At 43.5% G+C, this 72089-nt stretch overlaps 1 protein-coding gene, 1 long non-coding RNA gene and 1 pseudogene across 3 annotated transcripts; 1 reads left to right on the top strand and 2 right to left on the bottom strand.

Moving 5' to 3' along the window:
• Window positions 1-28630: 28630 nt before the first annotated feature.
• Window positions 28631-29778, bottom strand: LOC123101635 (probably inactive leucine-rich repeat receptor-like protein kinase At5g06940; annotated as a pseudogene).
• Window positions 29779-31202: 1424 nt separating this feature from the next.
• Window positions 31203-45503, bottom strand: LOC123105327 (trafficking protein particle complex subunit 8). Its single transcript, XM_044527373.1, has 28 exons — window positions 45140-45503; window positions 44935-45029; window positions 44753-44852; window positions 44197-44301; window positions 43955-44117; window positions 42557-42677; window positions 42401-42463; window positions 41961-42041; window positions 41804-41895; window positions 41569-41719; window positions 41125-41211; window positions 39538-39657; window positions 39307-39438; window positions 39122-39219; window positions 38931-39054; window positions 38743-38850; window positions 38381-38522; window positions 36372-36476; window positions 36205-36268; window positions 36008-36080; window positions 34808-34984; window positions 34619-34729; window positions 34293-34460; window positions 34050-34205; window positions 33078-33311; window positions 32782-32940; window positions 32458-32558; window positions 31203-32384 (listed from the first exon to the last, which is right to left on the bottom strand). Exons 1-28 carry the CDS (start codon window positions 45297-45299, stop codon window positions 31856-31858), a joined length of 3819 nt encoding a protein of 1272 aa, XP_044383308.1. The 5' UTR covers window positions 45300-45503; the 3' UTR covers window positions 31203-31855.
• A 7242-nt stretch (window positions 45504-52745) lies between these two features.
• Window positions 52746-56800, top strand: LOC123105326 (uncharacterized). Of its 2 annotated transcripts, none has more exons than XR_006450800.1 (6): window positions 52746-52936; window positions 53014-53238; window positions 53740-54274; window positions 54837-55211; window positions 55411-55855; window positions 55943-56800. It is a non-coding gene; the product is annotated as an uncharacterized lncRNA (long non-coding RNA). The 2 variants fall into 2 exon arrangements; XR_006450801.1 differs by having other exon boundaries at window positions 53410-54274.
• Window positions 56801-72089: the final 15289 nt, after the last annotated feature.

Below are 72089 nucleotides of genomic sequence, written 5' to 3'. Positions count from 1 at the left end.
GAGGGAGAGAGAGAGAAAGAGCTCGGCATGGGGTGCAATGGCGGGTGTGTGAGGTAAATACATTTGGTAATAGAGTGGAAAAGGGGGTTGTGTAGTTGAGAGACTTAGAGATTGAAACATGGAGAAAGAATGAACGTGTGTTGGAAACCGATAGCTTCCTAAGGTGGTTAGGAGAGGAAGATTGACCGATACAGGAAGTATGTAGCGTTTTTCGGGGGGGGGGGCTAAAAACAACATTTGAATGTACATAGTACGAGACTTAATATCGATGTTTCAATTCGGTGTACATTGTAAGATTTGAACCGAGGACCAGGCATACGGGTAATTATTTCGAATTCGTGCCATACTAAGTTTCGAAAAGTTGACATTGACTCAGTTTGTTGTGCTATTTTGTAGGTCATATGTTTGAATCCATCCAAAAGTTTTCTCACTACCATGATTTTCATCATATACATATGAATTTGTATTAAAAAAGTAGTGTGGATACAGTGAAATGCGAAATCCACGTTAGAATTGGAGATCGCTACGTGACACACACTCTAATTCAAATAACTAACTACGTGACACACACTCTAACTCAAATAACTAATTATGTGACACACACTCTAATCCACGTTAGTGTGGGTACCATTTCGATTTTTTTTCAAATAACTCCTCATTAATTAATTTATAGTACTCCCTCTGTTCACTTTTATAAGACCTTGAAGACATTCCAGACAATGTGCAAAACAGTTCATTTTAAGTTGTCTGAAATGACTTACAAAAGTGAACAGATGGAGTATCTCGTTTCGAATGACTAATTATTGCAAGGAAAACACAGGCATGGTAATACATACAGATTCGTTTGCAAATGAAAGAAGATTCGTTTGCATTCTCAAATGTAGGCGCACCAGGCAAACCAGGGTCGTGTCGGGGTGGACGCTGCTTCGGTGCCTTAAGGCACCGAAGCATAGTCTTGTCGGGGTGGTCGCGTGTGTCAGACGGACGCGTAGCACCCACCCACCCCCCTCCCCCCCAAAAAAAGGACGATGACAATATAAGTTCACGCTTCCACGTTTCGGATTGAAATATCTGGCGGCCCCAATTCCAGCCCTGCAAAATCTCTCTTCTCCACCATCCCCTTCCACGCCCAGATTGCTCAAATCCCTAATTCGCCGCCAACCCTCGAATCACCCCTCGTCTCGTCTCTTTCCCCACCATTCCCCACCTCTGTGCCGGACGACGATGACGAAGACGATGGTCGCGCTTCACCACCGCACCGGAGCTACCTCATCTACGCCCTCATCCACCGCACCGGGTGGTCCACCGACAACGTCGGCCGTCGCAACCGACGTGCCTCACAGACACCGAGTTCCACTGCATCAGGTGCGCTTCACCGATGCCGTCTCCCAGCTCACCGGGGCTACTTCACCGAGCACATCATCACACCTCCACCCCCGAGGCCGTTGGGGCTTCACCAACGGTCTCGTCCACCGCATCGTAGCACTCCGCTGCCACTCAAGATCTGCATCCGTGCGCGGCCAGCCAACGCCAGCGGATCACCCTCAACGGCTCTAAAGTGACCCGCACTCTAGCTAGGCGAGCATGCCCAAACACCAGCCCGAACTAGGTATCCACACATCACTCCCTTGTGCACTGTTCCGACGATGTTTGGATATCCTTTCACTGCTCTCTTAGCTTACACGCCTATGCAACTCTGACCTTAACTCTTATTTCTTCTGGAGATATCATCTGAAACAAGCAAATCCATATTTTAGCGAAGCATGACGATGCTACGGGATCTGGTACACATCCTGCACACCCGTATAACCTTGTAACTATCTGTCCTCCGGTACAACATCAAGGTCGATTCCTCTTATTTGATCAACCATTCGCAGTGTCAAAAATGCAGAGGGGGATGCAAGGAGCACAAGGCCTGCACATCCAAGCAAGTGGTAACATGGACTTGTACATGGAACCTCCCAAGCACAAGCAGAGCTGCAGTGAGCCTATACAATGAGCTAGCGTATGTCCCTGCATTTCATATAATTCATACTGGCATTCGTGTATGATTTGTGTGCAGTGGCTGATCCACGAATTCAAGTTGCCAGGGGCGAACATTTAACTTAAAAAATACGAAGGCACTTGCACTCCGGAAATCAACATAACTTGAGAAATGTGAAGCTATATGCACTTTGAAAACCAGTTAATGATCCAAAGTAGTTCAGATTATAAACACTAAATGATGCAAGCACCAAAAAACACAAAATGCAACATGGTGTACAAGGACTACAAACATGGTCTGTACCTGCTTGAATTATTCGTTCTCTGGCTGAAAATATCGAAGTGTAATTGCACGTATAATCAGTGCGCAAACTGCATATCAATATATCTATCATGCACAAGTATGCCTATAGTTTCAAACAACAGATTAGAAAAGTATTTATGCTATGTTTTCATGATACGGGGACTTTCTGGTAGATGGCATCGACGTTTCCTCAAGCTATGAAAATGCACTATAATTTGCTTGTCATCAATGCCTGCAAATCTCTGTCTCTCTCAACATAGTAGATCATCATTAGACACTAAATCCTTCAATGAGCTTGCAAAATGCTTGCATTAGATCCCTCATTAGACACTATATGTTCATCACCAGGAGCATGTAAAATGTTTGCATCAAATCCTTCATTACCAGTCTGTTCATTAGACAATTCAGGCTCAAGAACAACATGAGCTTGTATGTTTGCACCGGAAACTTGATTAGATACATCAGATTCAGTCAGTTTAGTATTGATTGGGGGAGTTATAAAATAACTAGAAATTGGTTTCATTTTCTCATAGATTCCCTACATACAAGCAGTTTTACAACACCGTCAGGTTTAACTATTGGCCAGAAATTGAAGAGTTGAATTAGATATAATCAGGGATGTGATGTACCTGCTCGTTGCACGTGCTACTCTTGCAAGCTACGACTGTCCATTTGCGCAAGCTCGATGCCATGCCCGTACTGCCGCCGCTGCCTCCCACGCAGGCTACACCCAGGGTTGGATCTTCATTTTCTTGTCCTTCTGTTCGCTTGAAGGCCGGGGACCGCCCTCCAACGAGGGCGCGAGGAAGTGCTGTGTCGGTCTGTCCAGCGGCGGCTAGGTTAGGAGCGAACCAGACTGGAGGCTGGAGCGAATGAATTGGGATTTTTCCTGGTGTCGATCGATATGGGAGGCGCTCGTTTGGGCCGCGAGCCTGCTATAGGGCATTCCTTGCACTTATGTTATTGGCCCATCCAAATTGGAACATTTTTCTTCATTTTTTACATTGCCTGCTCGTGCATTGGGACGAACAAAACTAGCATGGGCCAACCTGGACGACTCAAACTAGGTGCACACTTTCCAGCCACCTGAGGCGGCCGCCCATACCAGCCCCTATGGTGGCATCGCCCCTTTTTGCGTGTATGATTGGATAGTGAAAAATATACCAGTGACGCTTTCGATTTACCCACGGAATGGTTGAATTGCTTGTTTCTATGAACTGAGTTCGCCAATAATGTGAAGGATGCCAGTCTTTTCATCCTATTGTAGATTGCTTAGATCTCGATATGCCAAAAGTAATCGCATGAAATATACAGTAAAAGCCAGTGTGATGTGTTTGGCTATAACTAGTCTGACTACACGTCCTCATATAACATATAAAGGACGCACCATCTTACAAAATTAACCATTCGACTTACCCATGCAATATGGGAAGAAAGAAGTATTAGGACTGCGTATCCAAGCAATTGATGTCATGGACTCCTTCGTACAACCTTGTAGGCGAAAAAGAAGTTGCAGTGTGTCTGTACAAAGAACTAGCATAAGTTCAGTTACCTGCTTCTCGAAATTTTAGTTAGCCACTTATTGCAAAATTGTTCAATTACGTTGCTTGGCTTAATTTAGTTTGCTACTGATTACATAATGACACAGCCTGTTAATCATATTGTAGACTGCGCCTATCTATGTGTTTGATACTTACTGTTAAGAATTACCTGTTTGCCTTAACTTAAATATCTACTTATTTGTTTAACTGCTTTGCTGCTGAACAGCGGGTTACAATGATGTTAATAACTACTTTTCAGCATCCAATTGAAACTATTTAATTCCTTGTTTGTTTAACTGGTTTGCTGTTATAACTCCCAGTTGAGATGTTTTGCTAACTTCAACTTTTCTGAATCCAATCGGAACTTTAATGGCAAAACAGGCTAGCCCAAGATCAAAGAGCGAGGTCCCCATGGACGTTGCATCATCCCACAGCAGTGGCACCGGCCCAATCGTGCATTATGAATTGCCAACTGCTGATGCTCTAGAGGCTAAACTAGTGGTAGAAAGAGATTCTGCTTCTGCACTTAGAGATGAAGTTGACATGTTGAGGAAGCAAACAGCACAATCACAAGCAGCACTCAAGACAACCATTAAATATTTGGCGGATTTCAAAACGAAGCAAGCTGAGATTGACCAGATTTTTAAGGTCCTGAAGGAAAAAAGGAAATTAAATTCCTACTTGGTAAATCATAGGTGAAATGTTCTTTCCATAGTTGAATAACCTTTGTGTTGTCTGTTCATGTAATCAATCAAACCATTTGTTTTAGAGATCATGTAATAATTGTTTTTTGTTTTTTGTTTGTAATTTTATTTGAGCACAAGTCTGTATTAATTGATAAGACTCGGAGACATTTCATTTGGATTGTTGTTCCAGACCTACAAATATGCCAATCGGGCTGAATGTGCATTCAGCAATAGTAGTTTAGATGGACCATAAGTGGCACGCATCGGAAAGGGCCAAGATGCTGGCTAAAAAAAGGATGCTGTTGTAGCCAAAAAAGTACAGCGGCCTGGCTTATGTATGTTAGTTGATATTATTGATCCATATACTCTATAAGTGTTTATATGTCTGTTAGTTCCATACATTCTTGGTTGATTGACTCGGTATTTGAATCTTGATACATCGCTTGTGTACATATCTAAATGGGAGTACACATTATGCTGCGTGTGACATTTGAGTTGGACATGAAGTGTTCCAAATATTTGAATTCACCTTAAACTGGATTCTAGTTTCTGAATTTGAGTATCGGCATTTGTAAACCATATTCATATATGACAGTGGAATACATCTTTGTCGTCCTTTTGAAGATATATAAAAACACATAGAATGATTTATAAAGATTCATATAGGAATACAAAATGGATTCGAATTTAGTTGCCAGGGTAAACGTGGATGCTTATTGTCCCAAAATTCGAAGAAACAACAAAATGTCCACTCCCACATCGGCTGCCCGAAGCCAAGTGTTTGGGAGATGGAAATTACTGTCTACCCATTACACGGACAATCCATCGGCCCGATTTCCACTGCTCTAAATAGGGGTAGGTTAGTAACTTCAATTAGACGTGACACGACCGCCTCTGAGCCCATTCCGACACGGTGGGCGTCAAACATGGGCTGCAAAACTCATTTGATTCAAGATCGTCCGAAAGACCTCTGTTTCTCCCTCCATTCCCCATTCATACACGGTGGGCGGCAAAACACCCTCTCCTCGTCCGAAATAGATGTAGGCTACTATTTTAAATAGGGGCAGATGTGTAACTTCCATCAGACGTGACACAACCGCCCTACCTGTCAGCCCCGTTCATACACCGTGGGCGGAAAAACACCCTCTCCTCGCTCGAAATTGATGTAGGCTAATATTTTAAATAGGGGCAGATGTGTAACTTCCATCGTACGTGACACAACCACCCTACCTGTCAGCCCCATTCATACACCGTGGGGGCCAACCATGGGCGGCAAAACACCCTCTCCTTGCCTGAAATAGTTACCGACAAATATTTGGGAGATGCGAGATTACCGTCCTATCCCCAACCGACGAGACATCCAAATTTGAAACGGGGGATAAGTACGTAACTTTCCCATATTTCAAACAGGCGCGTCCCAAAAACATGGTTCCTCGTACCACTCCCTCCATTTTCCCATTCATACACCGTCCGCGCTAGAACACCCCATTCCCACACCAGCCTTCGTCCGCCACCCCATCCATCGCCGCCGTCCTCCACCACATCCATCGCCACCGTCCTCCACCATGCTGGAGCGCCTACCAAGACCGCGTCGTCCACTGTTAGAGATGGACGTTTCTCATCCACGGCGACGGACCAATAGCCTTACATCGCGTCCTCTCGCTTCATCGACGCCATCGTCCTCTTTGCCGGGGCCGCTCACACGACCTTCTCTTCCACCGCAACGGGACTTATCCCCCGATGCACCTGTCTACCATTGCATATCTGCTTCAACGCCACTGACATCCATCGCACCCCTGATGCCTACACAGCGCCACAAGAGAGGTGGTACTTCATATCTCCTCAACTTTTTGATCTCAACCAGAAAATAGATCTTAACTTGGTTACTCTACTTTCTTTTCAGCTCTAAGAATTTAGTTCTTAGTTCGAAGCAAACAATGGATGCTAAATATCATTTCTCTGGTTTGCAGCTTCAAATCTGCCATGGCACAAGCATAATACGGTTTAATTGATCATGCTTAGGGTTTAATTGATCATGTTGGTTCCGTGGTGGTTTCTTTAATAGAAATCAGAGGGGAAACCCTCTTTTGCTAAAAAAATATATGCTTAGAGTTTCCCCCTTTTATGATCACTATACGATCAGAATACATGCTTCGTGTCATAATAACACTGCTCCACCCATCAAGCTAAACAAGCTTAGTTGTTCAAATATGAATATGATATTATTAAAATAGAGTTGTTTAATTGGTCAGCTAAATGTTCCTAAATTACTTTCGAAAATGCATGTTCGCCGCTCGGGTGTGTATCTCTGTGTATGGTCTGGTCAGCACGGTTGGGGAGGTGAACTTTGCATATGCAGGGGTTTATAGGGAGACACTCTCCGAGTTGAAACCGCAATGCATTCCATAGATAATTTGACTACTTTTTATGTTTTCATGAATCTCAGATTCTGAACAGCATCATAATGATTATGAGCTTGCTCGCATGAAAAGAATAAAGCAGAACAATGCCATGGCTGTCAAACTTGGCATTAAGGGACTGAAATCAAGTCTGGATGCAATGCAATGCAAACACTCTCCACCTACAGATTCATGCTCAGAATATGATCCTAACAGTGATTCTGAGCTAGAGGGAGAACTAAGTCAATGTAGCTCCCTAGTGGAGGAGTCAGAGGAAGATGCCCTATCTTATTCACCCATCAAGGTACTTGCTCTAACTTTCCAAGGTTACATTGCTCGCACATATCTTGCAACTGATGCTTTGCATTGCTTCTACTTTGTTGAACTGGCATTAGCTTAGTTTACACATCGTGTATGTGAATGCGCCCTGCCTATCCATTTTCAGTACATATTCCATTTGTCATCATACCATATTTATCCATTCAAATATTGTTCTTGTGTATCAGACGTTCAAAAGGAAGAGGGCGATTGCTGATCGTGGAGGAGCACAAGCAAAGTATTTGGAAAAGGTAGTGGCACCCGATAAATCAAATAGCCCATTAGGTGTAGTTGCAATATCACCCGACCCACAAAATACCCCAACTCTAGCAGACTCTAGCCCTACTACACTGGTCACTTCTAATGCCCCAACTCAGCAGACCCCAACTGCAGCAAACAGTATGATTATGCCAGTTGACATAGCACCAGCTGTACGACGCAAAACCCCCATTCCAGCAAAGAGTGCACCTAATCCAGTTGCCAAATCCCTTTTCGAACCAGAGAGAGCCCCAATTGCAGCAAATAGGACCCATGTTCCATTTCTTCCCAGTTTAGAAGATGAAGCTTATGTTGTTGTCAGGAACTTTGTGCGCATCTTTCCTTCATGGAAAGATTATACCGCAGACACAGAACAATTTCCAGTCTTCCTCCGCAACTTACGCGTAAGTAATGTACTAATGTTATTCATGGTCATTACTGCATATGTTTCTGCTGACAAAAGACACAAGATTTCATTCTTTTAAATAGGCGAGGCGCAAACTGGATTGTGATGACGAGCAAGGGTTGGTTGCGCTTTTCAAGCACTCATTGATGAAGTATCGTTCCTACCTGAGGCAAGCGCACTTCGATGGCAAGCCTCTGAATGAAATTTCTGTAAAGTCTCCGGTGCTACATTTATCCGACGGTGACTGGAATAATCTTGTTACACATTGGTCTCGGCTGCAGCGTAAGGTACCGTCTATGATATCACATCACAATTTGAACTACATTTCTGCATTTGCCTTAATGTCTCACTTGTACGAAAACTGTTAGCAGAAGAACATTCGTTCTCAAGGGACCACAGAATCTCGCAACTATACTGCACACTGCATTGCTCTTGTGAGTACCTCTTGCCATGTATGACCTTACTTACTTTCACAGCTATTTGATTATGTAGCATCACTGCACATGTTAGCCTCGTAATCGTCCATTTGGTGGACATTATAAGATCTATATGGACTCTTACATAAATTTAGAATCAACCCAATGCTTTTGAAGAGGTTTAGCTCTACAGCCCTCTTGTAAGGACTGAACGTGGTCTATCACTGTACTTACATTAACAGCTACTCCCTCCGTCCCATAATATAAGAACGTTTTGTACAGTACACCAGTGTTCAAAACACTCTTGTATTATGGGAAGAGGGATTGGTTCATTTTGTAGCATTCTGCATCTTATCTCCCTCGCCCACCATTTACTAAAAAAGATCAGATCTATATTTAATCTTACCAACAAGTAGAATATACAGACAATGCCAGTGCAGAAGTGTAGCCCATTGCTCTTGTCGGTACATTTTGTCCTGTAATGCTTGTACTTCCAGGGATTGGTAGTTGATTGTGTAGCATCAATCTGCATCTTATCTTCATTATCCTCTATCCCTTCCAGTATTATCATATCTATAATTACTCTCTACAAAATGTAGAGTACAGGCATGTTGGGGAACGTTGCAGAAAACAAAAAAAATTCTATGGTTTCACCAAGATCCATCTATGAGTTCATCTAGCAACGAGTGATCGGATTGCATCTACATACCTTTGTAGATCACGCGCGGAAGCGTTCAAAGAACGGGGATGAGGAAGTCGTACTCGACGTGATCCAAATCACCGGAGATCCTAGCGCCGAACGGACGGCACCTCCGCGTTCAACACACGTACGGTCAGCGTGACGTCTCCTCCTTCTTGATCCAGCAAGGGGGAAGGAGAGGTTGATGAAGATCCAGCAGCACGACGGCGTGGTGGTGGATGCAGGGGTCACCGCAGCAGGGCTTCGCCGTTCTACTACGAGAGGGAGAGGTGTTGCAGGGGAGAGGGAGGCGCCAAGACTCAAGGGTGCGGCTGCCCCCTCCCTCCCCCCCTTTATATAGGCCCCCTAGGGGGTGTGCCGGCCCTAGGAGATGGGATCTCCTAGGGGGCGGCGGCCAAGGGGTGGAGTGCCCCCCAAGCCAGGTGGGGCGCCCCCCCACCCTAGGGTTCCCAACCCTAGGCGCATGGGGTGGGCCAAGGGGGGCGCACCAGCCCACTATGGGCTGGTTCCCCTTCCCACTTTGGCCCATGGGGCCCTCCGGGATGGGTGGCCCCACCCGGTGGACCCCCAGGACCCTTCCGGTGGTCCCGGTACAATACCGGTGTGTAGGACCGAAAGTATGTCTAGAGGGGGGTGATTAGACTACTTGACCAAATAAAAACTTAACCTTTTCCCAATTTTAGTTCTTGGCAGATTTTAGCTATTTTAGGACAAGTCAAGCAATCATCACACAATTCAAGCAAGCATGCAAAGAGTATATTGGCAGTGGAAAGTAAAGCATGCAACTTGCAAGAATGTAAAGGGAAGGGTTTGGAGAATTCAAACGCAATTGGAGACACGGATGTTTTTCCCGTGGTTCGGATAGGTGGTGCTATCCTACATCCACGTTGATGGAGACTTCAACCCACAAAGGGTAACGGTTGCAAGAGTCCACGGAGGGCTCCACCCACAAAGGGTAACAGTTGCGCGAGTCCACACAGGGCTCCACCCACGAAGGGTCCACGAAGAAGCAACCACCCACAAAGGGTCCACGAAGAAGCAACCTTGTCTATCCCACCATGGCCATCGCCCACACAGGACTTGCCTCACTAGCGGCAGATCTTCACGAAGTAGGCGATCTCCTTGCCCTTACAAACTCCTTGGTTCAACTCCACAATCTTGTCGGAGGCTCCCAAGTGACACCTAGCCAATCTAGGAGACACCACTCTCCAAGAAGTAACAAATGGTGTGTAGGTAATGAACTCCTTGCTCTTGTGCTTCAAATGATAGTCTCCCCAACACTCAACTCTCTCTCATAGGATTTGGATTTTGTGGAAAGAAGATTTGAGTGGAAAGCAACTTGGAGAGGCTAGAGATCAAGATTCATATGGTAGGAATGGAATATCTTGGTCTCAACACATGAGTAGGTGGTTCTCTCTCAGAACATATGAGTTGGAATGGTGTATGTGTTCTGATGGCTCTCTCTTGGAATGAAGAGGAGGTGGAGGGGTATATATAGCCTCCACACAAAATCCAACCGTTACACACAGTTTTCCAATCTCGGTGGGACCGAATCAACAAACTCGGTCGGACCGAAAATGTAAACCTAGTGACCGTTAGAGATTTTCGGTGGGACTGACATGCAACTCGGTAGGACCGATATGGTTAGGGTTTGGGCATAACATAATCTCGGTGAGACCGATTACACAAACTCGGTGAGACCGAATTTGGTAATTAGCTAACCAGAGAGTTGGTCAGGCAAACTCGGTGGGACCGATTTGCTCTTTCGGTGAGACCGAAAAGTTACAAAGGGGAAACACTGAATTTACATTGCAATCTCGGTGGGACCGATTCGCTCTTTCGGTGAGACCGAAAATTTACGAAAGGGAAACAGAGAGTTTGCAATCCCATCTCGATGAGACCGAGATCCCTATCGGTAGAACCGAATTGCTAGGGTTTGGCAGTGGCTTATGACAAGTGAAACTCGGTGGCGCCGGATAGGAAGAATCGGTAGGACCGAATTTGGCTTAGGGTTTAGGTCATATGTGGATATGGGAAAGTAGTTGAGGGTTTTGGAGCATATCACTAAGCACATGAAGCAAGAGGCTCATTAAGCAACACCTCATCCCTCCTTGATAGTATTGGCTTTTCCTAAAGACTCAATGTGATCTTGGATCACTAAAATATAAAATGAAGAGTCTTGAGCTTTTGAGCTTGAGCCAATCCTTTGTCCTTAGCATTTTGAGGGTTCCACTTTCACATCCATGCCATGCCAATCATTGAGCTTTCCTGAAATACTCATCTTGGAATAGCATTAGCTCAATGAGCTATATGTTGTTATGAATTACCAAAACCACCTAGGGATAGTTGCACTTTCACAGTGACCCCCGAAACTCTCCCGATGGCCGAAACTGCACTTCCTATATATAATTCTTCACCTCCGGACCATTCCGGAACTCCTCGTGACGTCCAGGATCTCATCCGGGACTCCGAACAACTTTCGGGTTACTGCATATTCATATCTCTACAACCCTAGCGTCACCGAACCTTAAGTGTGTAGACCCTACGGGTTCGGGAGACATGTAGACATGACTGAGATGGCTCTCCGGTCAATAACCAACAGCGGGATCTGGATACCCATGTTGGCTCCCACATGCTCCTCGATGATCTCATCGGATGAACCACGATGTCGAGGATTCAAGCAACCCCGTATACAATTCCCTTTGTCAATCGGTACGTTACTTGCCCGAGATTCGATCGTCGGTATCCCAATACCTCGTTCAATCTCATTACCGGCAAGTCACTTTACTCGTACCGTAATGCATGATCCCGTGACCAGACACTTGGTCACTTTGAGCTCATTGTGATGATGCATTACCGAGTCGGCCCAGAGATACCTCTCTGTCATACGGAGTGACAAATCCCAGTCTTGATCCGTGTCAACCCAACAGACACTTTCGGAGATACCCGCAGTATACCTTTATAGTTACCCAGTTACGTTGTGATGTTTGGTACACCCAAAGCACTCCTACGGTATCCGGGAGTTACACGATCTCATGGTCTAAGGAAAAGATACTTGACATTGGAAAAACTCTAGCAAATGAACTATACGATCTTGTGCTATGTTTAGGATTGGGTCTTGTCCATCACATCATTCTCCTAATGATGTGATCCCGTTATCAATGACATCCCCATGTCCATAGCCAGGAAACCATGACTATCTGTTGATCAACGAGCTAGTCAACTAGAGGCTCACTAGGGACACATTGTGGTCTATGTATTCACACATGTATTACGATTTCCGGATAATAAAATTATAGCATGAATAATAGACAATTATCATGAACAAGGAAATATAATAATAATCCTTTTATTATTGCCTCTAGGGCATATTTCCAACAGTCTCCCACTTGCACTAGAGTCAATAATCTAGTTACATTGTGATGAATCGAACACCCATGGAATTCTGGTGTTGATCATGTTTTACTCTAGGGAGAGGTTTAGTCAACGGATCTGCTACATTCGGGTCCGTATGTACTTTACAAATCTCTATGTCTCCATTTTGAACACTTTCATGAATGGAGTTGAAGCGACGCTTGATATGCCTGGTCTTCCTGTGAAACCTGGGCTCCTTGGCAAGGGAAATAGCTCCAGTGTTGTCACAGAAGAGAGTCATCGGGCCCGACGCATTGGGTATGACTCCTAGGTCGGTAATGAACTCCTTCACCCAGACTACTTCATGTGCTGCCTCCGAGGCTGCCATGTACTCCGCTTCACATGTAGATCCCACCACAACGCTTTGCTTGCAACTGCACCAGCTTACTGCCCCACCATTCAAAATATACACGTATCCGGTTTGTGACTTAGAGTCATCCAGATCTGTGTCGAAGCTAGCGTCGACGACCCTTTACGACGAGCTCTTCGTCACCTCCATAAACGAGAAACATTTCCTTAGTCCTTTTCAGGTACTTCAGGATATTCTTGACCGTTGTCCAGTGTTCCTTGCCGGGATTACTTTGGTACCTACCTACCAAACTTACAGCAAGGTTTACATCAGGTCTGGTACACAGCATGGCATACATAATAGAACCTATGGCTGAGGCATAGGGGATGCCACTCATCTCTTCTATATCTTCTGTCATGGTCGGACATTGAGCTGAGCTCAATTTCACACCTTGCAACACAGGCAAGAACCCCTTCTTAGACTGATCCATATTGAACTTCTTCAATATCTTATCAAGGTATGTGCTTTGTGAAAGACCTATGAGGCGTCTTGATCTATCTCTATAGATCTTGATGCCTAATATATAAGCAGCTTCTCCAAGGTCCTTCATTGAAAAACACTTATTCAAGTAGGCCTTAATGTTGTCCAAAAGTTCTATATCATTTCCCATCAAAAGTATGTCATCTACATATAATATGAGAAATGCTACAGAGCTCCCACTCACTTTCTTGTAAACGCAGGCTTCTCCATAAGTCTGCATAAACCCAAACGCTTTGATCATCTCATCAAAGCGAATGTTCCAACTCCGAGATGCTTGCACCAGACCATAAATCGAGCGTTGGAGCTTGCACACCTTGTCAGCATTCTTAGGATCGACAAAACCTTCCGGCTGCATCATATACAGTTCTTCCTTAAGATAACCGTTAAGGAATGCCGTTTTGACGCCCATTTTCCATATCTCATAATCATAGTATGCGGAAATTGCTAACATGATTCGGACGGACTTCAGCTTTGCCACGGGAGAGAATGTCTCATCGTAGTCAACCCCTTGAACTTGTTGATAACCCTTAGCGACAAGCCTAGCTTTATAGATGGTCACATTACCATCCGCGTCTGTCTTCTTCTTAAAGATCCATTTATTTTCTATGGCTCGCCGATCATCGGGCAAGTCAGTCAAAGTCCATACTTCATTTTCATACATGGATCCTATCTCGGATTTCATGGCTTCCAGCCATTTGTTGGAATCCGGGCCCGCCATCGCTTCTTCATAGTTCGAAGGTTCACCGTTGTCTAACAACATGATTTCCAAGACAGGGTTGCCGTACCACTCTGGTGCGGAACGTGTCCTTGTGGACCTTCGAAGTTCAGTAGGAGCTTGATCAGAAATATCTTGATCATCATCATTAACTTCCTCTCTAATTGGTGGAGGCACCACAGGAACATTTTCCTGAGCTGTGCTACTCTCTGCTTCAAGAGGCAGTACTTAGTCAAGCTCTACTTTCCTCCCACTTACTTCTTTCGAGAGAAACTCTTTCTCTAGAAAGGATCCATTCTTGGCAACAAAGATCTTGCCTTCGGATCTGAGGTAGAAGGTATACCCAATAGTTTCTTTAGGGTATCCTATGAAGACGCATTTTTCCGACTTGGGTTCGAGCTTTTCAGGTTGAAGTTTCTTGACATAAGCATCGCATCCCCAAACTTTTAGAAACGATAGCTTAGGCTTCTTCCCAAACCATAATTCATACGGTGTCGTCTCAATGGATTTCGACGGAGCCCTATTTAAAGTGAATGTGGAAGTCTCTAAAGCATAGCCCCAAAATGACAGCGGTAAATCGGTAAGAGACATCATAGATCGCACCATATCCAATAGAGTGCGATTACGACGTTCGGACACACCATTACGCTGAGGTGTTCTAGGCGGCGTGAGTTGTGAAACTATTCCACATTTTCTTAAGTGTGTGCCAAATTCGTGACTCAAGTATTCTCCTCCACGATCTGATCGCAAAAACTTGATTTTTCTGTCACGTTGATTTTCAACCTCACTCTGAAATTCCTTGAACTTTTCAAAGGTTCCAGACTTGTGTTTCATTAAGTAGACATACCCATATCTACTCAAGTCATCAGTGAGGGTGAGAACATAATGATAGCCACCACGAGCCTCAACACTCATTGGACCGCACACATCAGTATGTATGATTTCCAATAGGTTGGTTGCTCGCTCCATTGTTCCTGAGAACAGAGTCTTGGTCATCTTACCCATGAGGCATGGTTCGCACGTGTCAAATGATTCATAATCAAGAGACTCTAAAAGTCCATCTGCATGGAGCTTCTTCATGCGTTTGACACCTATGTGACCAAGGCGGCAGTGCCACAAGTATGTGGGACTATCATTATCAACCTTACATCTTTTGGTATTCACACTATGAATATGTGTAGCATTACGCTCGAGATTCATTAAGAATAAACCATTCACCATAGGAGCGTGACCATAAAACATATCTCTCATATAAATAGAACAACCATTATTCTCGGATTTAAATGAGTAGCCATCTCGAATTAAACGAGATCCTGATACAATGTTCATGCTCAAAGCTGGTACTAAATAACAATTATTGAGGTTTAAAACTAATCCCGTGGGTAAATGTAGAGGTAGCGTGCCGACGGCGATCACATCGACCTTGGAACCATTCCCGATGCGCATCGTCACCTCGTTCTTCGCCAGTCTCCGTTTATTCTGCAGCTCCTGCTTTGAGTTACAAATGTGAGCAACCGCACCGGTATCAAATACCCAGGAGCTACCGGGCGCGGCAACTCCCTTGTCGTCCTTCTTGAAGTTCTTTTTACCCTTGCCTTTCTTGAACTTGGTGGTTTTATTGACCATCAACACTTGATGTTCCTTTTTGACTTCTACCTCTGCTGATTTCAGCATTGAAAATACCTCAGGAATGGTCTTTTCCATCCCCTGCATATTGAAGTTCATCACAAAGCTCTTGTAGCTCGGTGGAAGCGACTGAAGGATTCTGTCAATGACCGCGTCATCCGGGAGATTAACTCCCAGCTGAGTTAAGCGGTTATGTAATCCAGACATAGTGAGTATGTGCTCACTGACAGAACTATTTTCCTCCATCTTACAGCTGAAGAACTTGTCGGAGACTTCATATCTCTCGACCCAGGCATGAGCTTGAAAAACCATTTTCAGCTCTTCGAACATCTCATATGCTTTGTGTCTCTCAAAACGCTTTTGGAGCCCCGGTTCTAAGCTGTAAAGCATGCCACACTGAATGAGGGAGTAGTCATCAGCACGTGTCTGCCAAGCGCTCATAACATCTTGGTTCTGTGGGATGGGTGCGTCACCTAGCGGTGCTTCTAGGACATAATCTTTCTTGGCAGCTATGAGGATGATCCTCAGGTTCCGAACCCAGTCCGTATAATTGTTGCCATCGTCTTTCAGCTTGGTTTTCTCTAGGAACGCGTTGAAGTTGAGGACAACGTGAGCCATTTGATCTACAAGACATATTGTAAAGATTTTAGACTAAGTTCATGATAATTAAGTTCATCTAATCAAATTATATAATGAACTCCCACTCAGATAGACATCCCTCCCGTCATCTAAGTATAACATGATCCGAGTTAACTAGGCCGTGTCCGATCATCACGTGAGACGGACTAGTCAACATCGGTGAACATCTTCATGTTGATCGTATCTTCTATACGACTCATGCTCGACCTTTCGGTCTTCTGTGTTCCGAGGCCATGTCTGTACATGCTAGGCTCGTCAAGTCAACCTAAGTGTTTGCATGTGTAAATCTGTCTTACACCCGTTGTATGTGAACGTTGGAATCTATCACACCCGATCATCACGTGGTGCTTCGAAACAACGAACTGTCGCAACGGTGCACAGTTAGGGGAAACACTTTCTTGAAATTATTATGAGGGATCATCTTATTTACTACCGTCGTTCTAAGTAAACAAGATGCAAAAACATGATAAACATCACATGCAATCAAATAATAATAGTGACATGATATGTCCAATATCACATAGCTCCTTTGATCTCCATCTTGGGGCTCCATGATCATCTTGTCACCGGCATGACACCATGATCTCAATCATCATGATCTCCATCATCGTGTCTCCATGAAGTTGCTCGCCAACTATTACTTCTACTACTATGGCTAACACGTTTAGCAATAAAGTAAAGTAATTTACATGGCGTTTCTCAATGACATGCAGGTCATACAAAAAAATAAAGACAACTCCTATGGCTCCTGCCGGTTGTCATACTCATCGACATGCAAGTCGTGATTCCTATTACAAGAACATGATCTCATACATTACATATATATCATTCATCACAACTTTGGCCATATCACATCACAAAGCACTTGCTGCAAAAACAAGTTAGACGTCCTCTAATTGTTGTTGCAAGTTTTACGTGGCTGCAAAAGGGTTCTAGCAAGAACGTTTTCTTACCTACGTGAAAGCCACAACGTGATTTGTCAACTTCTATTTACCCTTCATAAGGACCCTTTTCATCGAATTCGCTCCAACTAAAGTGGGAGAGACAGACACCCACTAGCCACCTTATGCAACTAGTGCATGTCAGTCGGTGGAACCAGTCTCACGTAAGCGTACGTGTAAGGTCGGTCCGGGCCGCTTCATCCCACAATACCGCTGAAGCAAAATAAGACTAGTAGCGGCAAGAAAGTTGACAACATCTACGCCCACAACAAATTGTGTTCTACTCGTGCAAAGAGAACTACGCATAGACCTAGCTCATGATGCCACTGTTGGGGAACGTTGCAGAAAACAAAAAAAATTCTACGGTTTCTCCAAGATCCATCTATGAGTTCATCTAGCAACGAGTGATCGGATTGCATCTACATACCTTTGTAGATCACGCACGGAAGCGTTCAAAGAACAGGGATGAGGAAGTCGTACTCGACGTGATCCAAATCACCAGAGATCCTAGCGTCGAACGGACGGCACCTCCACGTTCAACACACGTACGGTCAGTGTGACGTCTCCTCCTTCTTGATCCAGCAAGGGGGAAGGAGAGGTTGATGAAGATCCAGCAGCACGACGGCGTGGTGGTGGATGCAGGGGTCACCGCAGCAGGGCTTCGCCGTTCTACTATGAGAGGGAGAGGTGTTGCAGGGGAGAGGGAGGCGCCAAGACTCAAGGGTGCGGCTGCCCCCTCCCTCCCCCCTTTATATAGGCCCCCTAGGGGGTGCGCCGGCCCTAGGAGATGGGATCTCCTAGGGGGGCGGCGGCCAAGGGGTGGAGTGCCCCCCAAGCCAGGTGGGGCGCCCCCCACCCTAGGGTTCCCAACCCTAGGCGCATGGGGTGGGCCAAGGGGGGCGCACCAGCCCACTATGGGCTGGTTCCCCTCCCCACTTTGGCCCATGGGGCCCTTCGGGATGGGTGGCCCCACCCGGTGGACCCCCGGGACCCTTCCGGTGGTCCCGGTACAATACCGGTGACCCCTGAAACTCTCCCGATGGCCGAAACTGCACTTCCTATATATAATTCTTCACCTCCGGACCATTAAGGAACTCCTCGTGACGTCCAAGATCTCATCCGGGACTCCAAAAAACTTTCGGGTTACTGTATATTCATATCTCTACAACCCTAGCGTCACCGAACCTTAAGTGTGTAGACCCTACGGGTTCGGGAGACATGTAGACATGACCGAGATGGCTCTCCGGTCAATAACCAACAGCGGGATATGGATACCCATGTTGGCTCCCACATGCTCCTCGATGATCTCATCGGATGAACCACGATGTCGAGGATTCAAGCAACCCCGTATACAATTCCCTTTGTCAATCGGTACGTTACTTGCCCGAGATTCGATCGTCGGTATCCCAATACCTTGTTCAATCTCGTTACCGGCAAGTCACTTTACTCGTACCGTAATGCATGATCCCGTGACCAGACACTTGGTCACTTTGAGCTCATTGTGATGATGCATTACCGAGTGGGCCCAGAGATACCTCTCCGTCATACGGAGTGATAAATCCCTTCCCTTGCCTCTAGGGCATATTTCCAACAAGGCAATGCTTATGAAGAAGATTATGTCCTGAAATTCTTGAGTTATCCTTCCCTTGCCATGGAGAAGGGCATTATAAAGCCGGTGTTAACTGTTAATGTAAGTCAGTCCTTCTAAAGCCTTTATCCTCAACTGCTGTTTAATTTGCTCATACTCCCTATCGTTTACTGCTGTTTAGTTTGCTGTTTCTACCAAAATGCATGTTCGTAAGAACCGTAAGTTCTAAGTTTTACTTGTAAAACAAAATTCCTTATTCATACCATGCACATTACTTAATACTCCCTATATGTATGCTTGTTTTTGTGGATCTATAATCCAGTGTGTGGTGAAGCAGCCCACGTTTGCACCTTGTCATCTCCTGTTTTATCTTACTGATGTGGCTGATGATATGAACAACATGCCATGCACATTATCCAAAATAGATACAATGATTTTCTTTGCCCTTCATCTATGCTTGTTATGTTGACATGGTAATCCAGTAGTGTGGTGAAGCTCCCCGCATTATGAACAATGCCAAATTATGCTATTGATATTTTGAACATACTCTTTATTTTCTAATTTGAAATTGGATAGAATTGACAGAATAGTTATCATCTTTGTTTATACACGTGCAAAACCTGTCATCTCTCTGCTTTGTTTTGGGGTGATATGCCTGATGGCATGCACAAGTTTGCTGAACGCTGTGAGACAAACCTAACATATATTGCAGCAAAGAAGGCAAAACATCTTGAAGATAGTGAGATAACCCCAAAGTCTTGTCTTGATGTAGTGTTCAAGTTACTTGAGACTAACAGTCAGACAAGCTCACAGAATTTGTTGTCTGAATCAATTCGACTTCTTCAGTCCCAAGTTCTAGCAGAAAGGCAATATGCAACTCAACTTCGACTTGAAGTCCTATCTCTAAGAAAGATTGCGGAGAACACCAATGAGAACCTCATCGCTAAACAACTACATCTGGAAGCTATGACCGACATGCTAGGCCGGTCTCACAGCCTTACTCAGCAGCTTGCGCAGCAGTTCCCCCGCAAGGCTAACCTTTCTTGAACTGTCTTGGAAGTGGTCTCGGTTCAGTATTATTTCGTTACGCTGCATTGGTGCCCAGTTTTTGTAATATGCTTCTTCGTTGCGCTTTATGATCACTGGTGGCGAACTTTGATGCCCAATGGATGTAATATACCTTAAATCCTTTATTGTGTAGTTAGGTTTATTCTTAGTTACTATGCCGTAATTTCTTTATTGTATAGAGTAGGTTTGTTCTTAATTCCTACTAGTTAGACAGCAGCTCGAAATGAACCCCGACCCATGATTGTGCGAATCAAATCATGGGCTTTTAACAGGCCAAAATTGTCTGGGTCCTTGTTTGGCCCAATCAGATATCGGCTGCGAGCAGGCCGGATGCAAATCGGGCCGTAGTTAGGCCCAACTATATGACGGGCTTTTAACAGGCCGAAATTAATATAGGACCGAAATGTTAAACGGGCCCTTAACAGGCCAAAACTAATATCAGGCCAAATTACTAAGTGGGCCTTTAGCAAGTGGGCCCAAAAGCATAGTGTCCAATTGACGGGCCGAATCTGATATGGGCCATAATTGAGCCCAAAGCCTCTTAAAGGGCTGGACCTAATCTGGGCCGTAATTTGGCCCAGAACGTGGTAGGCTTTTAACGAGCCGGATCTCATATGGGCCACTATTAGGCCCGGAGCGTGGCAGGCCATTAATGGACCGGATCAAATATGGGCCGACATTTGGCCCAAAACATGGTAGCCAGTTAATGGGCTGGCCTACTAGGGTCCTCAAAATCTTGTGGGCCTACAACTGGGCCAGGCCATTAATGTCGGCGAAATCTCGTGGGCCTTTAGCTGGGCCGGCCCATTATGACCCGCAAGAATCTTGTGGGCCTTTACCTGGGCCGGCCCATTATGGCACACAAAAATCTTGTGGGCCTTTACCTGGGCCGACCCATTATGGCCCGCAAAATCTTGTGGGCCTTTAGCTGGGCCAGCCCATTATGGCCCGCAAAATCTTGTGGGCCTTTAGCTGGCCCAGCCCATTATGGTCCGCAAAATCTCGTGGGCCTTTAGCTGGGCCGTCACATTATGGTCCGCAAAATCTTGTGGGCCTTTAGTTGGGCCGGCCCATTTAAACTTGTTGGGCTGTGCCACGTGTTGACGTATCATAGGCGCCTTCTGTCCAGTGAGTGGATGACATCTGTCCCGACGATGAGCCGACACGTGTTTCCTCTAGCCAATGATGATTTTACACATGGAAAATCCCCATTGGTCGGGGCTGTTAATGGGTTATCGGATCCAAAACCCGACCCGATAGCTTAATGGCGTTCCGTTACGGTGGATGCCACATGTCAGTCACCCTTGACGAAAGCACTTCTGTGACGCATGATTTATCGTCATGGAAGTGGACACTTCCGTGATGATAATTTTGGTAATGTCATGGAACACTTCTACGACAGCACATGTATGACTATCTTGATTCTGTCATAAATTTGTCATGGATATACATGCATGACAAAAAAAGCGACCTACGGTGACAAACACGTATCATCACGGAAGTGTATTTTTTTGTAGTGGTCTATTATATATGCCATGTTGTGTACCAGACCTGATGTAAACCTTGCCGTAAGTTTGGTAGGAAGGTACCAAAGTTATCCCGGCATGGAACACTAGACAGCGGTCAAGAATATCCTGAAGTACCTGAAAAGGACTAAGGATATGTTTCTCGTTTATGGAGGTGACGAAGAGCTCCTCGTAAAGGGTTACGTCGATGCTAGTTTCGACACAGATCTGGATGACTCCAAGTCACAAACCGGATACATGTATATTTTGAATGGTGGGGCAGTCAGCTGGTGCAGTTGCAAGCAAAGCGTCATGGTGGGATCTACATGTGAAGCGGAGTACATGGCAGCCTCGGAGGCAGCACATGAAGCAATCTAGATGAAGGAGTTCATTACCGACCTAGGAGTTATTCCCAATGCGTCGGTCCCGATGACTCTCTTCTATGACAACACTGGAGCTATTGCCCTTGCCAAGGAGCCCAGGTTTCACAAGAAGACCAGGCATATCAAGTGTCGCTTCAACTCCATTTGTGAAAATGTTCAAGATGGAGACATAGAGATTTGTAAAGTGCATACGGACCTGAATGTCGCAGATCCGTTGACTAAACCTCTTCCACGTGCAAAGCATGATCCACACCAGAACTCTATGGGTGTTCGGTTCATCACAATGTAACTAGGTTATTGACTCTAGTGCAAGTGGGAGACTGTTGGAAATATGCCCTAGAGGCAATAATAAAATGGTTATTATTATATTTCCTTGTTCATGATAATTGTCTATTGTTCATGCTATAATTGTGTTATCCAGAAATCGTAATACATGTGTGAATACATAGACCACAACATGTCCCTAGTGAGCCTCTAGTTGACTAGCTTGTTGATCAATAGATGGTTATGGTTTCCTAACCATGGATATAGGATGTCATTGATAACGGGATCACATCATTAGGAGAATGATGTGATGGACAAGACCCAATCCTAAGCATAACACAAGATCGTGTAGTTCGTCTGCTAAAGCTTTTCTAATGTTAAGTATATTTTTCCTTAGACCATGAGATTGTGCAACTCCCGGATACTGTAGGAGTACTTTGGGTGTGCCAAACGTCACAAGTAACTGAGTGGCTATAAAGGTACACTACAGGTATCCCCGAAAGTATCTGTTGGGTTGGCACGAATCGAGACTGGGATTTGTCACTCCGTATGACGGAGAGGTATCTCTGGGCCCACTCGGTAGGACATCATCATAATGATCTCAGTGTGATCAAGGAGTTGATCACGGGATGATGTGTTATGGAACGAGTAAAGAGACTTGCCGTAACAATATTGAACAAGGTATCGGTATACCGACGATCGAATCTCGGGCAAGTGCTATACCGGTAGACAAAGGGAATCCTATACGGGATTGATTGAATCCTTGACGTCGTGGTTCATCCGATGAGATCATCGTGGAACATGTGGGAGCCAACATGGGTATCCAGATCCCGCTGTTGGTTATTGGCCGGAGAGATGTCTCGGTCATGTCTGCATAGTTCCCGAACCCGTAGGGTCTACACACTTAAGGTTCGATGACGCTAGGGTTATAGGGAATAGATGTACGTGGTTACCGAATGTTGTTCGGAGTCCCAGATAAGATCCCGAACATCACGAGGAGTTCCGGAATGGTCCGGAGGTAAAGATTTATATATGGGAAGTCCAGTTTCAGTCACCAGAAAGGTTTTGGGGTTTATCGGTATTGTACCGGGACCACCGAAGGGGTTCCGGGGGTCCACCGAGAGGACCCACCTGCCCCGAAGGACCTAATGGGCTGTAGTTGGGTGGGAACCAGCCCCTTAGTGGGCTGGTGCACCCCCCAAGGGCTCAAGGCGCCTAGTGTTGGAAACCCTAGGGGGCCGCTGCCCCCCCCGGGGGCAGGCGCCCCCCTCTAGATGGATCTAGGGGGCTGTCCCCCTCTCCCCTTCCCCCTATAAATAGTGGGGGTGGGGGTGGGAGGGCAACCGCCCCTTCTCCTGGCGCAACCCTTCCCCCATCCTACACCTTCTCCTCCTCCGTAGCGCTTAGCGAAGCTCTGCCGGAGAACCATGAGCTCCACCGCCACCACGCCGTCGTGCTGCCGGAGCTCTCCCTCAACTTCTCCTCCCCCCTTGCTAGATCAAGAAGGAGGAGACGTCCCCGGGCTGTACGTGTGTTGAATGCGGAGGCGCCGTCGTTCGGCGCTTAGATCGGAATCAACCGCGATCTGAATCGCTACGAGTACGACTCCTTCATCCGCGTTCTTGTTACGCTTCTGCATCGCGATCTTCAAAGGTATGAAGATGCACTCCCCTCTCGTTGCTAGTAAACTCCATAGATTGATCTTGGTGATGCGTAGAAAAATTTTAATTTCTGCAACGATCCCCAACAGGAGTAACTTCCCTCGTTGGAAGCAAATTATGTTTGGGTTGTAATGAGTTTGACTATGCCTTGAGGGAAGTAAAACCTGTGTCACCTGTGGCAGGTGCTACAGGGTATGCAGAACTCAAGAAGGACTATGATGTTAAGATGGAAAAGTGGAACAAGTCCAACCATATTGCGCTTCTCATCATGAAAGCGACAATATCGCCGGACATTTCTGAAGCACTCCCTAAGAAAGACACTGCTAAAGAATTCCTCACAAAAATGTAGGAGCAATTTAAAGGCTCCAACAAAGTGTATGCTCCTGAAATTTTTGCTAAGCTTCTTCAAAAATACACTATTGACGGAAACGTTAGGCAACACATATTGAGGGTGGTAAATGCTTACACCAAACTTAAGGCTTTGGAGTGTTCTGTAAGTGAAGCCCTTCTTGTCATAATTATTCTTGAGTCTCTTACAAAAGAGTTTGAACAATTTTAGGTCAACTATAACTCTCTAAAGGAAAAATGGAAACTCTCTAAGATGACCGCAAGGATCGTCCAGGAGGAAGAGAGGATCATGAGGCAGAAGAAATACCACGTTTTTCATGTTGGCTCTAACAAGAGAAAGCATGAAGGGCAAGGTTTCCCCAAGCCTCAGAAAAAGCAAGTCAAGAAAGAAGGCACCAAGCCATTTAACCCTAAGGCATTCAAGGGTAAAGAAGCCAGCAGTTCTTCTGCTCCTAGCAGCTCCACTGCTGGAGAAAATGCTTGTAACTTCTGCAAAGATGAGGGACACTATCAAAGGGACTGCCCATGCTTTCTAAAATTGATGAACAAAAGAGGTATTGATGAAATTACTTTTGTAGATGAACCTCTTTATGTCGATTTTTCTATAAAGTCATGGTGGATTGATTCAGGGGCAACCACTCACATTGCTAACTCTATGCAGGGATTCGATACGATCCAAACTATAAGAGGAGGAACAAGAAAGCTTAAGGTTGCGAACGGAGTTGAGGCCGATGTTGAAGCTATGGGATCTCTCACGTTGGAGCTACACACTGGCCACACTCTTAGATTGAATAATGCTATTTATGTGCCTACCTTAAGTAGGAATTTGATTTTAGTTTCTCGTTTAGATGATGATATGTACGAGTGCCATTTTGGCAAGAAACAATTTGCTTTGATCAAATGCAATAAGAATGTAGGCATCGGTGTTAGACAAGGCCAACTATACATGTTATCTCTTAATAATGATTCAGTTATGCATGTGAGTGATGAAATTAATGTTGAGAAGAAATGGAAAGGAGTTAGTAATTCTTTGAAATTGTGGCTCTGTCGTTTGGGCCACATTTCGAGGGGAGAATGGAACGCTTAGTTAAAAATGAAATACTCCTCCCATTAGACTTCTCAGATGCAGACAAATGTGTCGACTGCATTAAAGGAAAATTCGCAAAAACAATTAAGAAAGGAGCAGTAAGAGCCACATGGGTTTTAGAATTAATTCACACTGACATATATGTGGACCCCTTAATGTTAAGTCTATAGATGGTTTTGATTCATTCATTATATTCACATGTAACTTTTCCCGCTATGGTTATATTTATCCCATACGTGACCGATCAGAAGCTTTGGAGAAATTCAAAGTCCATAAAGCGGAGGTTGAAAATCAACTGAACGCAAAAATCAAAGTTGTATGGTCTGATCGCGGGGGAGAGTATTATGGTAGGCATGCTCCTTATGGGCAGATTCTTGGACCTTTTGCCAAGTTCTTATCTGAAAATGGAATCATTGCTCAGTACTCAATGCCTGGTGAACCACAACAAAATGGTGTGCCCGAGCACCGCAACCGCACCCTTATGGATATGGTGCGAAGCATGCTTAGTCACTTGAGTTTACCAGTAAGCCTTTGGATAGAGGCATTAAAGACAGCTGCACACATACTAAATCTTGCTCCAACTAAGTCAGCACCGAACACACCTTACGAGATGTGGGCGGGAAAGAAACCGAGCTTGAATTACTTACGAGTGTGGGGTTGCCCTACTAAAGCTAAAGTTTTCAATCCACAACTTAAGAAATTGGATCCAAAAATAGTTAGTTGTTTCTTCGTTGGATACCCTCATAGGGGAAAGGGATATCGTTTTTATTGTCCAAGTCACACCACCAAGTTTGTGGAGACTAGACAAGCGGTATTTTTTTAGGAAAATGGGGTCACAAATTTAAGGGAGATCGATCTTGAGGAGAAGCGGGTTTGTGTGCCATCCCCGACTATCCAAGAGATTGTTTTTCCAATACGAAAAAATGTGACATCTGATAATCCTGAATCTCACGGTTCAGTTTCTCAGTCGAATGGTGATCCGGAGACTAATAATGAAAATCCAGACACAAATGAGGACCACCAGGAAAATAATGATTCTCAAAATGATGATGTACCACCACCACCTCCTCCTGTGGGTAGACCACGGCGTGAGAGGAAGAAAGCCATATCAGATGATTATGTCATTTTCATGATTAAGGATATGAATGATCCGGAAAAGGTGGAGGATCCAACCTCTTATAATGAAGCCATTAAAAGCGAAAAAATCATCCAAATGGTTGGTTGCCATGGAAGACGAGTTGAAATCTATGGGCTCAAATGACGTATGGGACCTAGTAGAAGTTCCTGATGGAGCTAAGAAAGTAGGTTGCAAGTGGGTCTACAAAACCAAGTATGATTCCAAAGGGAATGTCGAATGGTTCAAGGCAAGGCTAGTGGCAAAAGGGTATACACAGAGAGAAGGCATTGATTATAAGCAAACCTTTTCTCCTGTGTCAATCAAGGATTCTTTCAGAATCATAATGGTATTAGTAGCTCATTACGACCTAGAACTACACCAAATGGATGTTAAAACAGCATTTCTAAATGGTGACTTAAAAGGAAACATTTACATGGCTCAACCAGAAGGCTTTGTTGTGTTAGGGAAGGAACATTTAGCATGTCGTCTAAAGAAATCAATTTATGGCTTGAAGCAAGCTTCTAGAGAGTGGTACCTCAAGTTTGATAAAATTATCAAAACTTTTGGTTTCACCGAAAATATTGTGGACAACTGCATATACATTAAGTTTAAAGGCAGTAGGTTCACATTTTTAGTCCTATACGTTGATGACATATTGTTGGCATGTAGCGATAAGGATACGCTGCATGAGACCAAGAATTTTCTGTCATCCAGTTTTGATATGAAAGATCTTGGTGAAGCCTCGTATGTCCTCGGCATCGAGATTCATCGAGATAGGTCCAGAGAAACGTTAGGACTATCTCAAAAAGCATACTTTGAGAGAGCACTGAAAAAACTCAATATGCATAAGTGCTCACCCTCACTTGCTCCTATAGTTAAGGGCGATAAGTTTGGGACATTTCAATATCCGGGGAACCAATGTGAAACTAATCAGATGAAGTCGGTTCCTTATGCTTCAGCTGTCGGAAGCATCATGTATGTTCAAGTGTGTACACGCCTAGATTTGTGTTTTTGTAACCGGGATGCTTGGCAGATACTAATCAAATCCAGGACCAGACCACTGGATGGCCGCAAAGAAAGTCTTCGTTATATGCAAGGAACTAAGGATTTCATGCTTACATATAAAAGAACCAATAACCTAGAAATTGTTGGTTATTCAGACTCTGATTTGCCGGGTGTGTGGATAGTAAGAGATCCACGTCAGGTTATATATTCACACTCGCAGGAGGAGCCATATCGTGGAAAAGCTCCAAACAAACATTAACTGCTGGATCTACGATGCAAGCAGAATTTGTAGCATGTTATGAGGCCACCGCGCAGGCTGTATGGCTAAAGAATTTTATTCCCGGACTTAATGTGGTTGACAGCATATCTAAACCAATTTTATTATACTGCGATAATGAACCCGCAATTTTCTATACGAGTAACAACAGGTCAAGTGATGCTGCCAAACACACTGACATAAAGTATCATGTTGTGAAAGATAGAATCCAGGATCAAACAGTTGATGTTGAACATATAAGAACGAAGCATATGATTGCGGATCCGCTAACAAAAGGCTTACCACCCAGTATTTTTCGTGAGCATGTTGCCGGCATGGGACTACTGGAAGCCTGATGATTCTGGAATAAGAGGACCATTAAAATAAACCACCCCCAATTAGCAAAATGTTTTTCATTTCGAAATAGGCGGGTGTGCTATAAGTGTAGAGGTTCTATGGCGTTTCGAGTTGTTGTAACACCTCACTTTGGTACATCATTCCTATGTAGAATGGGCAAATGAAGTTAAGCCTAACGATCAAGGGGGAGAATGTTGGTTTGATCTGACGGCTTAAACAGGCCAGTTGGATCTATTAGTCTAACAGGAAAAAAATGAAGGGATGACGATAAGTGAAGGGGTCCACGTACCAACGTACGTGAGGCTCGATCAAAACTAACGCGCCCTGATCGGGGGCGCCCAAAAACCAACTCAGGTTTTGGGTCCCCTGTCGCCAGCGCCATATTAAAAGGATACGGGAGAGAGCTGGCCACATGCGAGATCACAATTCACGTAAGGTTTACTCTCCTCCCGATATTTTCACCCCATCCGATCAGGGGGAGTGCTGCAGCGACGGGAAGACCTAAGCCAGCCGCCGCTGCTGTCCCTGGGCAGTGCCGGTGGCGCCCTGAAGGAATCAGGACGTCGAGGAGAACCTCTACCTCGACTACATCACCCCTGCATCAAGCCTGCACCAAGCAGGCGATCATGTCCATTGCCGTGACATGTAATGATCCCCTAAAGCCTTCTTTGTTCATGCTTTTAAGGTGATCTAGATGCAATCAGTTTCTGCTAATGGCATCCTAGAGATGCATAATTATTCCAACAAGATCAACAGCCTCCAATCCTGCAGGACCGAGGAGATCAGAGGGGATCTCCCCACTCAGACCATTGTAACTCAGATCCAACTCACATGCCTTGTAATACCACTAGGGATAGAACCAGTAAAATTGTTCTGATTAGCCGCAAACCGAATGAGTTACCAGAAAGGATTAAGGTCCTGAGCTTGGTCGGCTTCCAGAACTCATCCTCGACATCACCAGTGAGATTGTTCTGACTAAGATCCAACAGCGTGAGATCTGAATAACCGAACAGACTGCTTGGGATGGAATCACTGAAAAAACTACCAGACAACACCAACTCCTCCAAAGAGCTAGCCATCTTTCCAAAGATAGCACCCACCAAATGATTTGGAGCTGAGGTTCAGGCTCCTCAACCTAGGCATAACACTCAACTGGGTGGTCACAGTTCCAGTGAAGGAATTGAAGGAGAGATCAAGAACCTCGAGTCGAGAGAAGCCGAAGAGATCGCCTAGTCGCCCGGCCAGGCGGTTGCTGCTCAAATTCAGCACCCGCAACCCGGCGCTCATGGGGCAACGAGAGAAATGGCCCGTCAAATCGGTGAAGTGATTCTTGGAGAGGTCGAGGGAGCGTAAGCTGTCGAGGGAGAATAAGGAGGCAAAGAGCGTGGGGTTGGACATGGAGTAGCTGGACAAATCGATGTCGGTCACCACCGAGAAGGAAGTGGAGTCAGAAGGAGAGCAACCGATTCCTCTCCATAGGCATGGATTGGAGACGGTTGTGTTCCACCCGGCCGAGCCCACATAGCGCGAGAGATCCCTCATGATGGACTCCTGCGTGCTGTTTAGAGGAAGGGGCGGGTTGCCGGCGGCGGTGGCGATGGACAGATGAAGGCACAAGAAGGAGAAGAAGGTGAACAGCGGCATCGAGAAGCCATGGCTAGAGCAGGTAGAGTACCTCTTGCTCTCCCCCATGGCCGCTGGTCCTCGGTTTTGCTTCTGATTCCTTTGGTTCCTCGCCGATCTTGGTCGGTACGGTACGGGCAGTAGGCGGGAAAAGAGATGAAGAAGATCTTCTGCCCCTGGGTTTTGGGTTTCTCCGCGGCCGTGGCTCTGTGATGCTCCTGCTCTCGTGTTTTGCTTGGCGTATAAGGATTCAGTTTGAGTGTTGTGTAGAGCTTTGCCAAACCAAAAGAAAAGGTGTTGTACAGAAACGAGAATGCAAAAACTACTCGCTCCGCCCCAAGTTACTTGTCTTGGATTTGTCTAGATATGGATGTATCGTATGTTTTAGTGTTAGATACATCCATATCTAGAAAATTTTAAGATAAGTAATTTGGGGCGGAGGTAATACATAGTTGTGGTCATTTTGAGGATTTTCCGAAAGCTGCGAAATAAAATTAAGAAAGAAAGCTAGGATGTGAGTGAGCACAGGGTCACCATCTCCCACAAATGGTGTTCCTGTCGTCCCGTTTGCACCTGGACTACCCCACACCACACTTGACGAGGGAGGTGACTTTGAACGTAGACCCTCTCCATTGCTGTCTTGACTCCCGCTCCTTCACTGACTTGAGCCCTTCCTCCACCACCACTGATCTCTTGCAAGCAAATTCTCTGAAGTATTCCCTCCGTTCCATAATATAAAAGCATTTTTAAAGCTAAGGGAATACATGCGTAGAGTTTTCTTTTCTTAGATGGGACGTGTCACGAGAATGTCTGGCGTGTGATTAACCTCGCATCAAGCATGGTGCTTCATGAAAATTAAAACTCATCTGCTCGTCCTCCTAACGAATGCATCTGAAAAGGCCAAAAGGGATGGATCGGTTCAATACTAACATGATTGATAGAGTAGTGCATGGAATGATGGAAATCAGGCAAACAATTTTTAAACCAAAGGGAGCTACGATAAAGGTGAAAGGTCCATATTGTCTTTCCAATAGTGCTACACCTACGTACATCTACGGACAGTTTTACTAAACTACCCAACTAATCCTCTCTTTGCGTAGATGTAGCATTACTCTTGTCTTCCAGTTTCGGTCAGTGGCAGGCCGTGTTTGAAGGAGGCGGGCGGAGAAAAGTACTGCTCCTGGACGGATCTGGAGAAACTGTCTGGTTGGAGTAATCCACGGCGTGAAGGTCACCGTAGGGTCGTCAAATCTCGAGCTACCAGCGAGCTGGACTTATGGAAGATTGCGATGCAGTAAACGGATCGTACTAGATGAAGTAAGACTACCCATAATGAGAGTAACATAAGTGGTAACATCACATTTATTTAAGTAAAATAGATGATATAGCATGTAATTAATGAAGAAAAAGAGACATAATGATAACATAGCTAGTTACTGTAATATTACACATATCAAGAAAAGACGAGTCTACAATGTAATAAATGAAGTGATGCATGACACAACACATATATTACTATCCACTGTGAAGATAGTAGCATAGACTAGTAACATATGCATGTTACTACTCTAAGTTACTCTCCTGTGTGACTAGTCTAACATTAGCTGAACCACTACTGCTGGAATCGCACCAAATATATGTGTCTGTCCTATCCGGGAACACACTAGTCAAGCGTGTAGTTTCCACTCCCTCAGAACAGACCGTCTTGCTACTTGCACAACATTTAAGAAAGGCCATGATAAAAATAATTTACATACTGGAATCATCTCGTAAATGTGCATAGCAAAACTGTGATTATGATTTACACCAAGTCAAAACGTTACTACCCAAGTATCACGACTGCCAAAAATAATCCTATACATACATGAATACTCAGGCAGACATGAGCTCAACCTATTCATACAAAAGAACAGAAAAAATCACGCTGGCATCAACAATTCAACATTTAGCCGAGGTACAATTGTCACCCATAGAACAACAGTTTCAGGAAGATTACCTAACCTCCTCGCGAAAAATGGTACAGAGAAGGATGTACAAGAATAACATAGCTATAGGATACACAAACAACTCGATAAATGTCTGTCAGCGTTCATCGCACCCCAGTTTCATCGACAACAATGGTATACATCGTCTAATCACCTGAACTATCCTCATGATTCATCCTCAAAAAGGGCTCGTATAAATGCATCAGTATTGAAGCTGACAACAAAAGAATCCATGTATATGGGTGTCCTATATCCAATTTGGGAACTTACAGGGTACATCTGCACTTTGCCTGTCCGCTAGCTTGGGTTGGTGATATTGGTGATATCATACATCTTCAGTCCACCGCCACAGGACAGGCTTCTGCACTAAACTACATGCAAGTTTTTCTGTGCTGAGCTTCATGAGAAGTATCTTTATCATCATTGTAATTCATCAGGCGCCTTGAAGAACATTGACATAGAAAGGATACCCTTGGCCACCACCTGATGTCACATTTTCATCCACCTGTCCACTCTCAGATGAATGCACTTTCCAGTGCAGCTCATACGTTGAAAAATCATACGTTCCGGGTGCAAATATGCACACTTTTAGGGGAATTTTAGCAGAACTGTCAGGTTTCAGATCAACTTGAGCGGAACTCAATGAGCACCAAACAAACGGTGAAATGCTTTCTGATGATTGTTTCTGAGAATGTGCCCCCTTGGTACTTGAGATGGCCTTTACGTCATTTTCCAGAGATACGTCATACCATCCACCCTGACCACTGGCAGATTCATGTGAAGGGGCAGTTTGGCTTTTCTCAGGCATACAGTCAGATGTAACCACTCTCACGCTAGTGTTATGGTCTGAAGAATTGTGAATCACCAGTTGGATGTTAGCCTCACAGCATGACTTCGAGAAATCATGAGTAATTGTTCGAGGTCCTTCCATAAGCCACCACACAGGATTCTGGTTGAGAGCACTGCAAAAGCAGATCATATCAGCATATATGTTCAGGGCCATCAAAAGCAACAATCAAAGGTTCTAGCACTTACCTGCAGTGGCAGGTATGATGAGAGAGCAGTTGTTCTGTCTTGGAAGAGTTAACAGCTACTGCCTTTGAGATCAGAATAAAATCAAGTAGACTACGTGGCACCTGAAATGAAGTCAATACATAGGTAAGCATTTGATTAACTATGCTAAAATTCAAATATGCATACGCGAAACCAGCCAGTGGCCACATTTCGATCCAAGTGTTGTTGTGTTGAGGTTAAGGCTAAGGGCAAAAACACTACCCAGCTGGATAACATTGGGAAACAGCAAGAAAACAGTACCACCAAGTGGTCTAGAATGGTATTACAACCTCAGGCAGCACTCACCTTAGCAAACTTCCCTTGTTGGTGTCTTTCTTGATAGTGGAAATCAGTGATAGGAGTCCGAGAAACATCAAATACATCAGTACTACCCCCAGGAGATAAAACTATATCACTTCCACAGGAACCGTCTGCCGCCTCAATACATGAACTTGTACTTAAATCCTGGAAATAATTAATGCAAGGAAAACCATATCACCTCGCCAGATACAACAGGCATGAAAAAAAATAAAGAAATGGAATACATAGGGCCCAAGAAGTGTCTTGTATTTGATAGCTCATTCAAACAATGCGTCTCCAACCTTTATCTTGAAGAAGCATGACACAGCCTGGTTTGCTGGTACTGTTTCCACAAAGCTGATGGAATCACGCGAGGGTAATGTTGAAACTGCCCATTTAGTGCGGACACATGACAATTGATGAAGTGCGAATGAGTCTGATGGAGTCTTGTTGATTACGTCCATTCGCACAATATACTCTTGGAATCTTGATGAGCACATACTTATAGCAAAGGACACATCAAGTGACGGCAAGACCTGTAAATAAGAATTGTTGACAGACAATTAATAGATTCCAATTCCATATTTACTTGATGTTTCCACATCTATCAAGAATTGTGTGCAAACATACAGCTGCTGGCTAAGCAAATTTGAGATTAAATAATGCAACAGCAGCATCCAAAACCACGGTGCCATTTATATGGGTAGTAGTTCTACACACCTTAATCATGGGAGTACAGAGTGCTATAATGTGAGATTTGAAAAATAAAGAAGAGTGCATTTTAAATAAAATATAATTAATCACACATCATACTAGCTTCCAGTATTTTGGTCCAAAACATGACAAAGAGATCAAAATCGGAAATCCAAATCTTCAAAAATCTTGCAGAAGTGATTTCTATCCTCTTGGGACCACCGCACTTTTATAGAGCTATTACCACTTCAGAACAAAATTAAAATAACAAGTGGCATCTAGCAATGAACTCAGACTTTCAGAGCACATCTGATTTCTGGCGGGCAGCCATAACCAGTTTCGCCAGCCACAACCTATATTTGGTAAACCAGCTGGCACAATGAGGTTTTAGGGATTTCCGTATGTCATAAATCTCGCCAACATATTTAATTAGATCAACTAATTATTGTAGGAAGCTGGTGCCCCAAGAAGCAACTGGTGCAATACTAGTTCTGAAAACACTGATTCCAAATAGAATATACTGTGCATGTGCAATAAGGTAAAAAATAAACATAAAACTTAATATAATATTGCCAATTTACCTCCACATTGTAATGCATGCGCAATGTGCGATACGGAATGTCAGTGGTACTCTCCATTTCATAATAGAGAGACAAATAAAGAGAGAAGTTTCCAGGAGTTGCGGCATGAAACCAAATAGGCCAAGAGAATGTGGCATCACCTTGAATTTTAATATCCTGGAAAGAAATGAATGTAAATATTGTAAATAAATCGGTAACACAAATCAGATTAGTAAAACAAGACAGGGCCTTGAACCACCTCACCTGAGGAAATGCAAATAGTGAACCCTTGACGTTTTCCTTAGTACCTTCGGGTACAGTGTTGCTGTCTGATTGAACATGCTTTCTTAAGCACTGTGGGAATTCAAGGTCAAGGTCTGATGAATCACCGGGAATTACAAACCTTGGATGGCTAATTTTCATTTTTATATTCTGCATGGCAGGCTTGGAAATGGTTAACATACAAAATGATGCTACAGACACACATATATTTAAAACCTATGCTCATTTCTGAAGAACTGAGAAATCCTTTGATGATTATGAATTATTGAACAGGGCAAAGAAATGAATATATGGATAAAAATCCGGACCTTCACAGCATGTTCTGATTGGTTTCTCAGATTCAGCGTGAGGAGTTGTAAATCACCAGTAAATGCTTTTGCTGGCAAGCACTCAATATATCCTGTAAGTTTAGGTAAACCCTGGAGGCAAAGAACTTACAGTTACTCACACGTCACACGAAACAAGTATTTGAAAGAAAAACCCAGACAAACAAGAACCTTGATAACGATCAGGTTGTTGTTCAAAGAACGCCGGGCCCCTCTTTTCCCTTTCTTGTTTTTCTTTTGTGTAGCCACTTCGAAGTACTGATAGCCTACTACCGAATCTGACAGGGTCCACCTTATCCCAACTAACTTCAGAATACCTATAACTTTTGGAGTCACTTCAAGTTGTATCTGGTAGAATTAAAAAGGGTAATAAGCCATTTGGAAATCTATGCACATAAAGTTATGCAACACCAATATGAAGCAGCACAATCAAATATATATGAATAAAAATAAACCAATTCCACATGTCACAAAGGCACTGTTTTTGAGTCGAACAAGTCGACTCAACAACGTGTCGACTAGTCGATGAGTCGCGACTAGTCACAACTGCAGGGTCGACTATTCAAGAGTCACTACCCAAGAACGACTCATCAACTCGAAAACCGACAAAGGGCAACAAATTCATCGCCCAAAACTTAATAACATATACTACCAAAATGTTTAAACCACGAATAACTGAGGCAATTATCAGTTTAAGTATTACTCTCTTGTTATGGCTTCCATTGTGGTTTTGTTGTAATGTCAGGGTTCACAGTCAAACTCAAAAATGATATTAAATCCTAGGAAAGGCTTACATCTGGCTCAAAGGAATATCAAGCAAAAGCAAATAATATAGATGACTGTACATCAGGCTTGCTCTGCACTAGCTATTACAACTCCTTCATCAAACTACCATTTGGGCATAAGAACCATCCTTGGTTGGAACCACAACAGCACACCACGCCGATAGCAAATTAACCATTATAGCTATTCTGTTTTCTATTTGACCTTCTAAGAAATATACTCCCTCAAAATGTAAGTTATGTCTGACTTCTCAGTCTCCAATGCACAACTTTGACCATGATTTGCACTATGGTATTATTCTTACATGCCAAATCAATATACTCTTGCCTATATTAGCAGTCAAAGTTTTAAAACGTTAAATGCACACATGCTAATGCGACTTATATTTTAGGAATGGGGGAGTATCATGGATTAGGGAGAATTATCTAATGGAAAGTTCAAAATAGTATTTGTTGTTCACATGGTAACTTGGATATGCTATATACAGGTCTCACTGTGAAGGCCTTTTTAAAATGTTTTTTACGTGACAACAAATACATTTTAGCAAGATTCTTTAAGGAACCCAGATTAATGACTAGAGATGCTTACTTTTTTGGTTTCACCTCCTCCTAATACAATGTCAAGCTTCGATACTGTGAAATTGTTTCCATCACTTTCAAATCTGCAGTAATCAACAAAAAACAACAATAATGGTATTCAGAATCTTCGGAAGAACCGAAGATATGTACATAAATGAACCTCAATAGTTGCGGGGGGGGGGGGGGGGGGGGGGGGGGGGTAATTACGTCGAAATAGAGGGCTTTGTGTTAGCTATATCTTCCTCGGCAGCTGTTGTTAATGCACCAGTCTCTGCATGGTGAACACAATCCATCGGTGAACGAAACAATCTCTCCATTATAGAGTCCTTAAGAAAGATCTTCTAATCTCAGAAAGAAAAAACAAATACCCGCACCTGAAGAGTTCAAATTGGTGGAAAGCTGGCATATAAGGGAGATGCCAGACACATTGACGGAAATTTGTAAAGGATTCTTCAGCTCAACGTTCAGTTTTACTGCCTCTGCAACCAATGAAATCAAGGATTCAGAACTAGAATATTATGAGATGCTCCAAGTGTCTTTACAGCGATGACATCAGATTGCTACATCCTAATTCCTATCTCCCTCCCCCCCTCCCTCCCTCCCTCCCTCCCTCCCTATGAGATGCTCCAAGTGTCTTTACAGCGATGACATCAGATTGCTACATCCTAATTCCTCTCTCCCTCCCTCCCTCCCTCCCTCCCTCCCTCTCCCTCTCCCTCTCCCTCTCCCTCTCCCTCTCCCTCTCCCTCTCTCTCTGCTAGAGAAATAAATTACTGGTAACGTATTTTAACTTCTAAGCTCCCTAGAAATAGGGAGCTCTCAGTATTCCGGGCTGCAGGTTCGATGTGGGCATCGAGCGTCATCGACCGAACAACATTCCTTTACCGCCTTAGCCTACACCTCGTTACTCCTGCCGTTCTTCCAGTGTGTTTTGGGTCGTGTGTCGTTGTGTCGCTGCGTCACAGATAGGGGGAGGGACGAACGATCGTGCTGTGGACTGCACGTGTGGGGTGATGTCTACGGCTCTACGCCTCCTCGCGATGTTGTGCTTGATTTTGCGGGTACCTCCGGGCTCCGGAGGACGCCATTGCTGCTGGTCACCAAGAACTAGGGGCAACTGGATATTTCTGGAAGAGGACACAAAATACAAAATGAAACAGGCAATGTGGAGCAGCGTCATTTGTGTATAGAATTTGTTGGGCTAAGCCAGTCGCGTTTACTGGGTGTGAAGCTGGTGGCAGCTGCCTGTCCATCAAAATGTGGGCTCTTCAAGCATGACTTCCAATGGACTTCACACCACGACCACCCCCACCAAAACCATAAAAACAACGACACAAAAAACCCACAAGCGAATAAACAACCAAACAGATAAACCCTAATAAGGAAGCAGCATGGGAAAGCACGCGTCTGCTTCTAGTATACTTTCCCGAGTGGGCAGTTAGAAGTATCAAATGGTTACTGAGCACAAATCAAGTGAGCAGAAGATGAACAAAACATATCATTTTAGTTATGTGATTCCTATGTGTAGGTTTTTCGTTCAAGTGATGACCTGTCAGTCGAAATAGTCGGCATTAGGAGGGTAGTGGCCAGTTCTGCCCAGACAAGTATAATTTTTTCGATAACAGGTCAGAGTAAAAACTATGGTTCATTTCCAAGCAATTTCACAGGTTATACATATTTATATAATTGAAATGAACAGATGGGATATGTCTAGTTCAAACTAATATTGAGTGTAACAGCACAAACTACCTGTTGAAGTGTATATGTGGATAGCTTAACATGATAACGGAGCCTAAGGTCTTGAGTTCAAGTCCTGGTTTTCACAATTTATCCAAAAATTGCCGCTGCCCCCTCTGTGTCCACGTATAGGCCTCCTGAGCCATACCTCTGAGTCTGTTCACACGTTGACTTCTCGCGTCACACACGAGAGAGGGTATTGAAGTGTATATGTGGATTGCCTAGCCCTTTCCATTAGTTCGGACTTTTGGTTGCGTTGGCAAGTGCATGCAGCTTAACACTACCCACATGGAGTCGCGTACTACTGGATGAGAGTATGCAATTGGTAACTAAATGTCATAAGTGGCTGTGGCACTGGACCTTGTTGGGCTGGTAACGTGCTAGCTAACCTGAAGCGTGAAGGTGGGAGCCCTTATAATTTCCCAATGTACGAGGGATTTACTCGGAAAAGTTGCACATCAGGCTACCCTCATGTTCCTCAAATGATTGGTCCGTGTGTTTGCATAATTATACTCAAATAGTAGATATACCACATTTTCATGTTCCAGATGCAGTTCAGTTGTTGAGGCAACTATCAATGAACTCATAATCAGTCGATTTTCTTACGGACAGTTGTAACATATTAAAACAATGAAACAAGATTTACCTCCAGCAACACAAATACATGCCTTGTTATTTCTAAAAGGAGAAGATTTTGGCTGAGTGTCAAGCCAGTTAGTTCTAACAACAGATGATGATGGGATCAATTCTTCTTCCAGCTCCTGCCAAATGCTTTCATTAACATCAACCTGTTATACAAGGTAGCTGATACAAGTTAGGAGTGCCTTCATTTTCAATCACAAGCGCAGAATGATCAAAGACCTGGTTAAAGTTAAGAAAAATGATAAATGCATGAGAGTGTTTGATCACAAATTGCTCCGGAAACACCACAGGTTCAATCTTTGATTACTCCGAAAATGAAATGGCGGACAATTAGAAATATGAATGCTATAGTTGTTATGACATTACATCTGCATTTGATGCGTAAGTGCGATGATCTTCATTTACAACTCTGAGTGATGACATGTTGAAAACAGGAAGTTGAAGCTTGTATACATCAAACTTTTCCCCTGTACTCTGTTTACGAAAAAAAGAAAAAAATTAGAAACAAAAGTTTGGTACAGCTGATGCAAACCATAACCAAGCTGGTCAATAACCTGAACAAAATGGAAGAAATCATTGAGGAACATGCTTTGCGTTGTCAGCGACTGATGGCTACAAGCAATAACCTCCAGCAAGTGCTTGATAGCTACATCGAATATCCCAAGGACTCCATACCACCTAATTCGTACAAGTGTCAGAGATAGTTTACAAGCAAGGGCAAATGAGCAGAAAATTACGCAAGTACCTCCCAACATTAAAATGTACATGATTGTTGATGTAACTCCAAGGATTTTGTTTGTAGACAAACAGAGCGTTTCTGTATGCCCGAACAGCATGTTGTTTCTGCACCATTAAGGACGAATGCTCATTGTTAAGTCAACTACTGTATTGTTGCTAAAATGTCACTGCAGTGGAGGAATTAATATACACCTGATCAGACAAGTAGTAACTATTGCCAGCTAAGATGAGGTGAAATCCATACTTCCGAAGCATATGTGGACTTGACAGCAAATAGCAACAAGCAGCTTGCTCAAGCAGCACAGCAGAATGCAAGGAAGGTTCCTGAATAGCAGCAGGTTTCATCATTCATAAATCTAACGAACTAAAAGAGAACTTAAAAAAAATATTAGAATAGACCATTCCTCATGCTTCTAGGTATACCTCATTTGATATGCGGAAATAAACAGTTGATGCTTCCCTATGTTGTCCTCGTGTTTTAAGCATTTCTGCCCACCAAAGGCCACATCTAGTAGCATTTCTCTGACCAGAAGATCCAATTCTCTGAAAATATGAATATTTATTGATACTTTCTATGAAGAAGAGCAAGACCAAACAAGTGAAGAAAAACGAACAATGATAAATTCAAAACCAATCAAGTGAAAGAATCGAAGTAACACATAAGGATAGCAATCTCTACTTAAACAACCCCACTACTTTAAATTCCTTTCTACTCCCTCCGTCCCATAATGTAAGACGTTTTTTGACATTACACTAGTGTCAGAAAAAACGTCTTACATTATGGGACAGAGGGAGTATCATGCAAAATGCAAAAAATATGCATCTGGCTAAATTAAGGCCTCCTTTGGTTCATAGGGAAAGAATATCATAGGAATAGGAAAATCATAGGAAGTGAGGTGGCATGCATCTCACTTCCTATAGGGAAAGAGATGTCACTTGATTCATAGGATAGGATTTTTTCCATTGAGGCCTCCTTTGGTTTGGAGGAATTTCATAGGAATTCTAGAGGATAGGATTCTTATAGGATTTTTTCCTTTAGAGCCCTTTGGTTCATAGGAATGGATTCCTATTCCTACATAGGATTGGTTCCTATCCTCCACATTTCATAGGAAAATAAAAATGAGCCTAGACTCAATGGAAAAATTCCTTTGGTGTCAACCAAATGACATCTTGTTTCCTATTCCTACTCATAGGATTTGAGATACATGTCATCTCATTTCCTACAAGATTCCTATTCCTACGATAATCCTATCCTATGAACCAAAAGAGGCCTGAGTCTAGGCTAATGTTTTTTTCCCTTTGAAATGTGAAAGATTGATTCCTATCCTATATAGGAATAGGAATCCATTCCTACAAACCAAAGGGCTCCATAGGAATTTTTCCTACAAAAATCCTATCCTTTAGAAATCCTACAAGATTCCTCCAAACCAAAGGAGGCCTAAGAGTTCAAACTTCCCCTTCATTATGCACATGGCCCTACCACCTATGGACACGCTCTCCCAAAAATAACAAAGGGAAAAGCACGGGCCTTCTGTATATCTCACGATTTCACAAAGAAAAAGGAGGTTCTGGCGTATTTATGGCTGGTTTGGCATGTCTGATTTGGGCTCTTACTTATCTGCTTTGAAGAAATTTTAGTGCATTTATAGTTGTTATTATTGACTGCTTTATCTTGCAGAGTTACTAGAAGACGCATATTTCCAGATTATTTCAATGAGAACTCCCAAAAGGTCACTAATACTAGCATTGCTATAAGAGGTTCATATTGATTATTCATCAGACTTCAGATGCATCTGAAATAGAGTAAAGTGTTTCATGCAAAATGGAATTAGAAATCATTTCCCCCATGTCTTCCCACTTTATCAGATTCTCTTTTTCTCTGGAGAACACCGAGAACTAGGGCCATTAGCACAGAATAGCGAAGATGTATCAATCGATCAACAATGTTAAGCAATAATTATTTGTTCATGTGTGTAAACCTAAAAGTGGATTTCTAAACTAAATAAATACCAAATATGTAGTGAAGGCATTTTCCATGCAATATTCAGCATCCTTCCTTGACTGATCTAACATGAAATAGCAAAGTCCACTCATCTCCTGCAAAAGACGCAAGCATACATCATAGGAGTGAATATCTATTACAGATAAACAATGGACCATCACAACAAAGTCAGTACCAATTTCATTATTCACCGGAAAACAGTTCAGCAACTCTACTGCTGTGGAAGGAATTTGAAAGCATATCATCTGGTCTATCGTATGAGTAAGGCATAGCCTCTTGTCAATTATTCTTATGGTAAAGAACATATCTTGATTTACTGAAACTGCTAAGCCAGACATATCCTTTAGAATTGCCACTAGCTGTGCCTTTAGTTCAAACCCAAAATCATTATACATGATGATCATGTACCCATGCATAAAGTACTTAAAAATAAGTTAAGGAAATTCAAGCACCTGAACACCAGCAAAACGCTTCCAAGCTTTATCAAGCTTATAATCTGTCGAAAGTAATCTGTAATTGGACAAAGCAAGCTCGTAGTCTCTTAACATGAAAGCATAGTCACTGAGAACTCTGATCTGCGACTCTATGGAGGTGAATGTATACCTGTTGAGAAAAATAGTGTTACTGCAAAAGGGCAGGTTTGAAAAGAATAAAATACAGTAAAAAGTGTCAAGCATAAATACTTACATTGGGCCATTTGCAGCTTCTGGGACATCATCTCTCTTTCTCCACCACAAGTTCTTTATCTGATTTCTGAAGCCCTTTCTTGTTGTGGCTACCTAGAACGATACCGAATTTTACTAAACCATACATCTGAAAATGGTAAAAAAAACTATCAACATACCTGCTGATTGAGCACACGGATCTTTTGCTCCATGTAGGGAATGATATGATTAGAAGCAAAATCTTGCATAAAATCCTTTATCTGATAAAGAAACAGCAATTAGTATCTTAGCTTGACTGCCAGCTCCAAATCTTTGCATGCAAAACTAAACCCCAGAGGATGACCTGGCCTAGTACCAGAAACTAAAAGAAAAATCGATATGTCCTCCTTGACATTAGTTCCTACAAAAACCTCGAATCAATCGACTAACAGGTCAGTTGCTCACACTACTGTCAAAAGCACAATAGGTCTTCAATCCAACTAACAACATTCCTAATTGAACTGGTCAGTTAGATACTGTGAAAAGTTGAACAAAGTTTTATGAAACTTTTATGTGCCAAGACAAGCTTAACAGAGATTGGAGAAGCAGTAACTTGCTATTACTCCAGATGCTGCAATACCTCGTTCAAATCATCCATGTTAAGGAAACAAGTTCCTTCATTATTGTGCAGGCCATGAGCTTTCTGCAGTCAGTCAAGACAAGACTATAAGTAGATTGCATACTTGCTCAACTACGTAGACATTAACATAAATATTAAGTAACACGGCGCACTTACATAGGTTGACCACGAATTATCAGCATCACTGCCATCCGCTTGTGTAGAAGAGTTAATACTCAGCAATTTACAATCATTCACGCCCAGGGTGGTCCTCATTTCCGCTAAGATGTTCACAGCTCTTGACAAAGGAAGTAACACGGGTCAACCAAAGAATGTACAGAATCAGAACTTAATAAGAGGAGACGGCAAAATCAGCAAATGACACCAGTCAAGCAAAAATATACTAAAAAAGAGCAATGCACGGAATCCATTTAATATCCCACTAGTCAAGTGTGATGCACTTCCTTTTACCAATGCGAGCAGTTAAAACATCAGCTATTACCTTAATTGCATGTTCCAACTTAGATAAGCATAACCCTGGGGATGAAATAAGTTATTCTAAATGGGGTAGGCCCTATTTGGCAAAGCTTAGCTTCTTCAACAAGCTGGCCTAATTGAGAGGCTTCAGGTTCCCCATACGAAGGGGGCTTAAAAGTTTCCCGAGAAGGCACACTCACCACTCAGTTATGGGGACTTAAGCTTCTTGTGACATTTAAGATTATCAAACTGAAGAGCCCTTCAACTGGGCCCTTAGCTGCAAGATGAAGATACAGCTCACTATTCCAAAGAAAGGTAAACAAGCTGACACCTACTGCACCCCTAAGTGCTCATGTGGTATATACTAGCTTTGAGTGAAGCCTTATATGCCATTTAAATATTATATAATGGTTTAGGGTTTGTTCAAGTTATAAGAACAAATGCATTAAACAACAAAACAGGACTTTAATCATTATAATTCACATAAATATGTGCTTCATGTTGTTAATATAGGTGGACATAAGAGGGCTTGGTCGACTCAACAGTTGAGATCTTAGGCAAAGAGTCACACAAACTAATTAATTGAAGAAGCCTCAATTCCTTGACTACCTTAAAATACATTGAACTAGGGATGCCAGACTTTCTAATATCAGTGTGAAGAGAGAGCAGTCTGAAAGAACATAATATATTAGAAAGCTCACATCACCGACGCAAGTTCACAAGATGTTTTTTCACTTCTGAAAAATGTTGGTGACCATTTAAGAAGAAACAATACTCACTTCATTTCAAATGTAAGGTGTATTTTTCCTTCCCAAATTTATGCTTCAGCCGCCAATTAATCTAATCATATTTGGCTTATAATATACAAAATTGACACCATTGGATTCATACCTTTGAAAGGAGATTCTTATGATTGTGATTTTGCAACTATTAAAAACGTATTGTATGAGATTTATGGTCAAAGCTAAAATTTGGACAGTTAAAATGTGCCTATATTTTGGAATATGCATGTATTACTTGTTAGCATTTCTCAATAGTTCATTTCACCAATGCAAGGAGGAGAGTGTGTTCCCTATTATGAGGAGAAAGGAATAGTACATCTCTTGTGGTCCATCTTGTTGTTCATGAAGTACAAGATAGTGCTTCAGAATCTGGGGATCCATTATGCCTTCATTTAAAAGAGGAGGCAACTGATTTGTGTTGAACAGATCAGCGAATTTGCTGATTGGCTCTTTGTCCTTTGACGATACAACTAAAAGACCTGTTAACAATAATAAGAGTATGAGGAAGAATAGATTCTGCAAATAAAAGAAAGCAAAGAGTAAAGAGCCGAGACTCACATGCCACGGGGTGATCAAATGTTTCATGGTCTGAAAAGGACAGTGTCCGCACTAGCTCTCTGTTGAACCTCTTAATCCACAATGGGCACAACTCAGCTTCAGGCTCTGAAATTGTAGCAAACATGGAATTCTATGTAAAAAATATGGAACCAATAGACAGCAAACACCAACCCTATGACTGAACCACATGGATATAATGATCGGCTTGAGTAAGACATCAATACAACCAAAGCATTCATCAGCCAATTAGATACATCAGATCACCAACCAAGTGGAGGTTGACAGCATATTGACACAACAAAACAGGCAATTTGAGCAATACATATTGTGGCATGAATGCTCTCCAGTCTCCATGTGTGCTCACTGTAACATTTGGGGGAAAAGGTTGTGGCTGCTCATCAAACGTTTCTAACATTGAGACTATATTGGAAATATTTGAAGAAATTAGCGGTCCGGCTACTCTGGTTATAGTCCCTCATTTTGCTCAACATAAAAATGTTTCTTCGGAAGGATCTCACAATATGATTGCATACAGAGGCAGTGCAAGGGTTCTCACTTTTGAGTACATCTTCCAACTGTGGCGGGTCTGAAAGCAAATCCGGAAGAGCGTTCTCGTTGGCCTCGGAAACGACCAGCTTAATTCTTGCATCTGCAACCTGTTCCAACACAAGCATGTTCATCATCAACAGCAGAAGGCATCTACAACTACAAGTATACAGCACATTCCACAAGGTTCACCTCGCAGTCCTGCTTCCGGACATCCGACGCATACACCATCCGAATCTTGAACTGTTGGAGCCTGTAAGGCTGGTCACTCGCTGTGCGAACGGGCACTGCTCAAACCGACACACAAACACCGCGTGAGGTCACAAAACCGAATCGAACAAAATGTGAAAAGCATTGCAGGGAATCAGCTGAAGCTGGCGTCGTGGAGGCGCATTACCGTCGATTTTTTTGAAGAGGGAGAACGGGGAGAGCATGTCGACGAAGCTGAGGCCGCTCTTGCGGCACGCGGCCTCGGCGAGCGGGGTGGTCAGCACCATCACCACCGGGGTGACGTCCTCGAGGAGGACCCGCCCCAGGTAGCTCCGGAGCGGATCCATCCCGCCAAAACCCTAGCGGATCGAGCGGGGGCGGTCCGAGCGGCCGGCGATGCGAATTGCGTGATGCGGGAGCGGGGACGGGGGCGCGAGCTGGCGCTTCGTGGTGGGCGGCACGGATTGTACGGGGTCTCCGACGGAGGGGAGGGGGGAGGGGGTCGCCGGAGAGGTCTGCGGCGACGGCGAGGCGGTGACGGTGGTGGTGTGATCTGGAAGGGCGCGAGGTAGGGGAGAAGACGACCAGTGGGCGTATCGTATTGGGTTGGGTAGTTGGATGGACGGGCTGGATACTTGGGCTTCAGAGGCCGGGTATGATGATGGTGGTCCGGTCTCTCCGGTGGTATACAAGGCCAACGGCCCACTAGATTGGACTCCACCCTGATCTCAAAAAAAAAAACTGTCCCAGATTATTTTATTTTTCTCAGAGAAGATCGGAGGAAAGATGATTAATTAAGAAAACATGATCTTAGGGAATTCTCACCGCCGCATCCTCAGCGTCGGAGCCCGTGGCCGGCGTCCGCACACAGCCGCCTCACGTTCAGACTACTTGCTCCGCCACAACACCAAACCTGCTGCCGTTTGTCGATCGCCCGCGCTTCGTCGACACTACTGCACCTCCCAGCCCGTCGGCCCCCGGCCCCGATGGTACAACAATCCGCTCAAGATCGCCGCCGCGGCAGTTCTCGTCTCCGGCATCACGGGCCTCACGGCGTTAGCCTACTACCGCCCGTACCTCGACCTCGAGGTCGTGCCGTACACTAACAGGATTCATGTGGTCGTCCTCACCCCCCAGTCGGAGCGCGATCTTTGTGTTCGCCGCTTCGACGAGGACATGAGCAAGTACGCCGCCGAGTCCCGGATCGTTGACCCGCTCCACCCCGACAGTGTCCGCGTCCGCCGCATCCTCGAGAAACTCATCTGTGCGGCTCACAAGGATGCGCAGGATTTGGATGACGGGACCCGAAGAAAGCAGCAGGGTAAGAAACCGAGCCGTCTGCAACCGCACGCGGGACACCTCCATGGGGTGAAGTGGGAGCTCATCCTTGTCAAAGATGATCGGGTCGATGCAGGGTGCCTGCCCCGCAAGATAATGGTCACCACCGGATTGCTCGAAGTTCTTAAAACTGACGCTGAGATTGCCGTTGTTCTTGGCCACGAGGTGAGGTAGCTAGGTTTAATACAGGATTAATGAGTTCACGTCACGCAATTCAAACTCTCATCCATCGTGCCATTATTATTTTTCTAGGTTGGACACATCATTGCAAGGCACAAGGCGGACATCGCCAGGCAGGATTGGTTTCCCACTCTCTTATGGCGGCCTTTCTTTTCAATGTATGTCCACCTTTTGCATTTTCACATGTTCTTGTTCAAGTTAGCTACTACTCCCTCCGTCCGAAAATACTTGTCCTAGAAATGGTTGTATCTAGACTTATTTTAGTTATAGATACATCTATTTTATCCATTTTTAATACAAGTATTTCCGGACGGAGGGAGTACTACAATTAGTTAGTAGTACTACATTGTAGCCGAAGGTAGACATACAATTAGTTCAGTACTACATTTTCATATGTCCTTGTTTAAGTTGATTACTTCTAAAATTTTCACAATGTAGCACTCTCTAGAGAAACTAGAGATGATACCGGCGCGTTGTAGCGGGAGTTAGCTGTAGTAACTTCTATGAGATTTTGCGGTATGAAACTTTAGTATTCTGATTAGCAATGTAAGAATTTAAAATCAAGCACATGTAATTTATTATATTTGATTATTATATAGTTATAGAAAATTTATTTAATATAAGTATCATGCATGATGCATGTTAAGGTGGGTCTTTCCCCATGTATGGAGCATGTTGAGTTGGCATAGTTGCAATGTGTTTAGAATTATTATTTTTGAGGCATACATGATGACATGATGAGTTGTCATAGTTGCACGTCAAGATAATTAAGTTAGTACGGATCAACTATTTAGGTATAAAAGATGTAGGATTTCCATATGCACTTGTAAGGAGGCCTACTATCCATGTTACTCCCCAGTTCCTAAATATAAGACGTTTTGGTAGTTCAATTAAACTGCCAAAACGTCATATATTTAGAAATAGAGGTAGTATATAAGTACAACTTTAGTTGTTTCTAAGCCGGCCTTTTAATTAGTCATTTGTCAGTCCCCGAAGTTGCACATCATGAAATCTCAATTAGCAAGGAGAAAAAAAAATTGCATACATTTTTTATAGCGTGCAGCTACCTAGTTTATGTTAAATGTTAAATGTAGAAGATGAAAAGGCAGATTTTCAAGGTTAAGTATGAGCGCCTTCCGGATTGGTGTGTCGTTTGTGGGATGATTGGTCACTTATATACTGAGCATGGGGATGGTGTTCATGACCAAAAAGCTTTGGTTTTCAAAGAGCTGAGAGCAGGCTGGAGTATGAGGGGAGGAGGTAGAGGAGGGGGCCGAACCCAGGAATCTACTGAACACCCAGAAAAATCAACAGCTCCAAATGCTGCTATGGACCTAGATAAAGGGGCTGTGATTGAGACGCAGGAGGGGGAACAGAACAGAAAAAGGGGTGTTGCAAATCCCTCGGAACAAGCTCCTCTGAAAAATGATCTGTTGTTACCAGGGCCGGGGGCTGTTCCTGCAAGTCCGCCGCCCAAGCAAGACTTGAAGAGATCCAAGTCTGATAATGCATATAAGATCGTGGCCGGTTCTAATGTTCAGAAGAATGCTTCATCTTTGGCGGGCTCCATCGAGGAGCGCCGCCGGAATTAATGGATCTCATGAGCTGGAACTGCCGGGGAGGGGGGAATTCCCGGACAGTTCGTGAGCTAGCGACGCTAGTGCAGTCGCATTCCCCCAGGATGGTGTTTCTGTGCGAGACAAGACAAAAAGAAGATAAAATGAGAAGATTGAGAGGCCGGCTAGTCCTCAAAGGATTTACTAGTGTGGATAGCAACGGCCTGAGCGGGGGCCTTGCCCTTTTTTGGCACAAAAGTCTGATAATAGATATTCTGGACAAGGATGATCGCTATATTGATGTGGCAGTTCGGTTACATGCTGACGCCGAACAGTGGAGAGTAACGTTTGTGGACGGGGAGCCGCGTGTTGAGAATCGTCTCCTAATGTGGCAGAAACTTCAATCTCTGTTCAACACCTCGGACCTTCCTTGGTTGGTTATTGGAGATTTCAATGAGTGTCTTTGGGAATTTGAACACCTCTCAGCAACACCAAGAGCTGAATCACAAATGTTGGCCTTTCGTGATGTGCTTGAGGTATGTCAACTAGTGGATATTGGTTTCTCAGGTGTACCGTTTACTTATGATAATAGGAGAAGCGGGACTGCAAACGTGCGTGTACGTTTGGATCGTGCTGTCGCCTCTAGTGCTTGGCGCAATATGTTCGCTTTCTCCTCAGTGGCCCATGTGGTGTCTCCTTGTTCGGATCATGTGGTTCTTATTCTTAAGGGGACCCCAGACCCTGGGCCGAGCGCAGGAAGACGACGCCAGTATAAAATCTTTTGGGAGCGAAGTGGTGAGCTTCCCGAGTTGGTACAGCAAGCATGGGAGTCGGTGGGAGCAATTGGGAACCTTGAACAGTTGCAGTCAGCCCTGAAGAAGACCATGTATACTTTGGGCATATGGAGTAGGAAAAAGTTTGGAAACATAACCCGCGAGCTAGCCAAGTCCAGGTCACAACTTGAGGAATTGATGAATATGAATGCCGATCGTCAGGATATACGGCGAGTAACCGACAGAATGAACGAGTTATTATATCAGGAAGAGATGCTATGGCTCCAGAGGTCGAGAATAAATTGGCTGAAAGAGGGAGACAGAAACACGAAATACTTTCAGAGCAAGGCGGTTTGGAGAGCTAGAAAAAATAAAGTTCGTGAACTCGTGGACGATAATGGTGTTGCACATTCTGATGAGGCGACAATGAGACAAATGGCTAATGAGTACTTCCAAGGAATGTACACGGCTGATCCGAACCTCATCCACACTCCGGTTCTAAGTCTGTTTGATGCATTGATAACTGATGATGATAATGCTAAGCTATGTGCTCCTTTCAGTGATGACGAAATTTCGGATGCCCTGTTTCATATCGGTCCGTTGAAGGCCCCGGGCCCGGATGGTTTTCCAGCACGCTTTTTTCAGCGTAACTGGAGTACGCTACGGGACAGCGTAATCACGTCAGTTAAGGAGTTTTTCAACTCAGGTGTGATGCCGGAAGGGGTTAACTCAACCTCAATCGTGCTTATCCCAAAAGTCCCTAATCCTTCGAAGTTGACTGATTTCAGGCCTATTAGTTTATGTAATGTAACCTATAAGGTCATATCAAAGTGTTTGGTGAATCGGCTGAGGCCAATTTTGGATGATATTATCTTGCCGGAGCAGAGTGCTTTTATACCCGGAAGAATGATCACGGATAATGCACTCATTGCTTTCGAGTGCATCCACCATATAAAGCAAGAAAAAGACCCTACCAGAAGTTTTTGTGCATATAAGCTCGACTTATCAAAGGCATATGATAGAGTTGATTGGGTTTTCTTGAAGCAAATGATGCAGAAATTGGGTTTCTCTCACCAGTGGGTGGACTGGATTATGACATGTGTCACTTCGGTGAGGTATTCGGTAAAACTTAATGGAACCCATCTAGATTCGTTTGCACCGTCGCGTGGGCTACGGCAAGGTGACCCTCTATCACCCTTCTTATTCCTTTTCGTTGCTGACGGATTATCAGCCATTCTGAAGCAGGAAGTTAATATTGGAAGTATTAATCCTATAAGAGTCTGTAGAAGGGCGCCGGGGATATCACATCTTTTATTCGCAGATGACTCTTTGCTGTTTTTTGAGGCAACACAGGATCAAGCTCTGAAAGTCAAGGAGATTTTGGACCTCTATGCTAGTGCTACTGGCCAGAGTATTAATCTGAACAAGTGCTCCATACTATTCGGTCCAGCATGTTCAGAAGTTGCCCAGAATGCTATCCGTACTATTCTGGAAGTTACTAAGGCAGAATTTGAAGAAAAATACTTGGGTCTCCCTACACCTGAAGGTCGCATGTCTAAGGGACGGTTTCAAAACTTGCAAGCTTGTCTCATTAAGAGGCTTATACAGTGGGGAGATGGGTGGCTGGCGCAGCCGGGCCGCGAAGTTCTCATCAAATCAGTTGCACAATCTCTCCCGACATACATTATGGGTGTTTTTAAGCTCCCGTTCTCAGTTTGTGATGACCTAACAAGGATGGTAAGAAACTTTTATTGGGGCTCTAAAGAAGGTCGCAGAAAAGTACATTGGAAGTCTTGGGATTCTTTGTTGCAGCCAAAGTGTAAAGGAGGGCTTGGATTTCGCGATTACAGAATGTTCAACCAAGCTCTCCTCGCACGCCAAGCTTGGAGACTGATTGATAGGCCGGAAAGCCTTTGTGCTCGACTGTTAAAATCCCGGTATTACTCGGATGGCCAGCTTGAGGATACGGTCTTTTCTGGTAATGCCTCCCCATCTTGGCAAGCTATAAGCTATGGACTTGAGCTCCTGAAAAAAGGCATAGTCTGGAGAGTGGGCAATGGATCAAGCATTCGTGTTTGGAGAGACAATTGGATACCGAGACCCCATTCCTTCAAACCGGTCACCCCTAGAGGTAACTGCCGCATCCGTTATGTGTCCGAGCTGCTTACTAACAATGGGTCGTGGAATATGAACTTGCTGCAGAATTATTTTTGGCCTTGTGATGTGAATGAAATCATTAAAATCAGAGCGTCTCCAAGGCTTGAAGAGGATACAATTGCATGGGGACCAGGGAGATTTGGACAATTCTCGGTGAAGTCGGCGTACGAGCTTGCTTTTGAGGAAGCCAACAGAGAATCTCAACCTGCGTCTAGCACTAATCCAGAGGGTTGCCGGGCCATCTGGAACCTGATATGGAAAACGGATGTTCCTCCAACAGTTAAAAACTTTGCTTGGAGAGTGGTCTCAGATTCCCTTCCCACTTGGGTTAACAAGCATAAGAGGACCTTAGAAATCACCAGCATATGTCCGGTGTGTGGCGTGGAACCGGAAGACAACTTCCATCCTCTATGTCGCTGCCCTAGAGCAAGAGAATTATGGTGCTATATGTCAGAGGTTTGGAACCTCCCACCGGTGGACACCATTCAGAATGTTGGGAAGGAATGGCTGTTCCAAGTGCTACGGCCACTTCATGAATTAGAGAGGTCCATGCTTCTTATGACTCTCTGGAGGTGTTGGTTCATTCGTAATGAGATAGTGCACAATAAGATTCCGCCCCCCCTTGAGGTATCGAGGAGGTTCCTTGTCAGCTATCTGGAGTCACTAATTGCTATCAAAATGAACATGCATATGGATCCAGCCAAGGGGAAGTCAATTATCTCCTTTGATCGCACGTTAACCCATGCTGATGCGCCCGTACCGGCCGCCCTGAAGTGGGCTGCACCACCGGAAGGGTGGGTAAAGCTAAACACGGACGGCTCTTTTCATGATGGTAGGGCAGGTGCAGGTATGGTATTACGGGATCCTTCGGGGGATGTAATCTTTTCAGCTTGCAGAACACTTTACTCGTGTCGTGAAGCTTTGGAGGCAGAGCTGGGTGCTTGCATGGAAGGTCTTTCTCTAGCGATCCAGAGAAGTGATCGTCCAGTGACCATTGAGTTGGATTCACTTGTTGCTATAAAGCTGATTCAAGGACAGGAGACAGATAGGTCTATTTATGCTTCTTTAGTAAAAGAGATTAGATATCTTTTATCCCTTCGTGAATGTTGTATTACTCATGTAAACCGGTCTCAAAATCAGGTTAGCGATAGTCTAGCAAATTTTGCTCGTACCGAGGGAAGAACCATGACTTGGATTGGCTCTGGTCCCCCGATAGTGCTTGAGCTAGTCGCCGCTGATTGTAACTCTTTGTTGGCTTGAGTAATACAATATTTCTACCCGCAAAAAAAAAACGATCATATTCCTATCGACAAATGTAATTTTGGGAAGACTTCGAATTTCTTGGTCGACTAGGTCCTCAACTGACAAAAGTTTAGAAAAATGGCACAAAAATATCAAACGAAAATAAAATATCCGAGATAACAGACATTAGACTAATTTTATAGCAGTACAATGAAAATATGCATCTTTAGCACAGTGTGCCATGTCGGAGGAGCTTGCTTCTTGTGACATCAATAATAAAGGGCTTTTCTACATGAGAGTGGGCGAGTAGCGATGGCGCGGACGAGCTCGCGCGCTCCTGGCAGCTGGACCAACGAGAGAGTGACGTGTTTCGTACTGCATTAACTGCTAGCGTACGCGTACATCACCGGTAGATACGGCCGCTAAGGGCGCGACGAGACGGAGACGTCCAGCTTGACGGGAACAAATCGGTCCATGGTAGTGATGTTCCATTGGTACGGGTTCGTGCCTACTGCATATAACGACGTCCGTGTGGTGCTTCCGTTACCGAAACGGCGCGTGCGGAATGGATAAGTGATTATTATGAGGTGGGCCCGTTTTCAACCGACCGCCGCTGAAAAGTAAAAACAGATCTCTCTTCTCCCCTTCGACCACCTCCTGATACGAGAAGGCCATGGATATGGAGATCGCGACTACCGGCGACGAAGAAGTAGACTTCTTGTCGGATCCAATGGACAGGTACAGATTGCCCCCCCCCCCCCCCCCCGCCCCCCTCCCGGAATGTACTTAAGTGTGCTGCTTGTTTTTTTTAACAGATTTCCCCTGCCGGATCTGGCCGACGAAGATCTGGTGCTCGCCCATGGCAGAAGCCAAGCTGTAGTATGCGAACCTGCTGAATCCATCATTGGCGAAGCGGGGGACGCCGTACTAGCAGTGGAAAATGACTTGAACAACACATGTCAGGGGATTGCCCTCTCTGCGCCAGCCTCCGAGCAATCTACGGGGAAAGACGACCCTCAAGCCCCTGCCTGGGTGAGAAGGTATAGATCTACTGCATTGTTTTCTCAGGCAAAAAATCATTGTATCTTCTTACACAACGCGAACCCTGTTTACCGTATCGCTTGTTAGCCTGCTGCAGCAGCCGTCCCATGATATGTAGTTGATAAGGAATTAAAACATGAAGCTGAAACACATGAATGTCCATAATGCAGAATCCGTGTTGAGAGGAGTGCGCTGGAACTAACAATACGAAGCTATGCAGAAAAGAAAACTGAAACGGTCATAGTTCCTGCTATGGGAGGCAGTTTTGATACGCTTGGGGAAGCTTATGATTACTACAATCTATATTCATGGGAGGTTGGGTTTGGTATAAGATATGGGAAGAAACCTCTAAATGTCGAAAGAACAAAATGCATGCAGGAGATAGTTTGTGGCTGCTCCGAAAGCACTCGTTTCATTTTCACTTGCACATATCTCTGCCTAGGTGGCAATGCATAATTGCGAAATTCATAAACGTGAGACTCTTGTTCTGATGATTTCAGGGAATTCCAAAGAAGGGTAACAAACGAACATGCCGATGCAGATGCCCCGCAATGATACGATTGCTCCGGTCATCTGACAATGGCTGGTACATAACCTACTACAGATCAGATCACAACCATGCTCTAACTGAAAGATGTGGGGAGAAACCGAGAAAGTGTACTGGCCTTCCCACAAACATACCGATATATACACACGGGATGTCATTAAGCAACTCCGTGAAAATAACATCAGTGTCATGAAAGTTTACAATATAATTGGTAGCTTCTTCGGGTCAATGACCAATATACCATTCACCAAAAGAGCTCTCCGAGGTTTGTGTGGCAAGATGAGTCGAGAACAAGCCGATAATGATGTGAAAAAGACAATGGATGTTTTTGCAGAGTTGGGAGCAAAAGATTCAGGCTTGTACTACAGGGTGCAACCTGATGTTTTTGCAGAGTTGGGAGCAAAAGTTTCAGAGTTGAGCTTGTCGGCGGCCGATTCGCAGCTATCAACAGGAAAAGATGACCCGCAAGCCCCCGGGTGGACAAAAAGGTAACCTCTTTTTGTCTTGTGCATGCTCAGCTCTGAAACTAGTGGGCTACTACATATCTGAAAATTTTAGAACTCTGAAAGTAAAGATGTACTTCCATGGTGCTCGCTTGTGAAAACTGGATTCATCAGACAAAAGTTGTATTTGGTCATGCTCGAGTATAAAAGTAGAAATCTAAGATATGTATGAACGTTTTAGATCTCTTAATGTAAAACTGTACTTCCATGTTCCTCCCTTTTCAACATTGCATGCCCCCATAAAAAAGAATGCACCACTTTACGGTCAATTGTATTTCATTCTTAATGATTTAGAAACTCTTGAAGTAATGCTGTACTTCCATGTTACTCGCTTATCAACATTTACGTCCTGCTGAAAAGAAGACAAACCTCCGTTTGTCTTTGAACATGCACAACTCTGAAACTAGTATGGTAAGACATATCTGAATAATGTAAATGTCTGACACTAAAACTGCACTCCCATGTTGCTCACTTATGAACATTGCATTTTTCTGAAAACATAGTGGGACCATTTACAATCAGAATTAATTCGTTCTTAATAATGCAGGGTTCGTATTGGACGAGCCCCTATCGAGCGTGCACCTTGTGCTGGAAGAGTGTGTGCCCTTGAAAAAACATTAAGTGGATATGCAGAGAACAAAACTGATACCATTGTGGTATCAGTTGTTGGATACAACTTCGATTCATTGGGAGAAGCATACGACTTCTACAATCTATATCCGTGGGAAATTGGTTTCGGAATAAGATACGGAAAAAGCAGACTCAATGTCGAGAGAACCAAATATATGCAGGAGATAGTGCGTGGATTCTCGGTGAGTGGAAATTAAATTCATTATCTCATTCGTTGGAATTGCCCTGCCGCGCCAACCTCGAAGCAATCTACAGGCAAAGACGACCCTCAAGCCTTTGGCTGGACAAAAAGGTATACCACTCTGCGATTGTGCTTGTAGATCGAACATAGCTTAAATTTGAGGGATATGTGCAAATTTGCTCTTCTGAAGATAGTTGAACAATGTTGGTCATCTAGGTAGATAATGCAGAGCGTGTGCAAGTGTTCATAGCATGTACTTTCTGAACGCATTAAACCATGTTTCTGAATTACATAGTTCTGAATAATGCAGTGTCTGAGTCGGGCATGCACCCGATGACAGCCCCCCATGTGCTGCCAGGATGAGTGCCCTGGAACATTAAGAAGATATGCAGAAAAGAAAACTGAGACAGTCTGGTTTATCAGCAGTACCTTCTTCAGAAAAAATAACCATCCCTGTGCAGTCTGATTTAATCCACTCTGAATGCCGCACTGTTCGTATCGGCCAGGCACCTATCGAGCGTGCATCCTGCCCTGGTAGAGTATGTGCACTTGAAAAAACATTGAGAGGATACGCACAGAAGAAAATTGATACCGTTGTAGTATCTACTATCGGAAGCAGCTTTGATTCGTTGGGAGAGGCATACGGCTACTACAATCTATATTCATGGGAGGTTGGATTCGGAATAAGATATGGAAAGAGTAGGCTCAACGTCGAGAGAACCAAATGTATGCAGGAGATAGTATGTGGATACTCGGTTAGTGCTAATTAAATTTGTTGTCTCGTTCAGATTATTTTTTGATGAAAATGCACTGAAAATTTGGTGATGAACTTGTAATTTCAGGGCTAACCAAAAAGAGGTAATACACGGACATGCCGCTGTGAGTGCCCTGCGATGATACATTTGCTGCGATCAAATGACAATGCTTGGTACATAAGTGAGCACAGGCTATCTCACAACCATTCTTTGACAGGTAAGTGCGGTGAGAAGGTATACTGGCCTTCCCATAAACATATAGATATATACACAAGACCTTGTGAGACAGCTTAGAGAGAACAATATCAGCATCGGAAAAGGGTACAACATAATTGGTAGTTTCTTTGGGTCAATGAGCAATGTGCCTTTCAGCGGGCTTTGAGGGGTCGGTGTGGTAAGGACAGCCGGGATCCGGCGGATAATGATGTCCGAAAAACGATGGAGATTTATATTGTGGTCAACTGGAGCAAGCAGGATGCAGTACCATTACTTCGGAGAAACAAAAGCACGACATGTCCACGGAGGGTTGACCTCCCTCGAAGAAAAGGAAAGAAGCCAAATGCTCAATCTGTGGAGTGGGAAAGCATTGGAAGAACACCTGCAACAATCCTAAGATTGTGTTACATCTTGCCGAGAAAGCTGCCCATGAACGAGCTGTAGAAATGTGATTAATCTGTATAAGCAGCGAGTATCGCGTTTATCACTGAATTTGCACTGTTTCCCCTTGTATGATGAGTGATCAGTAGCCAACGGTGTGAAATAAATTATGTATTGTCAGCTTAGTAATTGTGACAATGTTTCCTCTTGTATTTGTCTGAACCTCTGAATTATGTGGCTATGTGTTGTTTAAAACTAACTCTCATGTTACCTATGTGTGCTGCTGATGACATGTTCCACTATTGGCCATGAGAGAGATTTTGTTTTCTATTCATCTTTTCCCGATGATTTGCCAAATGTCACATGTATGATAATAGTTATATTTTTTATGATATGCTCGGCAGGCAAGTCGACATAGTTAGCACCGACAACACAAAGTGTGCATACGATCTTTGTTTAGGCCATGCGCGGGGATGCAAACAGCAAACTGTACCCATGTAGCTTGATTTTTGAATCATTTTGGAGCGCCCGCCCAGCAAAGCCTGTACTTAATAGCAAGGTAACTGACTAATTGTGTTCTTCTTCTTCTTTTTCTCTACCCAAACAAAAAATTGTATATACTTATCTTAACAAAAAATCTAACTAAAACTGGTTTTCCTAAAAATCCTCCTAAAACTCGTTTTGCTAAATCTCATCTAATCCTGGATATCCAAACAACCACTAAAGGAGGAGGCACTCTCAAGAGGCATTGCATCTCTTCCAGCACAAGGGATTCCACACTTGGCCTCCTCCCCCCTGTTCCACCAAGCTACAACCTCGTGCCTGAGAGCAAGCAAGGCAAAAAGCATAGGTGTCTGCGTGTACAAGTTCAGACATGTCTGCACCTCCCTCGACCGGAGCAGGGCAGGTGTCTTCGAGATCTGCTTCGTGCGGCATTAGAGCCGTTGAGCAGCCGGAGCACCGCACCAGCAGCAATCCACAGCGTCACGTTTTCTCCCAAAAAGCGTCTTTGATCGAGGTACGTACATTTCATCTTTGCTGATGGTGTTATTCCCCTTCCCATGGTTTAGCAGCACAAACGCAGATCTGAAAAAATGACTCGTGCATGCAGGAATCAGTTCATGGGAGGGCTGATGGCTTTGTCAATGGGGGGTGAAAAAATCGAAGAGGAACCTGAAGTCCAATCTGGCACGAACGGCACATTACGGAAACACCGTCAATCCCACTTCTGACATCGGCACCAACGTCCGATGTCACGGCGTCCCCTGCTCGTCACGTACACGCACGGCCATCTCGCATCTCCGCGGTATCTAACGCGTCGCGATAACGAGAGCGCGCGAGCTCGTCCGCGCCGAAGAATTTTCGTTTTCTACATGTGGTTCAATGTTAATCTCTTGCTAGTGTACTCTATTATCTCTTCGGTCATTATTATTATTAAGTTGGTTCGACCCTTGTGAGTTGGTTTAATTCAGCAAGTCTTAGGTTTGGTTCATCTTTGACGGTTTTGCTTACGTTTGTAGGATGGAGATAGAGGCGGATCATATTGGAATCATGCTACTCGGTGGTGCAGGTTTCGATCTAAACGCAGCCCTTGTGGTTCTCTGGAAGCTAGCAAAGATTGATGCTTTAACAAAAGAGGAATCTTTAGTGTCTCCATATCCTTCATATTTAAAAAGATCATAATATTTGTCTCAACACAAGGTCATGCACAAGGTAATGGAATTATACAAAGAAGCTACTCTAGATCAAGGCGATGACAAGCAAGCCGACGACGGTGAAGGTCTTTCTTTCCGAGAGTCCTTGAGAAACCAATGCAACATTGTATCAACAAGATTGAAATGAGGTTTTGGAGGAATATCAACAAATTAAAATGCATGGTAAGACCGAAGCAAATGAGGGAAATGTTACCTGATGTCCTGCAAGTGCACATGGTTGATTGTAGTTGCTTTCACAAATTGAGATTATCGATCCCACGAAGAGTTGAAGAAATGGTTGTTTGCCTCTTGCAGATGTTTATTGTGTTGTGGCTATAAGTTATTCTTCGATTCCAAGCGAGAGAGCAATGACGATGAAATGGTGCAAAGTGTTTGTGAGCACTATATTTATCTTGAGACATGCAACCACCTCATCATATGTGCCACATTAGTAACGTCATCTTTACCTTTTTCCCAATTAGCTTACCCAACACATCACTTTGCTGGCAATTATTTTTTGTCGAATCGTTCTTCATGACGCACTGGTTTGTTTTCTATCAAATGCCCACTATGTTGGGCCCGACTGAGGGAGTCCTAGACTAAGGGATCCTCGGGCGTCCGGCCTGTTGGACATGGGCCGGACTATTGGGCCATGAAGATACAAGATAGAAGACTTTCTCCCGTGTCCGGATAGGACTCTCCTTTGCGTGGATGGCAAGCTAGGTGGCCGGATGTACTATTTCCTTTCTATGTAACCGACTTTGTACAACCCTAGTTCCCTCCGGTGTCTATATAAACCGGAGGGTTTAGTCCGTAGGGACAATCATAATCAGATAGGCTAGACTTCTAGGGTTTTAGCCATTACGATCTCGTGGTAGATCAACTCTTGTAACCCCATACTCATCAATATTAATCTAGCAGGACGTAGGGTTTTACCTCATCGAGAGGGTCCGAACCTGGGTAAACATTGTGTTCCCTGTCTCCTATTACCATCAACCTCGGACGCACAGTTTGGGACCCCCTACCCGAGATCCGCCAGTTTTGACACCGACATTGGTGCTTTCATTGAGAGTTCCACTATGACGCAAAAGTCAGGGTTGATGGCTCGCCTGTGATCAAGGACAACATCACCGCCGATGGAGCCCTGGCCTCAGGCCAAACCCTCCGGTTGGGTGGCTTTATCATGACCGCCCGTTCGGCCGGTGAGCCGACGATGACTTCTCGGGTCATCGAAAATCGCCTCTGAATTGACTCCGAATACTCCAAACATATGGATCCAACGGAATTATTGTCCTTGAACGAACTCCTTGATCACATCGCCGCTTTGGGGGTCGCTACAGACTACGGTCGGATTGGGCTTAAACCCGATCAGAGAGAAATCAAATCTCCATCGATCACCCATCAAATAGCGGTAGTGGAGGAGCAAAACAACAACTCTCCCTCTATACTAAGGACGAACTATGTTCGGATCTCCGAGCTCGAAGAGCCAGATACCTGTCCACGGAACGACATGCCTTGTCCTCCGAACTTGGAATCAGACGGTAGACCTGAAAAATTGGTCGATCTCCCGGAGCCCGAACTATTAAGCTCGTAAATTTCTCAAACTCCGGATCCCAAATTGGGCCAGGGTTCGGATTTAAATCCACCCGCCCACCCAGATATACGCGATCTCACATACCTACAACAACAGTCTCAGGAAACAATCCATCACTTTTGGGCCAGATTCCTCCTTGTTAAGAACAAGATCAAAGATTGCCGCGACGAAGACGTGATCTCAATATTCCGCAGTAATTGTATGGACGAAGGAATCCTCAACGCTATCAACCGTCGTCATGTATTACACTTCGCCAACTTGGCAACCATAGTACAGAAGTACTGGGCGATGGAAAGCGCCTGGAAAACTCAGGCAGCTCGTTGGGAACCGCCGGCTCCCACTCAACCTTTCGTCCGGACAAAAAGGATGCACCCTCACGGGGCGCCCGACACAGCAGTAAAGAAATCCAAACCCATTACGGGGCGCGGAACCGTTCGGGAGGGATGGCTCGATAGAGCATGCAAAATACACACAACACCGGATACCATACCTACCCACAGCCTTAGAGCATGTTGGATACTCCGGCAAGTGGCCAAGAGTGGCGAGGATATCCTCACCAAAAACACCTCGGAACAACTCCCCCCGGAACACGACGACCGCAGAGTATTGATAGCCTTTGAGACTTTTGCTTCAAACAATCAGCGCAAAAGGGCACTCCACGACCTTGTCAAAGTCTGTCAAGTCGCAACAATAAATCCTTGGAATGACATGGCCATAACTTTCAATGCCAGTGACGAACAAAAAACCCGGTCAGTCCGGGCACCAGGCGCCTTGGTCCTCAATCCAATTGTGGACGGCTTTCGACTCACCAAGGTGCTCATGGACGGCGGCAGCGGATTAAACCTCATCTACGAGGATACATTCAGTAAAATGGAAATAGACAAGAGCCGTATCGAGCAAAGTAGCATGACCTTCCGAGAATTATTCCCAGCCGGGAGGCACGATGCGCGGGAAAAATCACACTTGACGTGGTATTCGGCACGCCGGAGAACTAGCGGTCCGAAGAGATAACCTTCCAAGTGTCCCCTTTCAATAGTGGATACCACGCCCTGTTGGGGCGATGATAACCCACAAGTATAGGGGATCGCGACAATTTTCGAGGGTAGAGTATTCAACCCAAATTTATTGATTCGACACAAGGGGAGCCAAAGAATATTCTCAAGTATTTGCAGCTGAGTTGTCAATTCAACCACACCTGGAAACTTAATATCTGCAGCAAGGTATTTAGTAGCAAAGTAATATGATAGTAGTGGTAACGGTTGCAAAAGTAACGGTAGCAAAAGTAATATTTCTGGGTTTTGTAGTGATTGTAACAGTAGCGGCGGAAAAGTAAATAAGCGAAGAACAATATATGGAAAAGCTCGTAGGCAATGGATCGGTGATGGAGAATTATGCCGGATGCAATCGATCATGTAACAGTCGTAACATAGGGTGACACAGAACTAGCTCCAATTCCTCAGTGTAATATAGGCATGTATTCTGAATATAGTCATACATGCTTATGGAAAAGAACTTGCATGACATCTTTTGTCCTACCCTCCCGTGGCAGCGGGGTCCTATTGGAAACTAAGGGATATTAAGGCCTCCTTTTAATAGAGCATCGGACCAAAGCATTAACACATAGTGAATACATGAACTCCTCAAACTACGGTCATCACCGGTAATGGTCCCGATTATCGTCACTTCGGGGTTAACGGATCATAACACATAATAGGTGACTATAGACTTGCAAGATAGGATCAAGAACTCACATATATTAATGAAAACATAATAGGTTCAGATCTGAAAACATGGCACTCGGGCCCTAGTGACAAGCATTAAGCATAGCAAAGTCATAGCAACATCAATCTCAGAACATAGTGGATACTAGGGATCAAACCCTAACAAAACTAACTCGATTACATGATAAATCTCATCCAACCCATCACCGTCCAGCAAGCTGATGACCCACAAGTATAGGGGATCTATCACAGTCCTTTCGATAAGTAAGAGTGTCAAACCCAACGAGGAGCAGAAGGAAATGATAAGCGGTTTTCAGCACGGTATTCTCTGTAAGCACTGAAATTATAGGTAACAAATAGTTTTGTGATAAGATAATTTGTAACGAGCAACAAGTAACAAAAGTAAATAAAGTGCAGCAAGGTGGCTCAATCCTTTTTGTAACAAAGGACAAGCCTGGACAAACTCTTATATAGAAGAAAGCGCTCCCGAGGACACATGGGAATTATCGTCAAGCCACTACTACAAAAACAGCTATAGCCAATATGGACACTAATGGCGCACTGTACATGTGGTGCGCCATTACTAAATACTAATGGCGCACCATGTGTTGGTGCGCCATTAGTGTGCAAATACTAATGGCGCACCACATCCATGGTGCGCCATTAGTAAAAAAAACTTTTTTTTAATTTTTTCAAAACTACTAATGGTGCACCGTGGGATGGTGCGCCATTGCTAGTTCAACTAGCAACTAGCAATGGCGCACCACTCCCACGGTGCGCCATTAGTAATTTGGCCCAAACATTCCACCGAATGCACCCCCCCGTGGACCGCCTTTTCAGTTTCAAAAAAATAAAAGAAAATGATAGAAATGTCAAAAAATAAAAGAAAATAAGATTCCCATGTGATATGTGGTCTAGTTGTTAGCAAAATTTACAAACATGAATTTTCGACTTTTTTGCAAAATCTCTCGAGAATTTGTAAAAATGGGCATAACTTTTGCATACGAACTCGGATGAAAAAGTTTTTTATATGAAAAATCATCTACTCGAAAAGTTACATTCGAATTTAACTAGGAGAACCCCGTTAAACATTTTCAAAATCCTCAAAAACCTAACAGAAAAAAAGATACGAGGCTTTTAAGATCTGGAGAGGCAAAAATAATTCAAACTTACTAATGGCGCACCTGCCCATGGTGCGCCATTACTATCTTCTCGCCTTCAAAATTCAAAAAAAATAAAAAAAAATAAAAAAAAGTTACTAATGGCGCACCTGCCCATGGTGCGCCATTAGTAACTTCCCGCCTTCAAAATTAAAAAATAAAATAGTAATGGCGCACCTGCCCACGGTGCGCCATTACTATGCCGTATATATGGCTGGGCGTGTCCTCTCCTCCTTACCTCTTCATTCTTCTCCTTCACTTCACCTCTCCTCCACTCCATCTCATCCTCTCCTCCACTCCATCTTCCCTTCTCTCCTCCACCATACTACCCTCCTCCTCTCCGACGACCTCCTCCTCTCCGGCGACCTCCTCCTCCTCTCCGGCGACCTCCTCCTCCCTCCTCTCCTCCCCTCCCCTCCCCTCCCCTCACGGTTTCTCCTCCCTCCTTTCCGGTGAGCTCCTCCTCCCTCCTCTCTGGTGAGCTCCTCCTCCCCCATCTCCGGTGAGCTCCTCCTCCCTCCTCCCCGGTGAGCTCCTCCTCCCTCCTCTCCTCCCATCCCCTCATGGTTTCTCCTTCCTCCTCTCCGATGCTCCGGTGAACTCCTCTCCGACGACCTCCTCCTCCTCTCCGGCGATGTAGGCGAGCGCCTCTCCGGTCACCTCCTCCTCCTCCTCTCCGGCAAACTCCTCTCTGGCAAAAGAACACGGCAAAAGAACGTACAAGATCCAAAAACGGGAACAAAATTTGAAATAATATCATGCAAAAAAAGAGCAAAAAAAAGCAAAAAATGGGCAAAAAAACATGATCCAGATCGAAATTCAAAATTCAAAAATAGCAATGGCGCACGGTGGGGGTTAGACGGTGCGCCACTACTATTTTCCCGCCTTCAAAATTCAAAAATACTAATGGCGCACCATGGTCTATACTATGGCGCACCAGTGGCCTATACTAATGGCGCACCGTGGCCTATACTAATGGCGCACCAGTGGTGCGCCATTAGTATACCAGATACTAATGGCGCACCACTGGTGCGCCATTAGTAAAAAATACTAGTGGCGTGGTACTAGTGGCGCACCAGTAGTGCGCCATTAGTAGGCAAAACTGGTGCGCCACTAGTAGGCCTTTTCCTAGTAGTGAGCTAGTTTTCATCACGTTCATATTATTCGCGTTCGGTACTTTGATAATTTGATATGTGGGTGGACCGGTGCTTGGGTGTTGTCCTTACTTGGACAAGCATCCCACTTATGATTAACTCCTATTGCAAGCATCCACAACTACAAAAGAAGTATTAAGGTAAACCTAACCATAGCATGAAGCATATGGATCCAAATCAGCCCCTTACGAAACAACGCATAAACTAGGGTTTAAGCTTCTGTCACTCTAGCAACCCATCATCAACTTATTACTTCCCAATGCCTTCCTCTAGACCCAAATAATGGTGAAGTGTCATGTAGTCGATGTTCACATAACACCACTAGAGGAGAGACAACATACATCTCATCAAAATATCGAACGAATACCAAATTCACATGACTACTAATAACAAGACTTCTCCCATGTCCTCAGGAACAAACATAACTACTCACAAAGCATATTCATGTTCATAATCAGAGGGGTATTAATATGCATATATGATCTGAACATATGATCTTCCACCAAATAAACCAACTAGCATCAACTACAAGGAGTAATCAACACTACTAGCAACCTACAGGTACCAATCCTAGACTTAGAGACCAGAATTGGATACAAGAGATGAACTAGGGTTTGAGAGGAGATGGTGCTGGTGAAGATGTTGATGGAGATTGGCCCCCTCCTAATGAGAGGAGCGTTGGTGATGACGATGGCGATGATTTCCCCCTCTCGGAGGGAAGTGTTCCCGGCAGAACAGCTCCGCCGGAGCCCTAGATTGGTTCCGCCAAGGTTCCGCCTCGTGGCAACCGGAGTCTCGTCCCGAAAGCTTGGTTATGATTTTTTTCCTCAACAAAAGACTCCATATAGCAGAAGATAGGCATCGGAGGGCCACTAGGGGGCCCATGAGGCAGGGGGCGCGCCCAGGGGGTAGGGCGCGCCCCCACCCTCGTGGCTGGTGAGTGGCCCCCCTCTGGTACTTCATGCGCTCAGTATTTTTTATATATTCTGGAAATAACTTCCGTGAAGTTTCAGGACTTTTGGAGCTGTGCAGAATAGGTCTCTAATATTTGCTCCTTTTCCAGCCCAGAATCCCAGCTGCCAGCATTCTCCCTCTTTATGTAAACCTTGTAATATAAGAGAGAATGGGCATAAGTATTGTGACATAATGTGTAGTAACATCCCATAATGCAATAAATATCGATATAAAAGCATGATGCAAAATGGACGTATCAACTCCCCCAAGCTTAGACCTCGCTTGTCCTCAAGCGAAAGCCGAAATTGAAAAATATGTCCACATGTTTAGAGATAGAGGTGTCGATAAAAATAAAATACGGACATGAGGGCATCATGATCATTCTTAGAATGACAACTTATATAATTATTGTCATATGATCTCTTATGCTAGAGTAACAATTCAATCACAATTTCAAGTATGAATCATAAACTTCATTGAAAACTGACAAACTATAATCTCAGTCATTGAAGCAATTGCAATTTATCATAACATAGGAAAGAGTCAATATAAGAGCTTTTCAGCAAGTCCACATACTCAACTATCATATAGTCTTTCACAATTGCTAACACTCACGCAATACTTATGGGTATGGAGTTTTAATCGGACACAGAGAAAGATAGCGGCTTATAGTTTTGCCTCCCAACGTTTTACCTCAAGGGTAATGTCAACAATAATAGTTCATGAAAACTCACATCCAATTAGCCATGTATACCAGGATCTTTCCAACATATTGTGCTTGCCAAAAGATAAAATGTAAAAAGGAAAGGTGAAGATCACAATGACTCTTATGTAAGGTGGGAGATAAAAGTAAAAGATAGGCCCTTTGCAGAGGGAAGCAGAGGTTGTCATGCGCTTTTATGGCTGGATGCACAAAATCTTAATGCGAAAGAACGTCACTTTATATTGCCACTTGTGATATGGACCTTTATTATGCAGTTCGTCGCTTTTATTTCTTCCACATCACAAGATCGTATAAAGCTTATTTTCTCCCACACTAATAAGGCATACATATTTAGAGAGCAATTTTTATTGCTTGCACCAATGACAACTTACTTGAAGGATCTTACTCAATCCATAGGTAGATATGGTGGGCTCTCATGGCAAAACTGGGTTTAAGGGTATTTGGAAGCACAAGTAGTATCTCTACTTGGTGCAAAGAATTTGGCTAGCATGAGGGGAAAGGCAAGCTCAATCATGTTGGATGATCCATGACAATATAATTTATCTCAGATGTAAGAAAACATAACCCATTACGTTGTCTTCCTTGTCCAACGTCAACTCTTTAGCATGTCATATTTTAATGAGTGCTCACAATCATAAAAGATGTCCAAGATCGTGTATTTATATGTGAAGACCTCTCTTTCTTTATTACTTCCTATTAATTGCAACGATGACCAAAACTATGTTTGTCAACTCTCAACAACTTTTATTCATCATACTCTTTATATGTGAGCTCATTACTCTCCATAAGATCCATATGATCTCTTTTATTTCTTTTTGTTATTTCTCTTTTCTTTTATTCACTCAAGATCATGGCAAAATAAGCAAACCCTTGACTCAACACTAATCTTTATTACATAGCTCACAGACTCGATTACATAAAGGGATCATAAAGCAAAACTCAAAACTAGATCATACTAAAGCTTTATTCCATTAGATAAAGATATTACTAAAAGGACCGAACTAAGAAAAACGGTAAAGATAGGAGTGTGATGGTGATACGATACTGGGGCACCTCCCCCAAGCTTGACAGTTGCCAAGGGGAGTGCCCATACCCATATGATTATGTCTCCTTTGTTGGTGAAGAAGATGGTGGTGATGATGAAGTAGGCTTATCGTCCATCTTCCAAGGCATAGGCTCACCATCATAGAAGGATGAACGAGTCTCCGGGATCCTCAAATCTGCAGCCAAACTCATCCTCTTGAATCTATATTCATACTCACAGTTTTGGTTTTGCAGGTCATAGATTTGGTCTTGGAGGTGCTCGATCTTCTCATGAAGCTTGAAGATGGTCTCCCCAATGTTCTTGGCATCCAGCTTGTGGTTGTTGGTGAACTCCGTGATCATCATATGATTGGCGTTGAGTCCGCGTTCCACCATCTCCTGGCACTTGAAAACTTGTTGCTCCATTGCCTCGAGCCTTGTCTCCATGCTTCCGGTCCTCCTTGGTCCCTCAACATCGCGGATGTGCAGCACCCCCTCATGCATCTCAATGGTTTGAGGGTGTTGCAGCACTTCCACGAGGTAGGGGTTGATGACCTTCTCGAAAAACTTGTCCTTGGGGGCACTTGGAGATGTCATGATGATCTAGATCTGTCAGAAAAACAGCTCGAAACAAGAACAGAGGACAATTGCGTGATACATAAGTCAAAACCTTCGGGAGATTATATAATGAATTTTTACTGACCAAAATATGTAACGTGCAAGAAAATGGAGTCCAGAGAGCGCACGAGGTGCCCACGAGGCAGGGGGGCGCGCCCAGGGGGTAGGGCACGCCCTCCACCCTCGTGGAGTCCTCGTGTCCTTCCCGAACTGCTTCTTATTTTTCTATTTTTCTAAATATTCCAAAACAGAGAAAAATTGCCATTAGAACTGTTTTGGAGTCGGTTTACTTACCGTACCACATACCTATTCCTTTTCGGAGTCTGAAACGTTCCGGAAAGTGTCCCTTATGTATTCCTCCGGGGTTATGGTTTCAATAACATTGATTTCAACATTTATAGGATTACCTGAGATATAATGTTTGATTCTTTGACCGTTCACCACCTTCGGATTTGTGCCTTCGAAGTTGTTGATTTTTATGGCACCGGAACGATAGACCTCCTTGATAACATAAGGACCTTCCCATTTAGAGAGAGGTTTTCCTGCAAAAAATCTTAAACGAGAGTTGTATAGCAGTACATAATCACCTACATTAAACTCACGCTTTTGTATCCTTTTGTCATGCCATCTTTTAACTTTTTCTTTAAACAATTTGGCATTCTCATAGGCTTGGGTTCTCCATTCATCAAGTGAGCTAATGTCAAATAACCTTTTCTCACCGGCAAGTTTGAAATCATAAAGGAGCTCTTTAATAGCCTAATAAGCCTTATGTTCTAGTTCGAGAGGTAAGTGACATGCTTTTCCATAAACCATTTTATACGGAGACATACCCATAGGATTTTTTATATGCAGTTCTATAGGCCCATAATGCATCATCAAGTTTCTTGGACCAATTCTTTCTAGATCTATTAACAGTCTTTTGCAAAATTAATTTGAGTTCTCTATTACTCAATTCTACTTGACCACTAGACTATGGGTGATAAGGAGATGCAATTCTATGATTAACATCATACTTAGCAAGCATTTTACGGAAAGCACCATGAATAAAATGTGAACCACCATCAGTCATTAAATATCTAGGGACTCCAAACCTCGGAAAAATAACTTCTTTAAGCATCTTAATAGAGGTGTTATGATCAGCACTACTAGTTGGAATAGCTTCTACCCACTTAGTAATGTAATCAACAACAACTAAAATATGTGTATAGCCATTAGAGGAAGGAAAAGGTCCCATATATTCAAAGCCCCAAACATCAAATGGTTAAATAACGAGTGAATAGTTCATAGGCATTTCTTGATGTCTACTAATATTACCAATTCTTTGACATTCATTACAAGATAAGAAAAACTTACGGGCATCCTTGAAGAGAGTAGGCCAATAAAAACCAGATTGCAATACCTTATGTGCAGTTCTATCTCCAGCATGGTGTCCTCCATAAGCTTCGGAGTGACACTTGCATAGGATCTGTTCCTGTTCATGCTTAGGTACATAACGTCTAATAACACCATCTACTCCTTCTTTATAGAGATGTGGGTCATCCCAAAAGTAATGTCTTAAATCATAGAAAAACCTTTTCTTTTGCTGGTATGTGAAACTAGGTGGTATAAATTTAGCAACAATGTAATTAGCATAATCAGCATACCATGGAGCAGTATGAGAAGCGTTTATGACATTTAATTGTTCATCAGGAAAGCTATCATCAACAGGTAGTGGGTTATCAAGCACATTTTCTAACCTAGACAAGTTGTCTGCAGCAGGGTTTTCAGCTCCCTTTCTATCAACAATATGTAAGTCAAATTCTTGTAGCAAGAGAACCCATCTAATAAGTCTAGGTTTAGCATCTTTCTTTTCCATAAGATATTTAATAGCAGCATGATCAGTGTGAATAGTTACTTTAGAATCAACAATATAAGGTCTGAACTTATCACAAGCAAATACAACTGCTAAGAATTCTTTTTCAGTAGTAGCATAATTTCTCTGGGCATTGTCTAGAGTTTTACTAGCATATTGAATAACATTTAATTTCTTATCAACTCTTTGCCCTAGAACAACACCGACAACATAATCACTAGCATCACACATAATTTCAAAAGGTAAATTCCAATCAGGTGGCTGAACAATAGGTGCAGAGATCAATGCTTTCTTAAGTATTTCAAATGCTTCTACACAATCATCATCAAAGACGAATGGTATATCTTTTTGTAATAAATTAGTCAGAGGCCGAGAAATTTCTGAGAAGTCCTTAATGAACCTCCTATAAAAGCCGGCATGGCCAAGGAAACTTCTTATACCTTTGATGTCCTTGGGACACGGCATCTTTTCAATAGCATCAACTTTAGCTTTATGAACTTTAATGCCCCTTTCAGAAACTTTGTGCCCCAAGACAATGCCTTCATTAACCATAAAGTGGCACTTCTCCCAATTCAAGACAAGGTTAGTTTCTTCACATCTCTGCAAAACTCGATCAAGGTTGCTTAAGCAATCGTCAAAAGAGGATCCATAAATGGAGAAATCGTCCATGAAAACCTCACAAATCTTTTCACAAAAGTCAGATAATATAGCCATCATGCATCTTTGAAAGGTAGTAGGTGCATTACATAAACCAAAAGGCATATGTCTATAAGCAAAAGTACCAAAAGGGCAAGTAAAAGTGGTCTTTGATTGATCATCAGCTAACACATGTATTTGAGAGAAACCAGAATAACCATCTAGAAAGCAAAAATGTGTATGTTTGGATAATCTTTCTAGCATTTGTTAAATGAAAGGTAAGGGGTAATGATCTTTTTTAATAGCCTTATCTAATTTGCGGAAATCAATTACCATCCTATAACCTGTAATAATTCTTTGCAGAATCAATTCATCTTTATCATTAGGAACGACAGTAATACCTCCCTTCTTAGGAACACAATGGACAAGACTTACCCACTGACTATCAGCAACGGGATAAATTTTACCTGCCTCAAGGAGCTTTAGTATTTCTTTTCTTACCACTTCTTTCATCTTAGGATTCAGCCATCGTTGGTGATCAATAACTGGTTTGGCATCTTTCTCCAAATTTATTTTGTGTTGACATAGAGTGGGACTAATGCCCTTAAGATCATCAAGAGTATATCCAATAGCAGCACAGTGCTTCTTCAGAGTTTTCAATATTTTTTCTTCCTCCTTCTCTGAAAGGTTAGCACTATAATAACAAGATATATCTTCTTTTCATCAAGATAAGCATATTTAAGAGTATCAGGCAATGGTTTAAGCTCAAACACGGGATCACCCTTAGGTGGAGGAGGATCCCCTAAGATTTCAACATGCAAGTTGTGTTTCAGAATAGGTCCCTATTTAAAGAACACTTCATCTATTTCCCTTCTTTCATTCATAAACATATCATTTTCATGGTCTAGCAAATATTGTTCTAAAGGACCACTAGGAGGTACGTCAATAGAAGCAAGACCAATAATTTCATCTTTACTAGGAAATTCCTCTTCACGGTGTTGTCTATGAAATTTAGAAAAGTTGAACTCATGAGACATATCACCTAAACCAATAGTAACAACATCCTTTTCGTAGTATATCCTAGCATTAACAGTGTTTAAGAAGGGTCTACCAAATATAATGGGACAAAAGCTATCTTGTGGGGAACCAAGAACAAGAAAATCAGCAGGATATTTAGTTTTCCCACATAAGACTGCAACATCTCTAAAAATCCCAATTGGTGAAATAGTATCTCTATTGGCAAGTTTAATTGTGACATCAATATCTTCTAACTTAGCAGGTGCAATATCATGCATAATTTCTTTGTATAAGTCAATAGGTATTGCACTAGCACTAGCACCCATATCACACAAGCCATGATAACAATGATCTCCTATTTTAACAAAAATAACAGGCATGCCTACCACAGGTCTATGTTTATCTTTAGCACAAGGTTTAGCAATTCTAGCAGTTTCATCACAGAAATAAATAACATGCCCATCAATATTATCAGCCAAGAGATCCTTAACAATAGCAATATTAGGTTCAACTTTAACTTGCTCAGGAGGTGTATAGGTTCTAATATTGCTTTTACGAACCACAGTTGAAGCTTTAGCATGATCTTTTATCCTAACAGGAAAAGGTGGTTTCTCAACATAAGTAGTAGGAATAATAGGATCATTATAAGTGATAGTCTTTTCTTCAACTTTAATAGGTGCAACTACTTTTACTTCTATGGGAGGACGATATTTAAACCACTTCTCCTTAAGGAGATCAACATGAGTAGCAAAAGATTCACAGAAAGAAGCTACCATCTCAGAGTCAAGTCCATATTTAGTGCTAAATTTACGGAAAACATCGATATCCATGAAAGATTTAACACAATCAAACTTAGGTGTCATACCTGACTCCTTACCTTTGTTGAGATCCCAATCTTTAGAGTTGCGTTTAATTATTTCCAATAAATCCCATTTGAATTCAATAGTCTTCATCATAAAAGAGCCAGGACAATAAGTATCTAGCATGGTGCGATTGTTATCAGAAAGCCAAGCATATTTTTTTGGATAATCATTTCTCTTGAGAGCTCATGATTGGGGCATGAATATAACATTGATTTAAGCCCCCCAAGCTTGAGCGATGCTTTCTCCTTCGCGAGGCCAAAAATTATATATATAATTACGATCACGATGAACAAGATGCATAGGATAAAACTTTTGATGAAATTCCAATTTCAATCGTTTGTAGTTCCATGATCCCATATCATCACATAGCCTCTATACCATGTCAATGCATCTCCCTTCAAAGAAAAAGGGAAGACCTTCTTCTTGATACCATCACCGGGCATACCTGCTGATGACCCACAAGTATAGGGGATCTATCGTAGTCCTTTCGATAAGTAAGAGTGTCAAACCCAACGAGGAGCAGAAGGAAATGATAAGCGGTTTCCAGCAAGGTATTCTCTGCAAGTACTAAAATAAGTGGTAACAGATAGTTTTGTGATAGGATAATTTGTAACGAGCAACAAGTAA

The sequence above is a fragment of the Triticum aestivum genome, chromosome 5A, assembly GCF_018294505.1.
Source record: "Triticum aestivum cultivar Chinese Spring chromosome 5A, IWGSC CS RefSeq v2.1, whole genome shotgun sequence".
NCBI classification, from domain to species: domain Eukaryota; kingdom Viridiplantae; phylum Streptophyta; class Magnoliopsida; order Poales; family Poaceae; genus Triticum; species Triticum aestivum.
Note: the sequence above shows the minus strand (reverse complement) of the source record. Positions and strands in the feature narration are given on the sequence as shown.

Bases quoted from the DNA above. Each gene is read 5' to 3' on its own strand.
- LOC123105327 (XM_044527373.1), bottom strand. From the start codon at position 45,299: ATGGATCCGCTCCGGAGCTACCTGGGGCGGGTCCTCCTCGAGGACGTC. The intron at 41,720-41,803 runs GTAAGTATTTAT...TTTTCTCAACAG, and splicing joins GAAGCTGCAAATGGCCCAAT to GTATACATTCACCTCCATAG. The intron at 32,385-32,457 runs GTAAGTGCTAGA...CTGCTTTTGCAG, and splicing joins CATCATACCTGCCACTGCAG to TGCTCTCAACCAGAATCCTG.